Source organism: Triticum aestivum, chromosome 1A, assembly GCF_018294505.1.
Source record: "Triticum aestivum cultivar Chinese Spring chromosome 1A, IWGSC CS RefSeq v2.1, whole genome shotgun sequence".
NCBI lineage: Eukaryota > Viridiplantae > Streptophyta > Magnoliopsida > Poales > Poaceae > Triticum > Triticum aestivum.
The window spans coordinates 587,837,915-587,902,910 of NC_057794.1; the positions used below are offsets into that span (position 1 = coordinate 587,837,915).

The following is a 64,996-nucleotide window of genomic DNA, read 5'->3' on the forward strand; positions in this document are numbered from 1 at the left end:
TGTTTTTGCTAAATCAAAACAGCATATAACCAACTCTTGAGAGTGCAAAAGATCAAAGCCAAAAAAATCTTAGCAAATCCACATCCAAGTTGTGCCAAATAAGGAAAATATCATATGATTGCCTAAAATAATAACTAGTATAGCAAACTGAGTGGAAAACAACATCACAAATGCCCAATAATATTTGATAAAACACCGAACTTGTTCGTTTAGTTTCAAGGGAAGAAAGATGCAGTTATGTGGTTCTAGTAAGAAGCATCGCCCTTATCCGCCTTCTATTCGGTTTCGAGTTTATAGTGGATTTCCCAGTAAAGATCAACTGCCAATCCAAATTGTGGATTTATTGTCAACATGCGGCCGTACCCCCCCCCCCTCCCTGTAACTATCTCTAACCACCTGATGAACTTCCCTCCATCAATTGTGTTGCTTCTCCCACATCAGTTTTGTCTTCACCTCCGAGTCCGCTAGTGCCTTCGTAAGATTGGCATATGTGAAAGTGCATCTAGGCACCCTCTGTGTTTTGGTGATTAATGACAGAACAATTAAGAGGAATAATACATTCTACTAAGTTTATTTTAGTATTTTTCCAATTTCTAAGTGGAAATACGAATGGGAGCCTACTTTTATTCTTCAAGATGGTTATATCCCAAGGCTCTGTTTGTAATTTTCTAGGATTTACATTGAGTCTTAATTAAGAGAACCATACTGTTATGAGGCACACATGCAAAAGAATTGGGGGTGAACTCTTTTAAATTTCTCTAAACATTATCTAAGTGTTCCACTTTAATCTCTCACATTCTCCACATTTACACCTTCATGGTACCTTCATACCAGTTGGTCAATCCTATGAAACTCAGTGAGTTGTGAGAGTTTTTCTAAGCAGACTACCTTTTTCACAGAGTCTCATCCGGAACTCTAGAGTAATTTTCATGGTACCTCCATGCTTTCATGCATTTCATATCCACATTTATTAGCTTTATTACCTTAGAGTCTATTCTTTCCAACACTCCCAAGTACTCTCAGATTGCTCCGACATGCAGTTCTAGTATAGGTCTAACACTTCTGAGCCATATCCATTTGGTTTAACACAAGTACTAGTTACTATGCATGGAGACATGATTGATATTCCTAGATGATGTACAATTTTTTCTTGTTGGTGTACTTTACTAGTTTACGCATGTTGGATTTAATAGCAGATGCAGTTATAATTTTCCTGTAAGAACTATAATCAAGTTAGTTAACCTACATGAATATGCATCATTAGTTAAATCATTTGGGTCTTCCGCAAAAGAATATGAGATACTAACAACTTGGAAGGAATGAGTGTGCAATAGTTTGATATCCTAATTGGCCCACCAGAGATGAGGGAGAGAGCTAGAGACATGGGAGAGGGTGTATCTGTCAGGTGGGGCTATGCATGTGAAGAGAATAATATTGATGAAAAACCCACGCCAACTCCCCTTTGATGAAGAATATATGCATAGTTGGTTAAACCAGTTGGATCCCTTGCAGAAGTGTAAGAAATGCTAACAGCTTGGAAAGCAACGACATGCGATCTTCCGATCTTCTTTTTGACCCACGAAACACGAGTAAGAGGGACCGAGAGGGGGAATGATGTTTCTGTTGGGTGGGGCCATGCATGGGAGGATGATGAGAGGTGAACCAAACCACCAATTCTCCTTTCATGGTAAAGATATGCATAGTTGGCTAAACTACTTGGATCTCCAACAAACGAATATGTTATAATATCAACTTGGAAAGAAACAACATGCAACTATTTATCTTCCTTGTTGCCACACAAGCAACGAGGGAGAGAACCAAATAGGGGAGAAATGACTTATATATCAGGTGGGGCCATGCATGGGAGGATAAGAAGATGGTATTGACCGCCACCGCCAGGTCAAGCAATCTTTTTTGTTCTTCATATCTCAACACATTAAACATATCTTGACATGTGCATTAAAAAAGTAGTATATATCGCGGTTAGTATGTACTAAACATAGACATCCAAGAAAATAGACATGTGAGATCATGTGCAACATTGCACGCCGTAAATAGAGAGGGTAGCTAGTGCAACGGCAAAAGACACAAGGTTGTAACTTTCTTCTCATACATTGAAGAACTTCTTTTTGAATGTTTTAGATTTTTTTATCTCAACTAGTTCTCTAAGTTAGATGGGAAAAAATATTCAAATTATTCTACACATTATACGTGATAATAAAAGAAAATATAAAAGCGGTCGAACAGAAAAACTTTGCTATTTTCCACTCACTGAGAATCGGGCATTCCTAGTGACTTGTTTGTTTACGATTATTTAGAACTCAACAAAAATTGATTTTCTACAAAACTACTACATATTGTGTCATACAAATAAACATGTGGTGGGAGAACAAAAAAGGGTCAATTCAGTGATAATAGTGTTAATGGGCTAAATTCGCAACATAATTGGAACAAGTGCCAGACATAGTTAGATTTGTCTCCGGTTGGCCCAAAGAGTTGCATTTTCAATTTTTGTTTGAAATTACATGACCAGATAAATATATTATGTATGCTATATCATCATTTTCTTGTCAATTTTAGGGACTCTTGTATGGACGTTTTCAGACTTGTGGACAGTAGGAGCCCTCCATGCTCGGAATTAAGTAGAGAACATATGATCCTCTGCATCATGAAAGAATGTACTCCCATTGTTCCAAAATATTTGAAGTTCTATGTTTGTCCTATGTCAAACTTCCTTACGTTTGAGGACGTTTGTAGAAAATATACCAACATGTACAACACCAAATTAGCTTCACTAGATTCGTTATAACTTATATTTTCATCGAAAATACACAATGAAATATGGGTCTAGGCGCACCCACATCAAACAAATATTTTTAAAATAAAAAAGTCAAACAATTTTGAAAGGTTATTGCAGCGAAAATGCACGTGTACAGTTTCACAAAGAAATGGATTTCTGGTCTTCTGTATGAAGAAAGAATTGGTTCTATTTAAAAGTTACTAATCAAGTTTTTGAAATTGCAATTTTGCTTGTTTCATCCAAAAAACATGGAAGTCATTTCTTCACGAAACTTCATATGCGAGTAGAACACTCAAGACTCAAACATTATGGGTTTCTCAAGGGCCTGTCTATCCACAATTGTCTCGCATGGGCTTTTGAATATATATTAGATTGCCAAACTTCAAAGCTGAGATTGTTTTGCTAAAGATTTTTATACCATTGAACAAGTAGTGATGCTTGAGATCATGAGGAACATGGGGTTCAATGAGAACTGTATTGGTTCTCTCCATTGCATCTTCTCCTTGAGAAATCAAATCTTTGGTTCTTCTTAAGGCATCATTTGACAAGATGGGGTTTCAAGTCTCTAGATTGGTGGCGATTGGAGGGGATTTGGTAGATCCCTACCCTCCACCCAATCCCCTTAATTCCCCTCACGTTGAATCCTCTTCCTGAAAAAAATTTGTCTGGTAGGTGGAGTGTGGAGGAGGCGTGCACTTTTGCTGCTCTTGAGGTCGTGCTTCCGCGAGTCCCTCGACGAGGGTTTTGAAACTCATGGGTACGTGGGGATTGGAAGGGATCAGGGGGGGTTGGGTTGTGCAAACACCACGTACCAAATGGGCCAGCAAGGTTTTGTGGGGTTTCTGGCCCTCCTAGGGATTATCCTCTGAAAACCTCCTCAATCCCTCTATGTCAAATGAGGCCTAATGGGGATCATGGGCATAAATTCCACCGACAGATAGGTCCTATCAAGGCGACCCATTGTCTCTTGTGATATTTGTCCTCACAAGCAAACTATTACAATTCACAATCAATGATCATTTTCACCATGAAAGGGTCCAACTACCATTCCCCTGTCCTAGCCAAGTGGAATATTCAATGATTCAATACACTGATGACACGATCCTTGGCATGCCAGCCTACCCTTGTCAAAACATATTATCGGATTATGAGGCATACACTGATGACTCTGTCTAGAGAGCTGGTTGCTAAAGAGGTCAAGCCATACACTGATGACTCTTGGCAAAGACATATGGTCGGATTATGCATCACTGGTCTTAGTATCAACTTCCACAAGTCTACTCTGGTTCCTATAAATGTGAATGAGCACTTGAGTCAGATTATTGCGGACATCTTCAGTTGTGGGATAGGCTCAGTGCCATTTATCCTTGTCTCCTCCTTAGAACCACACGTCGAACGGTTTAGGATTTAATTCCTATCATCTGTTGGTTTGAATGTCGACTTTCATCCACTATGTCATTGATGCCATATGGAGGAAAGTTGTTCATCTTAAACTAGGTCATTACTTCCCCGACCATATATGTCCCTTGTACCCTCAAGCCGCCCTCCGCCCTCCAAAAAAAATTATTATTATGGAACTCCTTGACAAAACCCAACTCTAGATTTTGTAGACCAAGAACTAGTCAGGGAGGAGCGCAATTCTCTTGTGGCATGGATTTTGCTACGCGGTCCAAACGGGGGCCTCGGTGTAATTAGTCTCCAAGTTCAAAGTGATGCGCTCCTCATGAAATATTTACAGAAGCTCTACAACAGAATGCATTTACCCTGGGTTGAACTTATTGTTGGGTAACGCAGTAATTTCAAAAAATTTCCTACGCACACGCAAGATCATGGTGATGCATAGCAACGAGGGGGAGAGTATGATCTACGTACCCTTGTAGATCACAACGGAAGCATTGACACAACATAGAGGAAGTAGTCGTACGTTTTCCCGATCCGACCGATCCAAGCACCGTTACTCCGGCACCTCCGAGTTCTTAGCACACGTACAGCTCGATGACGCTCCCCGGGCTCCGATCCAGAAAAGCTTCGAGGATGAGTTCCGTCAGCACAACGGCGTGGTGACGACGATGATGTTCTACCGACGCAGGGCTTCGCCTAAGCACTACAATGATATGAACGAGGTGGAATATGGTGGAGGGGGGCACCGCACACGGCTAAGGAACGATCACGAGGATCAACTTGTGTGTCCCAGGGTGCCCCCCTGCCCCCGTATATAAAGGAGCAAGGGGAAGGCCGACCGGCCCTATGGGGTGCACCAAGGGAGGGGGAGTCCTCCTCCTAGTGGGAGTAGGACTCCCCTTTCCTAGTCCAACTAGGAAACAAGAGGGGGAAGGAAAGAGAGGGAGAGGGAGAGGGAAAGAGGGGCCGCCCCCCCCCCCTCCCTAGTCCAATTCGGACTCCCGATGGGGGGGCGTGCCACCTCCTGGGCTGCTGCCCTCTCTCTCCCCTCAGGCCCAATAAGGCCCATTACTTCCCCGGGGGGTTCCGGTAACCCCTCCGGCACTCTGGTTTTATCCGAAATCACCCGGAACACTTCCGGTGTCCGAATATAGTCATCCAATATATCAATCTTTATGTCTCGACCATTTCGAGACTCCCCGTCATGTCCGTGATCATATCCAGGACTCCGAACTAACTTCGGTACATCAAAATGCATAAACTCATAATAACTGTCATCGTAACATTAAGCGTGCGGACCCTACGGTTCGAGAACAATGAAGACATGACTGAGACAAATCTCCGGTCAATAACCAATAGCGGGACCTGGATGCCCATATTGGCTCCTACATATTCTACGAAGATCTTTATCGGTCAGACCGCATAACAACATACGTTGTTCCCTTTGTCATCGGTATGTTACTTGCCCGAGATTCGATCGTCGGTATCCAATACCTAGTTCAATCTCGTTATCGGCAAGTCTCTTTACTCGTTCCGTAATACATCATCTCGCAACTAACTCATTAGTTGCAATGCTTGCAAGGCTTATGTGATGTGTATTACCGAGAGGGCCCAGAGATACCTCTCCGACAATCGGAGTGACAAATCCTAATCTCGAAATACGCCAACCCAACATCTACCTTTGGAGACACCTGTAGAGCACCTTTATAATCACCCATTTACGTTGTGACGTTTGGTAGCACACAAAGTGTTCCTCCGGCAAACGGGAGTTGCATAATATCATAGTCATAGGAACATGTATAAGTCATGAAGAAAGCAATAGCAACATACTAAACGATCGGGTGCTAAGCTAATGGAATGGGTCATGTCAATCAGATCATTCAACTAATGATGTGATCCCGTTAATCAAATAACAACTTCTTTGTCTATGGTTAGGAAACATAACCATCTTTGATTAACGAGCTAGTCAAGTAGAGGCATACTAGTGACACTCTGTTTGTCTATGTATTCACACATGTATTATGTTTCCGGTTAATACAATTCTAGCATGAATAATAAACTTTTATCATGATATAAGGAAATAAATAATAACTTTATTATTGCCTCTAGGGCATATTTCCTTCAGTCTCCCACTTGCACTAGAGTCAATAATCTAGTTCACATCGCCATGTGATTTAACAGCAATAGTTCACATCACCATGTGATTAGCACCCATAGTCCACATCGATATGTGTCCAACACCCAAAGGGTTTACTAGAGTCAATAATCTAGTTCACATCGTTTATGTGATTAACACCCAAAGAGTACTAAGGTGTGATCATGTTTTTCTTGTGAGATAATATTAGTCAACGGGTCTGTCACATACAGATTCGTAAGTATTTTGCGAATTCTATGTCTGCAATGCCCTGCATGGAGCTACTCTAGCTAATTGCTCCCACTTTCAATATGTATCTAGATCGAGACTTAGAGTCATCCAGATCTGTGTCAAAACTTGCATCGACGTGACCTTTTACGGCGAACCTTTTTGTCATGTCAATAATCGAGAAAAATATCCTTATTTCACTAAGGATAATTCTGACCGCTGTCCAGTGATCTACTCCTAGATCACTATCGTACTCCCTTGCTTAATCAGTGCAGGGTATACAATAGATCTGGTATACAACATGACATACTTTATAGAACCTATGGCCAAGGCATAGGGAATGACTTTCATTCTCTTTCTATCTTCTGCCGTGGTCGAGCTTTGAGTCTTACTCAACTTTACACCTTGTAATACAAGCAAGAACTCTTTCTTTGACTGCTCCATTTTGAACTACTTCAAAATCTTGTCAAGGTATGTACTCATTGAAAAAAACTTATCAAGCGTATTGATCTATCTCTATAGATCTTGGAGCTCAATATGTAAGCAGCTTCACCGAAGTCTTTCTTTGAAAAACTCCTTTCAAACACTCCTTTATGCTTTACAGAATAATTCTACATTATTTCCGATCAACAATATGTCATTCACATATACTTATCAGAAATGTTGTAGTGCTCCCACTCACTTTCTTGCAAATACAGGCTTCACCGTAAGTCTGTATAAAACTATATGCTTTGATCAACTCATCAAAGCGTATATTCCAACTCCGAGATGCTTGCACCAGTCCTTAGATGGATTGCTGGAGCTTGCATATTTTGTTAACACCTTTAGGATCGACAAAACCTTCTAGTTGCATCGTATACAACTCTTCTTTAATAAATTCATTATGGAATGCAGTTTTGTTTATTCATTTGCCAGATTTCATAAAATGTGGCAATTGCTAACATGATTCGAACAGACTTAAGCATAGATACGAGTGAGAAACTCTCATCGTAGTCAACACCTTGAACTTGTCGAAAACCTTTTGCGACAATTCTAGCTTTGTAGATAGTAACACTACTATCAGCGTCCGTCTTCCTCTTGAAGATCCATTTATTTTCTATGGCTTGCCGATCATCGGGCAAATCCATCAAAGTCCATACTTTGTTCTCATACATGGATCATATCTCAGATTTCATGGCCTCAAACCATTTTGCGGAATCTGGGCTCATCATCGCTTCCTCATAGTTCGCAAGTTCGTCATGGTCTAGTAACATGACTTCCAGAACAGGATTACCGTACCACTCTGGTGCGGATCTCACTCTGGTTTACCTATGAGATTTGGTAGTAACTTGATCTGAAGTTTCATGATCATCATCATTAGCTTCCTCACTAATTGGTGTAGGTGTCACAGAAACCGGTTTCTGTGATGTACTACTTTCCAATAAGGGAGGAGGTATAGTTACCTCATCAAGTTCTACTTTCCTCCCACTCACTTCTTTCGAGAGAAACTCCTTCTCTAGAAAGGATCCATTCTAAGCAACAAATGTCTTGCCTTCGGATCTGTGATAGAAGGTGTACCCAACAGTCTCCTTTGGGTATCCTATGAAGACATATTTCTCCGATTTGGGTTTGAGCTTATCAGGAAAACCTTTTTCACATAAGCATCACAACCCAAAACTTTAAGAAACGACAACTTTGGTTTCTTGCCAAACCACAGTTCATAAGGCATCGTCTCAACGGATTTAGATGGTGCCCTTTTAACGTGAATGCAGCTGTCTCTAATGCATAACCCCAAACGATAGTGGTAGATCGGTAAGAGACATCATAGATTGCACTATATCCAATAAAATACGGTCATGACGTTCGGACACACCATTATGCTGTGGTGTTCCATGTGGCATGAGTTTGTGAAACTATTCCACATTGTTTTAACTGAAGACCAAATTCGTAACTCAAATATTTGTCTCCGCGATCAGATCGTAGAAACTTTATTTTCTTGTCACAATGATTTTCCACTTCACTCTGAAATTCTTTGAACTTTTCAAATGTTTCAGACTTATGTTTCATCAAGTAGATATACCCATATCTTCTCAAATCATCTGTGAAGTTCAGAAAATAATGATACCTGTCGCGAGTCTCAATATTCATCGGACCACATACATCAGTATGTATGATTTCCAACAAATTTGTTGCTCGCTCCATTGTTCTGAAGAACGGAGTCTTAGTCATCTTGCCCATGAGGCATGGTTCGCAAGCATCAACTGATTCATAATCAAGTGATTCCAAAAGCCCATCAGCATGGAGTTTCTTCATGCGCTTTACACCAATATGACCTAAACAGCAGTGCCACAAATAAGTTGCACTATCATTATTAACTTTGCATCTTTTGGTTTCAATATTATGATTATGTGTATTACTACGATCGAGATCCAACGAACTATTTTCATTGGGTGTGTAACCATATAAGGTTTTATTCATGTAAACAGAACAACAATTTATTCTCTTACTTAAATGAATAACCATATTACAATAAACATGATCAAATCATATTCATGCTCAACGCAAACACCAAATAACACTTATTCAGGTTCAACACTAATCCCGAAAGTATAGGGAGTGTGCGATGATGATCATATCAATCTTGGAACCACTTCCAACACACATCGTTACTTCACCCTTAACTAGTCTCTGTTTATTCTGCAACTCCCGTTTCGAGTTACTAATCTTAGCAACTGAACCAGTATCAAATGCCGAGGGGTTGCTATAAGCACTAGTAAAGTACACATCAATAACAGTATATCCAATAACCTTTGTTTACCTTGCCATCCTTCTTATCCGCCAAATACTTGGGGCAGTTCCACTTCCAGTGACCAGTCCCTTTGCAGTAAAAGCACTTAGTCTCAGGCTTAGGATCAGACTTGGGCTTCTTCACTTGAGCAGCAACTTGCTTGCCGTTCTTCTTGAAGTTCCCCTTCTTCCTTTTGCCCTTTTCTTGAAACTAGTGGTCTTATCAACCATCAACACTTGATGTTTTTCTTGATTTCTACCTTTGTTGATTTCAGCATCACGAAGAGCTTGGAAGTTGTTTCCGTTATCCCTTGCATATTATAGTTCATCACGAAGTTCTACTAACTTGGTGATGGTGACTAGAGAATTCTGTCAATCACTATCTTATCTGGAAGATTAACTCCCACTTGATTCAAGCGATTGTAGTACTCAGACAATCTGGGCACATGCTCACTAGTTGAGCGATTCTCCTCCATCTTTTAGCTATAGAACTTGTTGGAGACTTCATATCTCTCAACTCGGGTATTTGCTTGAAATATTATCTTCAACTCCTGGAACATCTCATATGTTCCATGACGTTCAAAACGTCTTTGAAGTCCCGATTCTAAGCTGTTAAGCATGGTGCACTAAACTATCAAGTAGTCAGCATATTGAGCTAGCCAAACGTTCATAACGTCTGCATCTGCTCCTGCAATAGGTCTGTCACCTAGCGGTGCATCAAGGACATAATTCTTCTGTGCAGCAATGAGGATAAACCTCAGATCATGGATCCAATCTGCATCATTGCTACTAACATCTTTCAACACAATTTTCTCTAGGAACATATCAAAATAAACATATGAAAGCAACAACGCGAGCTATTGATCTACAACATAGATATGCTAATACTACCAGGACTAAGTTCATGATAAATTAAAGTTCAATTAATCATATTACTTAAGAACTCCCACTTAGATAGACATCCCTCTAATCTTCTAAGTGATCACGTGATCCAAATCAACTAAACCATAACCGATCATCACGTGAAATGGATTAGTCTTCAATGGTGAACATCATTATGTTGATCATATCTACTATATGATTCACGCTCGACCTTTTGGTCTCCGTGTTCCGAGGCCATATCTGCATATGCTAGGCTCATCAAGTATAACCCGAGTATTCTGCGTGTGCAAAAACTGGCTTGCACCCGTTGTAGATGGACGTAGAGCTTATCACACCCGATCATCACGTGGTGTCTGGGCACGACGAACTTTGGCAACGGTGCATACTCAGGGAGAACACTTCTTGATAATTAGTGAGAGATCATCTTATAATGCTACCATCAATCAAAGCAAGATAAGATGCATAAAAAGATAAACATCACATGCAATCAATATAAGTGATATGATATGGCCATCATCATCTTGTGCTTGTGATCTCCATCTCCGAAGCACCGTCATGATCACCATCGTCACCGGCGCAACACCTTGATCTCCATCGTAGCATCATTGTCGTCTCGCCAATCTTATGCTTCCACGACTATCGCTACCGCTTAGTGATAAAGTAAAGCATTACATCGCGATTGCATTGCATACAATAAAGCGACAACCATATGGCTCCTGCCAGTTGCCGATAACTCGGTTACAAAACATGATCATCTCATACAATAAAATTTAGCATCATGTCTTAACCATATCACATCACAACATGCCCTGCAAAAACAAGTTAGACGTCCTCTACTTTGTTTATTGCAAGTTTTACGTGGCTGCTACGGGCTTAAGCAAGAACCAATCTCACCTACGCATCAAAACCACAACGATAGTTTGTCAAGTTGATGCCGTTTTAACCTTCGCAAGGACCGGGCGTAGCCACACTCGGTTCAACTAAAGTTGGAGAGACTGTCGCCCGCAAGCCACCTATGTGCAAAGCACGTCGGGAGAACCGGTCTCGCGTAAGCGTTCGCGTAATGTCGGTCCGGGTCGCCTCGTCCAACAATACCGCCGAACCAAAGTATGACATGCTGGTAGGCAGTATGACTTATATCGCCCACAACTCACTTGTGTTCTACTCGTGCAAATAACATCAAACCATAAAACCTAGGCTCGGATGCCACTGTTGGGTAACGCAGTAATTTCAAAAAAATTCCTACGCACACGCAAGATCATGGTGATGCATAGCAACGAGGGGGGAGAGTATGATCTACGTACCCTTGTAGATCACAACGGAAGCATTGACACAATGTAGAGGAAGTAGTCATACGTTTTCCCGATCCGACCGATCCAAGCACCGTTACTCTGGCACCTCCGAGTTTTTAGCACACGTACAGCTCGATGACGCTCCCCGGGCTCCGATCCAGCAAAGCTTCGGGGATGAGTTCCGTCGGCACAACGGCGTGGTGACGACGATGATGTTCTACCGACGCAGGGCTTCGCCTAAGCACTACAACGATATGAGTGAGGTGGAATATGGTGGAGGGGGGCACCGCACACGGCTAAGGAACGATCACGAGGATCAACTTGTGTGTCCTAGGGTGCCCCCCTGCCCCCGTATATAAAGGAGCAAGGGGGAGGCCGGCCGGCCCTATGGGGTGCGCCAAGGGAGGGGGAGTCCTCCTCCTAGTGGGAGTAGGACTCCCCTTTCCTAGTCCAACTAGGAAACAAGAGGGGGAAGGAAAGAAAGGGAGAGGGAGAGGGAAAGAGGGCCCCCCCTCCCTAGTCCAATTCGGACTCCCCATGGGGGGGGGGCGCCACCTCCTGGGCTGCTGCCCTCTCTCTCCCCTCAGGCCCAATAAGGCCCATTACTTCCCCGGGGGGTTCCGGTAACCCCTCCGGCACTCCGGTTTTATCCGAAATCACCCGGAACACTTCCGGTGTCCGAATATAGTCGTCCAATATATCAATCTTTATGTCTCGACCATTTCGAGACCCCTCGTCATGTCCGTGATCATATCCGGGACTCCGAACTAACTTAGGTACATCAAAATGCATAAACTCATAATAACTGTCATCGTAACGTTAAGCGTGCGGACCCTACGGTTCGAGAACAATGTAGACATGACTGAGACAAATCTCCGGTCAATAACCAATAGCGGGACCTGGATGCCCATATTGGCTCCTACATATTCTACGAAGATCTTTATCGGTCAGACCGCATAACAACATACGTTGTTTCCTTTGTCATCGGTATGTTACTTGCCCGAGATTCGATCGTCGGTATCCAATACCTAGTTCAATCTCGTTACCGGCAAGTCTCTTTACTCGTTCCGTAATACATCATCTCGCAACTAACTCATTAGTTGCAATGCTTGCAAGGCTTATGTGATGTGCATTACCGAGAGGGCCCAGAGATACCTCTCCGACAATCGGAGTGACAAATCTTAATCTCGAAATACGCCAACCCAACATCTACCTTTGGAGACACCTGTAGAGCACCTTTATAATCACCCATTTATGTTGTGACGTTTGGTAGCACACAAAGTGTTCCTCCGACAAATGGGAGTTGCATAATCTCATAGTCATAGGAACATGTATAAGTCATGAAGAAAGCAATAGCAACATACTAAACGATCGGGTGCTAAGCTAATGGAATGGGTCATGTCAATCAGATCATTCAACTAATGATGTGATCCCGTTAATCAAATAACAACTTCTTTGTCTATGGTTAGGAAACATAACCATCTTTGATTAACGAGCTAGTCAAGTAGAGGCATACTAGTGACACTCTGTTTGTCTATGTATTCACACATGTATTATGTTTCCGGTTAATACAAGTCTAGCATGAATAATAAACTTTTATCGTGATATAAGGAAATAAATAATAACTTTATTATTGCCTCTAGGGCATATTTCCTTCACTTATATGGTCCACATATATCAATTATGTCCCAAATGATCCTAATCCATGCGAAAACTTTTGATGGTGAACTGTAGTTTTGTCCCAGTTACAGGGTATCCCCCGGATTGATGTAAGTGTGGATCCACGACCCTCTTTCAGAAGGGCTTGTGGCAAGATGATCTTCTATGGAACACTCCCCGTCGAGCGTATTCGTTTGTACTGCATGAGGACACCACTCTCGGAGGCCTTTCATCTAACCGTTTCCATGAAAGCGCATGACGAGGTGTGTGACTTGCAGCATCTCAGAGCATCTCCAGCCGTTGCGCCCCCAAGACGCGCCAAAAACCGCCGCTTGGGGGCGAGCTGGCTCTATTTTAGGCTTGGGTGCTAGTGCATTCCCAGCCCCCCCCCCCCAGGTCGCCCCCAAGCGCCGATATCGGCCCAGTATCGGCGCTTTCAGCCCATTTTTGGCGCTGGATTGGCCCAATTTCCGGCGCAAAACGGCCCACACTCGACGTGTTTCGGCATGTTTCGGCGCTCATTCAAATAAAATCATCGATAAAATCATCACAAATAATAAAAACACTCATATTTCATTGCACGTCCAGCTAGGCGTTGCCCTTGAGCCTCCATAGGTGCTCCACTAGATCCTGCTGCAGCTGATGATGCACCTGTGGGTCTCGGATCTCCTGGCGCATGTTGAGGAAGGTCGTCCATGTTGCAGGGAGCTGGTGATCCACTTGGGCAAGAGGACCCTGCCTGTAATATGGTTCAGTGTCAAACACTGGCTCTTCCTGCTCGCTCTCAATGATCATGTTGTGCGAAATGACACAACAAGTCATGATCTCCCACATTTGATCTTTCGACCAAGTCTTAGCGGGGTACCGAACAACAACAAATCGAGATTGGAGCACGCCAAATGCTCGCTCGACATCCTTCCTGCAAGCCTCCTGAACCTTTGAAAAGTGGGAGTTCTTGCCTCCTGGCACAGGGCTTGAGATAGTCTTCACAAATGTTGACCATCTCGGATAGATGCCATCTGCTAGGTAGTACCCCTTGTTGTATTGGTGACCATTGATCTTGAAGTTCACCGGAGGAGAATGGCCCTCAACGAGCTTGGCAAAAACAGGAGAGCACTGCAGCATGTTGATGTCATTGTGAGTTCCTGGCATACCAAAGAAAGTGTGCCAAATCCAGAGGTCATGTGTGGCCACTGCCTCAAGTATCACATTGCAAGCTCCTTTGGCACCTTTGTATATCCCCTTCAAGCAAATGGGCAGTTCTTCCATGCCCAATGCATGCAGTCGATGCTTCCAAGCATACCAGGAAATCCTCTTGCTTCATTCTGTGCCAGGATCCGAGCAGTGTCTTCAGCATTGGGTGATCGCAAGTACCTTGGTCCAAACACTGCCACCACAGCCCTGCAGAACTTGTAGGTGCACTCAATGATCGTGGACTCGGCCATGCGCCCATAGTCGTCGAGTGAATCACCTGGAGCCCCGTGTGCAAGCATTCTCATAGCTATCGTGCACTTCTGGATTGAGGTGAATCCAAGTGTGTCGGTGCAATCCTTCTTGCACCTGAAGTAGTTGTCGTACTCCCTAAGTTCGTTGACTATCCTGAGGAAAAGCTTTCGGCCCATCCGATAACGGCGCCGGAAAACTTTGTCGCCGTGCAGTGGAGCATCGGCGAAGTAGTCGGAGTAGAGCATGCAATAGCCTTCGAGCCGATGACGGTTCTTTGCTTTCCGTCGCCCCAGCGCCGAGCCGCCTCGCCTCGGCTTTGCATCACCGACAAGCAAGCCGGCCAGGGGCGGCGAGGACCATGAGGTGTTCTTCGTCCTGGGCGGCGGCGTCGGCTTCCTCCTCGAGCAACACCGCGAGCACCTCCTCGTCGTCGGAGTCCATCGCGGCCGGGGCAGGCAAAGCACCGAACACGTAGCGGGCGTCGTGCACAGACTCGTCGGCGGGCGCCGGAGCGGCGAGGGAAACTCGAGGAAAGTGGGGGGAGGGCGTCGGGGGATCTTTCTTTGTTTCACGGCGAGGAATGGCGATATAGCGGCGGCGGCGGCGGAGAGGTGGCTGGCGACGCCGGGATCAGCAAGGTGTTGGGGAAGGAGAGGGGAAAACGGGGCGAATCAGTGTGACTTTTCGCCTGACAGTGGGGACCCGGGCGATTTTCCCTTCCGCCGGCGCCTCCAAGCGCCCCCCCCCCCAGTGCGCCGGGTTCGGCCTGGGCGCGCCGGGTCAGAAAATAGGCCGATCCAGCGGATTTCGGCATCTTGGGGCGCGATTGGGCCGTTTTTTTGGCGCCGGCGCTAAAAAAAGCGGCCTGGGGGCGTCTTGGGGGCGCGGCTGGAGATGCTCTCACCACGCACGTCTCTCCTTACTCCGATGAGCATGATTTCTGGCATCATGTTTGGGGCTCCATGGAATTTAGCACGTGCAGGTACTATACTTTTTTGCTTCAGGGATATCGTAGCATATCAGGCTTTTGGGTGGATTCAGATATCCAAATGAGTTATGAAGGTCAGAGTTTTTGGCTAATTGCTCCTTTTTGAGCGCCTCAACCCTAACAACATGCTTAAAAGACTACAGTACAACATTGGTAATGACTTGATCTGTTTGCTTTACGGATTGCACATTCAGGAAACGCTTGAGCACATGATTTTAGGAAGTTCCTTCAATCGGTCCTACTAGCCCGTACGTTGTAACGGGAGATAAAACATAACACGCGCTATTAACTCAACAACCATCACTCAAGACCACAATAGGTCCATCTCCTTTATTTTTGCGAGGCATCATATTTGTGCTGCCGCTTATCCTCCTTCTCACCCTCGCTGGCGATGGCCTCGGTGTTCAGACAAAACAACAAAAAACATGTGTTGAATATGCACTAGTAGAAAAAGGGTCAAACGTGAAGCACATTAGTGTCGGTTTGAATTTGAGCCGGCACTAATTGTACCATTAGTGCCGGTTCGAATGACTATGCATTAATGCCAGTTCGTGTTGAACCTTTAGTACCGCTTCGTGCCACGAACCGGTACTAAAGGGGTGATGGCAGGCTGGCGTCAGGCCGGGGCCCCACGATCACCTTTAGTACCGGTTCGTGTCACAAACCGGTACTAAAGGGCTAACCTTTAGTACCGGTTTGTGCCACGAACCGGTACTAAAGAGGTCTGACCTATAGTACCGGTTTGTGACACAAACCGGCACTATAGGGCAATTTTCAAACTCTAACCCCCCCCCCCCGTGTGTCGCCATTTCAGTTCTGAAAAAATCAAAAGAAAATGATAAAAACTTCAAAAAATAAAATCCTTCGACAGGTAGTTATATTACTACATCTACTAGTTAGGAAAATTTGAAAACTTAAATTTGGACATGTTTTGCAAAAAGTGTAGGGAAAATGTAAAACGGCTATAATTTTTGCATACGATGTCGAAAAAAAACGTATAATATATCAAAATATTCAGCATGAAAATCCGCATCCGATGGAGACGGCCTACGGCCTGTTTGGGATTTTTTAGAATCCTCAAATTCCAAAAGGAAAAAAAGATATGGTTAAATTTCAATTTTTTTAAAAAAATTTGGTTAAATCTGGTCAAACTACTTATTCAAGAAGTATTAATGTTACTACATAATTATTCAAGAATATTAGTGTTACTAAATAATTATTTCAATTTTTTGAATTTTGGTCAAACTATGGTCAAACTTATTCAAGAAATATTAGCGTTACTAAATAATTACTGTTTTTTTAGAATAATAGTTTCAAACTCAAACGGTGAAATGTGTGACTTCATGCTCAAGCTAAACTCCTGAGGGTTAATAGGATTAACATCTTACTATTGTCAGGAAAACAACAAGTGCAGACTTGGAAACGAAGGAGAATAGAACCCGAAAGTTAAGCGTGCTCGGGCTGGAGTAGTGAGAGGGATGGGTGACCGGCCGGGAAGTTAAATGATTTGGAATGAGTGATCCACACTTGAGCAGTTAAGAGAGGTGATTAGAGACTAAATCATCGAATAATTCAGAAAAAATTAAAATCAAAAAAAATCAAAAAAAATTTCCAAAATTTTCAAAAAAAAAACCTTTAGTACCGGTTGGTAACACCAACCGGTACTAAAGGTCTCCCATACCAGGGCGTGAGCTCACGCCATGTGGTGGCACTTTAGCGCCGGTTCGTACCGAACCGGTACTAAAGGGGGGGGGGCCTTTAGTGCCCACACTTTAGTGCCGGTTCCATAACCGGCACTAAAGGCCCTTACAAACCGGTTTTAAAACTCCGTTTTCTACTAGTGATGGTTAATCCTAAGGCGTCCCTCTCTCCCTCTCTCCTCTCTCTCTCTCTGTCTCCCTCGCTTTCTCTCACTCTCGCGATGAGAAATCTTTTGTTTTCTCCTGCGACATTTTTGAGAGGTATGCATGTGTAGTTATCAATGTTTTCTTTTCCCTATATGGTTATAATGGGGTGTTTATTTGCAATCTGGATCACCGCCGGTATGAAAAAACGGATCTTGCGCTATAAATTATAAGTTTGCTTCCATAACAATATTTTATTAATATTTAACATGTAAAATTAACATCATATTGAGATTCCACACATTTTTCTAATAAGATTTCATATATAATATGTTAAAATCAAAGTTATAGTTTAAAAGATACAAATAATTTAGAAAATCATTTAGTTTGACTCAAATATATTCCAAAATAATATTTAAAAATACTTAACATGTAAAAATAATCTCATATTCATATTTTACATATTTTTCTAATCAAATTTCATACATAACATGTTCAAATCGGAGTTATGGTTTAAAAGATATGGATGATTTAAAAAGCATTTGTTTGACTTAAATATGATCCGCGGATGAATTACCTAAAACATCAGGGGGGTTCGAAAAATGTAAAATAACGGTTCGGGTGTGACTTAAATCTGGACGGCGGGTTGATTTCAAGAAAAGACAGTGATTTTTATGTAAAATACGAAAATAACGATTCGTTTTAACTGAAAATAGGACTGCGGGTTGAATTCTCTGAAATAGAGGGACTTTTCTGAAAAATGCCGTGAAGGACAAAAGAAACTCAATTTACTTTATTATTAGGTAAAGATTGGGCCCTACTAGAAATACACTGGTTCCCTTCAAATGGTTCGGATTCCCGCGGGGCTATTTCCACCCAAACTGATTTATACAATAGCCTCGTCTCTAGCGCTCGCCTATGGCTCGCCTTAGTCGGTTGGCCCAGTAGACTAGTTTTAGTTTAGAAACTTACATGCATTTTTTCTTTTCTTTTGTGTTTATCTTATCAGTTTTCTTTCATTTCTTAGGATTTCTTTGGTTTTTGCAGATACACGTTGACTTATTTAATATATATTGTACTTTTTTATACACACATAACATTTTTTTGAACACATTAGCGAGCTCGGGGATGGGTTGTAGGCAACGAATCGACAACAGCGTCTTTGGCTACACACAACGAAGAAGGCGACGATGGCGATGATTCAGGGCGTCTTGTGATAGTCTGACTTATTAAGGATGATAGACTACTCATATCAATAAGGAATTCCTTCTTTTTCGAGAGCCCATTCGGAAAGAACTCCAAAGTTAAGCGTGCTCGGCTTGGAGTAATTTTAGGACGGGTGACCGACCGGGAAGTTGCTCCCGGGTGCGCACGAGTGAGGACAAAGTGTGCAGAAAAGACTAGTATTGATCTATGGGGCCAGTATTGATCTATGGGGCCAGTCTAGATCCCACCAAGAGTAACAATCACTGGCGTGTGTGTCCGGGGTGTTAGAAGTTGGTATCAGAGCCGACCCTCGCGGTTACACAGATGTTTGCGGACAGGTGTGCGGTCATGTTGTTCATGACGTTTGTGACCTGTTGTGGCACATGACATGACACATGTACCGGACTGGATGCACAGACGTATGTGCCAAGAGGGAACGTTCCTGTGGCCCGATGAGGACGTTGATTCCTCTGAGTGGGGGTGTATGTGATAGCCTGGCTTATTAGGAATGATAGACTACTCATATCAATAAGGAATTTTTTCTTTTCTGGCAGCCCATTTGGAAAGAACTTCAAAGTTAAGCCTGCTCAACTTGGAGTAATTTTAGGATGGGTGACCGACCGGGAAGTTGCTCCCACGTGGGCACGAGTGAGGACAAAGTGCGCAGAAAAGACTAGTATTGATCTGTGGGACCAGTCTAGATCCCGTCAAGAGTAACGACCACCGGCGGGTGTGTCCGGAGCGTTACACGTCCAGTCTTGCGATCGACGTCGTAGAGGTTCACGATGTCGAGGCGAAGCTAAAGGACACAGTGGTGAGGCGAGGAGAGCACGATGGCTATGTTGGTTCACGTCAGCGTGGCCATGACTTTCTTGGTCATGGTTGAAGAGAGAGCAAGAGGAGGGGAAAGTGATGTATAGTAGATAGGTTCAAACGAGTAGTATCATGCACGTCTCATGGCATAGCTGGGAATGAAGGAGGCCTCGAGGGTGCAAAGTAGGAGCTAGCGCTCTTAGACGCATTCTCTTCTGCCACTAGGCGCTAGGTTGAAGACGGGGTTCCCGTAGGTGGGCTGGGCTACTAGGTAAGTTTCTATCGCTCTCTCTCTCTCTCTTATTTTTGTTTTTCCTTTTTATTTGAATCTATTTTGATTTTATTTTAGATCAAAACATTTTTAAAATCGTACAGAAAATTATGTGTGAATTCAATGGATTTTTACAGAACCACGGACAATTTTATGCAGATGGGACTACCTGGTCCGGCCCACGCGCGTCGCCCCAGTGCCCCTCCCCTACTGTACTGAGCGATGTGGTTTTGTCCCACCTCACCGCCCAAGAGGCTCGTTGAGCATCTTAAATAGGCGCGTCGACGTCTAGATGGTGTAAGCTCCTTCTATTGGAATAGGGCCACCAATGCTCGCCTTGTGAAGGAGATGCATTGATTCCTAGTGATAGTGCATCCCCTTCGTAGAGATTGCATAGATAGCCTTACTATAATAAAAGTATTTTTAAAAGTCGCATAATTTTCACAGTTTATAGGACCAAACTAGAGCATACTACTATTTTTTTAATTTTTCAAGTGCGAGATTGACCCCATTTTTGAAAAACAAATCAAAGAAAAAGTCTCAAAATTTGTAATTCGTTTGCATGGAGCCCTTATATGTGCAGTAGAAGTGGGATGCTGCCATAGGAATTATGAATAGATTAAAACTAAATTTTTTCCATTTTTCAAGTGCCAATAATGACTTTTTGTGAAGGAAGTGCTTGAAATAAGTTTGAAAATTGGGCCTTTACATTTTTCATCCAAAGTAGACCACATTGGATGCCCAGTAACCAAGTTTCATGAATTTCGGAGTATTATTTATGTATTTCATTAATTTACTAGATTTCTAGTGAATTATCAAAGCTTGGTCAAATTTGAACTACAAGTGCGATCTAATTTGGTCCTGAAAATTGAAAAAAATAGGCTTTAATACTGGTGGTGTATGCACTTGGGAAAACCAAAGTTGAAATTCCAAACCATTTGGTATGAATGGTTAACCTTCCTAGTTGACCCAAATTTGAGAATAATCAACAAAATGTAAAAAGCCTAAAAAACTGAAATACCTTTGCATCGAGGCACCTTATGTGCACTAGTTTGTGGGGAAAATCATAAACTTGCAATACCACAAATTAAAAAAATACTTTACCAAATTGCCTATCTAGTATGAACATGCACAGATTTCAAGGCATCTGCACATGGCCATAGTCACATCCATGGCATAGTACATGACAAAATGGCCAAATTTGGCACTATTGTGGGTGTTAAAATTTTGGAGAATGTGTTTCATAGGAATTACAATTTGTTTTTGTAATAAAAACTAATTCTTTTCTTTTTTTCAAGTGCCAAAAATGTTTTTTTTGTGAAGGAAGTGCCTGAAATAAGTTTGAAAATTGGTCCTTATATTTTTCATCCAATGTAGATCACATTGTATGCCCACTAACCAAGTTTCATGCATTTCATAGTATTATTGCTATATTTTATTAATTTACTAGATTTCTAGTGAATTATTATAACTTGCTCAAATTTCAACTACAAGTGTGATGTAGTTTGGTCCTGAAGATTGACAATAATCATTTTAGGCTTCAATATTGGTGGTTTATACACTTGGGACAACCAAAGTTGAAATTCCAAACCATTTGGTCTGAATGGTCAACCTTCCTAGTTTGACCCCATATTGAAAAAAATCAAACAAAATGAAAAAAAACTAAAAATTGAAATCCTTTTGCATTGATCCATCTTATGTGCACTAGTTTGTGGGAAAAATCATAAACTTGCAGTACCATAAATTTGAAAAAAAAACTTCACAAAATGACCTATCTAGCATGAACATTATGCATGGATTTCAAGGCATATTCCCATGGCTATGGCCACATCCATGGTATAGTCCATGATAACATGGTCAAATTTGGCACAACTATGGATGTTACCGTTATAAACAATATTTCCATAGGAATTATGATTTTTTTTGTAAGAAAACTATTTTTTCCATTTTTCAAGTGCCAAACTTGACTTTTTGTGAAGGAAGTGCCTGAAATAAGTTTGAAAATTGGGCCTTTTCATTATTCATACAAAGTAGACCACATTGGATGCCCACTGACCAAGTTTCATGAATTCTAGAGTATTATTGGTATATTTCATTAAGTTACTGAATTTCTAGTGAATTATCAAAACATGCTCAAATTTGAACTACAAAGTGTGATGTAGTTTTATCGTGAAATTGACCAAAAAAAGTAATTTTAGGCTTTAGTATTGGTGGTGTAACCCCTTGGACAGCCAAATTTGAAATTACAAACCATTTGGTATGAAGGATCAACCTTCCTGGTTTGACCCCATCTTGAAAGAAAAAACGAACAGGATGAAAATAGCCTCAAAAATTGAATTTTTTTGCATTGAGCCATCTTAAGTGCACTATTTTTGGGAAAAATAACAAACTTGCGACACTACAAATTTGAAAAAACAACTTTCACAAAATGGCCTATCTAGTATGAACATGCATGGATTTCAAGGCGACAAATGGCCATGGCCACATCCATAGCATAGTACATGATAACAAGGCAAAATTTGGCACAACTATGGGTGTTCCATTGTGAACAATGTTGCGATAGGAATTATGATTTTCTTGTTATAAAAACTTTTTTTTCCTTTTTCAAGTGCCAAAAATGATTTTTTGTGAAAGAAGTGCCTGAAATAACTTAGAAAATTGGGCCTTTTCATTTTTCATCCAAAGTATACCACATTGGATGCCCACTAACCAGATTTCATGAATGGCAGAGTATTGTTGCTATATTTCATTGATTTACTCGATTTCTAGTGAATTGTGAGAACTTGCTCAAATTTGAAACAACAAGTGTGATGTAGTTTGGTCCTGAAAATTTAGAAATATCATCTTAGGCTTTAATATTGGTGGTATATGCACTTGGGAAACCAAAGTTGAAATTTGAAACCATTTTGTATGAATGGTCAACCTTCCTAATTCGATCCCATTTTGAAAATAAATCAAATAGAATGAAAAAAAGCCTCAAAAATTGTAATACTTTTTCATTGAGCCATCTTATGTGCACTAGTTTGGGGAAAATCATAAACTTCCAATACCACAAATTTTATATTATTTTTGGTAGTTTTGCAAGTTTGGCTTCATTTTTTGGTAGTTTCGCGAGTACATGGTACGTCCTGCTATGTTGGACCACTTTTGGACATGTTGAACTATTTTTGGTAACTTTTGGTATGTAGCTATATTTTGGGTAACTTTTGGCATGTTGCACTATTTTTTCTAAGTTTTGGCATGTTGTTATATTTTTGGTATGTTTTGGCATGTTGCTCTATTGATGATAACTTTTGGCATGTTCCACTAGTTTTCGACATGCAAACCCCCCTCGACGTAGGAAATCCAAAATCTACCATATTCAGATAAAATTCAGATAGCAGTCTAATTCAGCATCTTCAAATAATAGTATAATTCTGCACAACATAAAAAAGTAGCGCATAAACATACGGTTTTCATCATTGGGCATCCACATGTCAGATCCTCGGCACTAGAGGGAACAAATTATAGTATCTACTTTAAACGCTTAAGATGGCGAGCCAGGCGATAGTGGGAGCATTGAGCATTTTGCTCAAATTAAGCAGAGACCTCATACTGCTCCACTACTATTGGGGCAGTCTTGCAGTCCAGCTTGGCCCGGAAGGTGACCAGCGCCAGATCCTGGCCGGCATCAGCCTCCAAGGGCTCTTGGTCAACCTCGTCGTCTACATGAATCGTTAGATCCATGACTTTCAGTAGGCGCTAAGCGACGGTCTCCAAGCCCCCTGGTGTCCCTCCTCTTCATCCCAGGCAGTCTGAAGATCTCCAAACCCCCCAGGTCATCGTCAATGGCAGCCTCCTCCTCCATTTCCATCTCCTCGTCTGCAGCCTCGTTGTCCTCCTCCTCCTTGGTATCCCCATCCATTGTCTCCTCATCGAGCACTTCACTAATCCACAAATTCACTGGCCCTTCGGCCATCGGATTCAGCGAGGAGAGGCGAGAGTGGTACTCATGCCAACGAGCTCTCTATCGAGGATTTGATGCCTCCATCACCTCTTTCATTGCCTAGAGTAGAATTTCAATAGAAAGCACCCATTTTTCTACAGTCGACATTCGCTTCACCTCCTCTTCCGACGCTTCCAACGATAGATTCAACGCATGCATCATGAGAGCTTTCTGGTTCGGAACCCAGGAGCTTATCTCCTTGCACTTTGCCAGCAAGAGCTCATCGTCGGCGTAGAACTCTTCCATTCCTTACCTGGCATAGAATTGATTGAACCCAAACATCATTACCAAGGGAGGTTCAAACTAACTAATTAGTTCACAGATTGCTAAATCATTATTCCAATTTGCTAAATCCAATGGCCCTATGAACTAATTCTATGCATATTCACAAGATATTTCAGGACTATTTACTAGGGGATGAACTAGGGTTTTCTAGGGTTAGCATTTGATACTTATCGGATGGCCAATGACCTAGTACTCCTCAAATTGATGGACCAAAGGGCGACACCGCTGCACTAGGTACCTATGTCATCATAGCTCTCCTAAGGAAGGTAGGCGGAGTGGGTGGCGGGAGAACGAAGGCGATGACGGCTGCGTGGGGGCGGCTAAATGGGGTCGGGGTCGGTCTATTTTTGTTGATAAACAGTGATACCCTAGCCCACCTGCCACAAGAGGCCTCATCCCACCTGTCATAAGAGCCCCGGTCCCACTCGTTAGTAACTACGTGAGGTAAGGTCAACTACTTTGACCCGACGGCAAGGCTTTCTTTGGGAACTTGTGAGAATGGGCCAAGTGGTGGAGGGGAAAAGCGAGGAATGTTAAGGGCCATGAGCAAAACTGAGTAGAACTAAGGAGTGGCATAGAAATATAAATCTCTTTTCTGAATGGGACTCCTTCCGTTTCAAAATAAGTGTCGCTGGTTTATTATAAATTTAGTGCAAAGTTGTACTAAACGAGCGACACTTATGGGACGGAGGAGTATGAACCATTTTTTATGAAACAACTCGCATTATTTTCATTGTATAAACATTTAAAAAATGATGAACATGTCTTTTTGAATGGCACGAAACAGTTTTTTCAGTTACACAAAAAGTTTTTACATTATGTAAACAGTTTTTGAAAATTTCACTAACATTTTTCAAAAGACGTCCACATTTTTCTAAGTCGTGAAACAAACTTTTGATTGCTATCAACATCTTTTAAGAGTGGTGTCAACAATTTGTTTTACATTGCACGATCATTTTATAAATGCACAATATTTTTTAAAATTTAAGTAATTTAGTTTTTGAAATATATATGTATGTATACTTTTGTGAAATATTAAGATATATAAAAAATATATAAATGCGGATACACTAATGTACCGTGTATATGTTGTGCTGCACGTGGACACTTTGGGTCAGGCCCGTTTGATTTGGCGATGTACGCGAGCATTCCATACACGGAAAAACCTATATGGCGCATGATGCGTCAAGTTGTTGAGCAATCGCACAGGGGTTCACAAGTGAGGTTCCTTCTAGGTTTTAAAAACCTGGGCCAGCCCGTTCATCGCTTCATTCATCCCGGTTTTAAGAACCTTCTAGGAGATTCCTAGCTGGCTTTTTTTGGTTTCGGGAACCTTCTAGGAGGTTCCTGAACCAGGTTTTTTCCTTCTCTTTTTTTCTTTTTTTTTCGTTTTCCTGGTTCTTTATTCTCCAAAAAAATATGTTTCTTTTTCTTTCCTTTTCGGTTCATTTTAAAATTTAACTTCTTTCAAAAAAATATTCGTGGATTTCCAAATTGTTCGCAATTTTCCAACAATGTTCATGTTTTAAAGAAATTGTGTTTCCAAATTTTTTTCAGGTTTTTCAAATTTGATCGGAAGATTCAGAAAATGTTCATGCTTTCAAAAAACGTCCGCATTTCCAAAGATTGTTCCTTTTTCAAAAATAGCAAATTTAAAAATAATCATGTATTCAAAGTTCTTCCAGAGTTTCTAAAAATGTTCATGTTTTGAAAAAATTGTTCGTGTTTTCAAAACAATTAAGAGTTTAAAAAATGCTCCGTTTTAGAAAATGTAAATATATTTTAAAAATGATCATAATTTTCAAAAAATGTGCGCGTTATGAGAAAATTATTTTTGGCGAAAAGTCTTCATGTTTCGTTAAACAGCCATTTTACAAAAATCTATTTTTTGTGAACACGAATAATTTTTTAAAACATGAACAATTTCCAAAAAATCAAAGAACTTCTAAAGGTTTTGAGCATTTTTTGTAAAATACGAACAAGTTCTGTAAGCATGATCATTCTTTGAATTTTGCAAAAAAAATGAAAACATGAAAAAAAATAATTCATGAAAAAATCAGTTTCAAAAACATTTTTTGGAATTTCGAACAAAAAAATCAAATACACGGAAAGAAAAAAGAAATGTTAGGATCTGCGTTGTTATTGGTTCTTATATGATTGCGCTGCTATGTAATCACTACCTCTCATTGTCTACGGGAGCTAGCATGAAGTGCTTCTTTGCTGGAGGTCTCGTGTTCGATCTCAGGTAATGCTTGATTTTTTATGCAAATTTATAGTCGCTACAGTGGTCAATCGCTGGCACATCCACATCCGCTCGCTTCGCTCATTCGCTAGTGGGCCGGCCCAGTAGGGTCTGCCTGTGCATCTGTCGGAGAGTCTGCCAATAAGTGGTAGTAGATAGGAGCTACCTCGCACGAAGCAAGGCATAGACGCTCTCCTAGATTCCAGCTCTTAACACACGCCAAGAGGTCTTTGGACAGGTGATGGAAGTTTTACAAAAATGAAAGGTGAGAAACAAGGGACACCTTTAGACGACAGGTGCCGAGCCTCGCAAGCTAAACCAGAAGATTCAAGGTGGATTTTTCGCTCATTGCTTATAGGCCTAGGATTCCTAAGTGCCAAGTATGTGTGCTCGGGCACCATGGTGCCTTTTTTGGAAAAAAGAAAAACCATATTTAAAAGTTTCATAAAAATTGGAAAATAATTCCGTGGAAACTGTATGTATTAACTACAGATCCATGAAATTTTGTTTTGAAAAAAATGCAATTTGTAAGCTGCACAAAAATAAATTCCGGCCCAAAAACAAAAAAAATCTGGTCCATTTGAAAATACATATTTATCTTTTTTATGTGCCATGTGTGAAAGTAAAATATAATGAACTTTTGCACATATCGTGTGTGTGCGTGTGTGTGTGTGTGTTTACAAAAAGTTTCGAAATGTTTTGTGCTGTAAAAAATGATTTTTTTAAACGGGCACCATGGTGCCCATGCACAACTAGCAATATTCATTCCTTTTGTTGCTGTCGTGGTGGCCTCCTCATTTTTAGTATGTTCATGTACTATATCTAAGATACTCCAAATTTAATTGTCTAATTTTTTTGCAAGTGCCTCATAGTTTTATTATGTTTGTGAAATAAGTACATATTTATACATAAAAAGTAGTATGCTCAAAATATGATACATACTACCTAAAAAGTACTATATATGCTACCTAAACATTATTATACTACATACTACACATAGATGTTGTTTGGTACCATAGATACTAGCAAAAACATACGAAACAAAAATGGGAGTAACTACACCTGGTCATAGGAAGCATACAATTTTATCCTTTTAAATGTTTGCCGCCAAAAACTTTCAGACTTACTTGATTTTCTAAATGTTTTTAGATTTAAAATGCTTTAACAGGTGCACCAAGAACCATGTAAATAAAATCCCCATTCATATACATATATGATGTTGTAGATATTAATAATTTTTCTATGAAGTTGGTCAAATTTGTATAAGTTTGACTTATGCAAACTTAGAATTGGAATGGAGGGAGTAACATTTTCCTGACATGTGTCTCAAAGACAACCCAAAGGAACACAAAATTGAGAAAACAATTGAGTTAACAGAGTTGATATTTGCAATGTAAAAAAAGCATCCAGGTTCATATTTAATCCCAACAGAAAACACACAGGAGCAACATGGCTATAGCCATGGTTCAATAAATACGTATATTCTATCATAAATGACCCAGACCACAGTTTGATTATATGATGCAAATAATAATAATAATGATGATGATGATGATGATGATGATGATGATGATGATGATGATACATGCACTCTATCATCATGATAAGTGAATCGGAAGTGAATAACAAGTGTGAAATAACTGGAGATGTGTTATCTTGTTGTGTCCCTTCTTTTTTTTATGGTTTTTGGACCGATATTCCATTCTCTCAACTGTTTGAAGCAGGACCCACGTGTCGGCTCATTTCCAGGTTTTGATAGTAAGGCACCGAACGAATGAAGTGTTTGTGTGCATATATAAACAACCATGGTAGTGAGTCGTGCACATGCACAGGTAGCTAGTGAGCTTCCATTTACTTTACGATTCAACAGAAATTTCTAAACCTTCTACATACTGATGAAAAATGGATGGCTGGCCGAGATAGGGACAACTGTAAGTGATAAACATGAACTACATAAAAAGAAATTGAATATTGAATATTTTTATAAATTTTTGTTGATTTTTAAAATTCACATGAACTATAAAGAAAGTTCATGAATTTCAAAAGTGCTCATAAATTAAAAAAAATCAAAAAATTCGAAAAAATAAGTTCAAGAATTTAAAAATGTTAAATCTAGACAAAAAGTCATGAATTTGAAAATTTTCTTGCGTCTAAAAAATATTCATGAAATTTAAAATTGTACATGAATATGAAAAAAATGTTCACAAATTTGAAAACAAATCATGGATTTAAAAGTTCTCATCAATCAAAAAAATTCAAGATTATTTTTTAAAATTTTCCCATATTTCAGTTAATGTTTGATCAGCTCTAAAAGTATCCGTGAATTAAAATTTTAAATAGAAAAAGCAGGCCTCGTCTTCCTCTTACTATGTTGTTCTCATACGGTGGACCAAGAAAACAGAATGCAACTCAACCGCTCGCCCTCCCCCTAGCACCACTAGCACCATACAACACATGCCTTCACATCCCCACCTCAGTTATAGTCACGTTTTACCCCTTACAATTGGATGGTATGAGTTACTCTCCATGTTGTTGCATGTCGAATGGTGGACATGCAACTGACCAGGGTTTGTTTTGTAAAATTGCCAAGGAAAATAAAGGCATTTTTGACAGAAATGAGTCATCCTAACATGTTGGTCTCGTGTGGTGGGGCAACAAATGGAATTGTAGTTGCATGTGTGTGTGTGTGTGTGTGTGTGCAGCTGCATGCGGGTTGCGACATGTGTAGTTGCATGTCAAGTGGTTAACATGTAATTGATCAACATTCCCTTTGATTCCCAATTGCAGTCACGTTGGACACATTGCAGTTGCGTGGTATTTATTATGTGTGCAATTGTAAACAGAATATAACACGTGTCATGCAGGCGCAACTGCCAACATCCTTCCCATTGTAATCATTGGGTGCCCTTGCAGTTGCGTGGTATGTGTGCCATGTGTAGTTGCGGGCGTGCAAAGATGCATGGAGTTGCATGTCTAATGGTGAACATGCAACTGGCCATGATTTTTCAAAATCTCTTGAGGAAAAAATATTTTCCCCTAGAATGGATAGTCTTAATATGTTGTTCTTGTGTAGGGGGGCAACCACAGGACACAAAAAGAAAAGAAAAATGCAATGTAACCCTCCTCGGGCCCTTCCAGTGGCACCACACGGCATGTGCCCCACATCTCTTCCTAGTTGGAGTCGTGTTGTACCCCTTGCAATTACATGGTGTGTGTGTGTCGCATGCAGTGGTAGGTAGCTTACGGTGCATGGAGTTGCATGTCAAGTGATGGACATGCAACTGACTGACAACCCTTTTTAATTGCCCTAACATTGGACCCCTTTGAAGTTGAAGATGGGTTACAACTACATGCCTAGTGATTAACATGCAATTGACACCTGTTTTTTTACAACTATGAGAAACTCAAAGAGTTCATTCATCAATTCATACAAAGAAAAAAAATCATATGCATTTGAAAATTTTCATATATTTTTTTAAAAATATCTAGGAATTTGAAAAATATTCTAAAATTCAAAAAATAGGAAGTTGAAATTACATTGATTATTTCAAAAAGTGTTTGAAAAGTTCAAAAATTTAGAAACTATTCAAGAATTCAAAGAGTGTTCATGATTTGTATATGCTTTCAATAAATATAAAAATATTCATAAAAATACATCATGTAAAATAGGTGTCCAGACGTATAGGGCGACCTCACCGGGCTTTCAAATGTACTTGGCTTATTGTAGTGAAGATATATTGTTTTCTACTAGGGTACTTTAGCTTTTTCACAAAAACAAACAATTTTTCAATTCCTAACATTGTTTGTAAATGCGAACAATTTTTAAAGTGCTCGACCAGTTTATAAAGAACGGGAATGTTTTTGAAAATATGAACATTTTTCCAATTTTTGAAAATTTGATTATTTTTAAAATTAAAAAAGAAAAGAAGAACCAGAAAAAGCAAAATATAAAAACAGAAAATGAAAGAAAAAACTGAAAACGAAAAAACTTGAGGGAGCAAACAAATAGATGGGCCGGCCCATTTATAATGTCTTCAAGGTTTCTGTGCCGTTTTTTTACAGCAACTAATTAAGGAGTGCTCCTTCATGAGCCTCTACAAGGGTCACTTGGCACTTGGCACCGGTCGCCACCAGGTGTCGAGCTCTGGACACACCCTCTATTTTTTTTCTCACACGTTTTTGTCCTTTTAAATGGATTTTGGGCTTTTCGGTTTTCCACCACTCTTTCTTAGCTTTAGGAAAAAAATTGAACAAAAATATTTGCGGTAAAAACTGTGTTTTTTTGCTTCCGCGAGAGGCACAACCGTGCCTTCTAGAAACAGGAAAAAATGCGCTTCCTTGTTTTTTGCGTTCACGAGAGGCATGGTTTTGCTTCCACGAGAGACATGAATTTGCTTTCGTGAGAAGCACGGCCGTGCCTCTCAGAAACACGAAAAAAAATACGTTTCCTTGTTTTTTGCGTTCATGAGAGGCACGATTTCGCTTTCATGAGAGACACGGATTTGCTTCTGCAAGAGGCACAACGGGGCCTCTCGGAAAAGAAAAAAAATACGTGTTTTCTATTTTTTTTCTTCCGTGAGAGGCACGGCCATGCCTCTCGGAAAAAGAGAAAAATATTTTTTTTCTTCTACAAGAGGCACGACCGTGCCTGTCGAAAACAAAAAAAATGTTTTCTTTTTTCCCTTCCGTGAGAGGCACGGTTTTTCTACCATGAGAGGTTCAGCCGTGCCTCTCGAAATGGCTTTCAGATAGAATAAAAGTGCTCCCGGTGTGGTTTTCTTGTTCGATTTTGTTGTGAATTTTTTTCAACAAAAGCCATCAACATGAGATCTAGTTTTGAAGATCTCGACGCGAGAGATCCAATGGTGAAAATGGTTCAAGATTTGGACATACAGTTTATGAGATAAAATATTAAGAGTGACCCTTAATTAATGATTTCATGTTTTCTTTCTTCTGGTCATTTCTTTTTGGGGTTTTATGTTTTTTATTTTTTTGTTTCTTATCTTTTTTTATTTGGGTTAAAAAGTATTTCTGTTTCAAAAATGTATTCACAAATTTAAAAATGTTTTCGTTTTTCCACACATTTTAAAAAATTGTTCAGAATTTCAAAGATGTCCCCATTTTCAAATTGCTCACAAATAGAAAAAATGTTCTTTTCTTAAAAAATGCTTTTTAATTTCCAAAAATAACCACCTTTCGTAAATTGTTTTAAATTACAAAACATGTTCATGTTTTTAAATTTTGGTCAGAAATTCATAAAACATTTTGTGATTGCAAAATATTCAGAAATTTCAAAACAAATTGTGGTATTACAAAAAATAATCTTATTTACAAAATTTGTTGACAAATTCATAAAAATGCTCGCGTCCTCTCTTTTCGGCGGGGAAATGGCCTTTCTAGCGGCGGGCCAGCGGGTGTGGGCAGGTGGGCGACGCCGGGATCGGCACGTAGGCGAATGGGGAAGTGGCGTCCTACAATGTGCGGGGATGAATCTGGGCGCGAAAAAGTCATTTTTCGCCTGATAGTAATGACCCACGCCTCAGTTTTCCTTCCGTCGGAGCCCCCAAGTGTTCCCCAGTGCGCTCGGCGCTGGCGGAGAAAACGCGTGCTGGGGAGTGGGCGCGAGTGGAGATGCTCTAAGCTATGTTCCTTCGGCCTGCGTGGGCCCACGCACGCACACACACAGGACCGAGAAGGCCCACAGATGGCTTAGGCACGGCGACTCACATGACCCAGAAGGGAAGGCGGCCATCCGGCTCCGGCGCGGCGGAGGCCAGTGAGCTCGCGCCCTCCAAGCCAGGGGCGGGCCTACCCCAATTCAAGGGTATTCAGATGAATACCCATTATTTTTACCAAAAAAAAACTAGGTATATATGGTATATATAATGTGTATGTATAAGGAAAAACGAAACTGTACACTAGGTAAGTATTCCAGCCCAAAACAGAGGCCTTCCGTCCACTTCACGAGTTGGCCCATCGGGCCAAATGGCTGTAGCGCACGCACGCACGCACAGATCAGACCATCCATCAGTCCATCATCGCCTAAAAAATAGTAGTAATATCCATCGATCAACCGGCCACCAGCACCTCACGCACGCACGCCCCTGTTCTGTTCCCACGCGAGCTGCGAGCCGCCAGGCGGCCACGGCGAAGCCTGTTCCCATCGCCTGCTCGGCGATCGGACGTGCGCAAGGCGGCGCGGACAGCGGATGGCGGGACTAATCCATCCCCGCTCACTTTGGTTCTGATCCCTGCAGTCGGCAGCGGGCAGCAGACATTGATTCAGTTTGAATGCACAGTGGTCAATTCCTGTAAATTGTTTAGACATGAGAATTTAAAATTTTCCATTTAAATTTACAATGTAAGAATGTTTATAAATTTTGAATTTTTTACGTGAGCATTATCTATAAAGAATAGTACTCCATAATTTTTAATCCTATGCTGAACAATACCAAGTTATGATCATTTTTTACGAATATAATATATTAGACGATATCTTTCATACAGTTACAATAATACAATGATAATATGCTGCTATAATTAGTTATAAGTGCCAAAAGGAAGACTAGGCTTCCAAAAAAAAGGGATTCAAATTTTGCATTCACAGTGGTCAATTCCTGGCCCCACCCCTGCTCCAAGCCACCCCGTCCCCAATGCGGGCCTCTGGAGGCTGGACGGCCACGTGATGCACGCGAGCGGGGAGCGGCCGGTGACTCGTCTGACTCCCCCTGGTCCGCCTCCCTCGCCGTCGCCGCCACCGGATTCCGTCGAATCGCTCGCGCACCTGAGCCCGGCCTTCACCTCGCTTCTGCTCATGGTATTAACAGGTCCCTTTTTATCACTGCACCACTCACGGACCACATGATGCAAATACAGTTGCATATGAGTCAAATAAACTACAAATTACAGTTAACCTTGACCGCCAATACAGTTGCAGGTGGGCAAATATATTACTACAATTTGGCATGTTCCAAAGAATACAAATGCTCAGCACTATGAGTTTAAAAAGTCTGATAAACCAAATAAGACTACGGATACATGAACAAGTAAATAGTAGCTCCTTCCATCCATCTATAGAGATATCAGAACCTCATCACTTGTTTATTGTAGTGGACTGGATACTCATACCACTGTGGTTGCGGTTGAACCTGCTCAATCTTTGGTGGTTGGCTTCCTCGTCATCCTCGCCCAATTCACAACCACAAGCACATAAATTTTATCACAAACCTTATCAAAGAGACGGAAATAGGAGGCCTTCCATGTTTTCTTGAAGAGAAGGGAGCAGAACACCACCCAGAGGCCAACCACAAAGCCCACGCTTAACCCGAAACAGAAGGGCATCGCTTCGGATCCCTCTTTGCTCGCTGTGAAGTGGCTTTCTGCTGTATGGTTTCCCGGACAGCTCTTCTGAAGAGGAGGTTTGCAGAGGCCTGCGTTGCCAATGTACATGGATGCGGGGTCGGAAGGGTTGAGTGTTGTCAAGCTGGTGCCCCGACGGTATCCTTCCTGATAATTCGTTGTAGGACAAGTTCAGATAGCTTAATGATGTTAGATCGGATAAGCCCGGAGGGATTTCGCCAGAGAGCTGGTTGCTGGAGAGGTCAAGTGATTCCAGTGAGTGCATGGAGCCAATGTTCTCTGGGATTTTTCCGGTCAAGTGGTTCAAAGACAGATTCATATTCACTAAACCTGCTGCAGGACCTATGCTTTCGGGGATATTTCCAGTTAAATGATTGCAGGATAAATCAAGACTCACTATGTCTATGAACCGACCAATATATTCGCGCCCTTGCCCTTTTGTGACTACAAATATGCTAGCGATCATAGCATACTCATACCCACCACCAGGATGTTGGGGGTCATCTACTACAGTAATGCCATCATCTACTGTAGCCATGTCGCTGGAAGTGCTGGATGGGTAATCCCGAGCTGCTAATTCTGTAGTCTTGGTCACGCCATCCATGTTTAATAGGGATCGAGGTATAGTACCTGAGAAGTTGTTGTGTGCTAGGTCCAAATATTGGAGATATCGAAGTCCTCTAAGCTGGGTGGGTATATAGCCAGAAAACATGTTGGACCTGAGGCTCAGAAATTTCAGCTGTGGTAATTTCTCTCCAATCCAAGGTGGTATACTTCCAAAAAACCTATTTTGCCCAAGATCAATAAAAGTTAGTTCTGGGCAATTCTGTAATATCAAAGGGAATTCATCCGAGAGGCTATTGTTGTTGAGCCTCAGAGTTTGAATTGACATCGACGATGATATCTCAGAGCTTGAATCACTATCCACAGAAGCTATGTTTGATGGCACCGTTCCTGAACTTGACGCCACATTTTCTGAACATCGAGGGAACTGACCTGTTATCATATTGTTTCTAATGTCAAGCAGTGTTAGTAACTTCATTTGGCATAACGATGCCGGGATAGTGCCCGTGAAATGGTTGTCAAATAGAAGCAATCTGTCTATGAGTAATGGCCATCTGACATTTAATGGCAGAGCCCCTGACAGGGAGTTTCTTGAGAGATCTAAAGTCGTTATATTCTGAGGCAGCTGTTCTACCGGACCAATGAACTGATTCGAGCTTAGATCTAAGAAACTGGTGTCCATCTGTCCAAGAGTAGCTGGTAATGTGCCACTGATGTTATTGTTTGAGAGGTCCAAAACGTCAGCCTTTCTAAACACAGTCCAAAACCAATCAGGCATGGTATCAGCTATGCTGGCATTGGACATATAAAGGTAGGAGATATTCTTTGGTGATTTGAGCCACTGAGGAAATCTCGGCCCAAGATAGCATGATCTTAATCCTAGTGTGAGCAATCTCCTTGGAGGGATCCAGTCAGAGTTCAGCTTCATGGTAAAGGAATTTCCAGATAAGTGCAGCTCCTGCAACTCTGTAAGCTTGGAGAAGTGCTCTTGAGTGATGAGACCATCCATCTGATTGTACCCTATGTTCAGGTAAATCAGGTTAGAAAGCATGCCTATCGCAGTGGTCAGAGGTCCTATAAGCTTGTTGAAACTGAGATCAAGAGTGCTCAAGCTAGTCATGTGGCTGATCCAATCTGATAGTGAGCCAGTTATGTTATTGTGGCCCAGATGCAGCTCCTGCAACCGACTCCATGAACATTTCGGTAACCTCTCGATGAACTCCGTCACGTCCCCTTGAACATCATTATATGCCAATTCAAATATTCTCAGGCTGCAAAGGCTGGTCAGTGTGTCTGGTATCATTCCCTTTATATGGTTCTCCCTCAGCTTAAGGACTTCAAGTGAGGTCAAGTTTCCCAATTGTGCAGGAAACACACCATATATACCGTTGAACTCAAGGTTGAGATATTTCAGGCTGCTTGCGTCCCAAACCCCAGCTAATAGCGTCAAACTGCATTTCAATGGAGTTCCGATAGAGGTCGAGGATCTTGAGCCTGGTGAGATTCGAGCGAGGCATATAGTGGTTTGTCGTAATAAGCGAACATGTTGATAGCCTGAGGACCTCAAGAGAGGACAGCATGTTCACTGTGTCAACCCAGCCTATCACGGCGCTGAGGTTCGCAAAACTCATGTCAAGATGCTTGAGCAAAGAGAGCTGTGACAGCCACCGGAGATCTTCTGAGTACAGACCATAAGATCTCAGATCAAGGTATCGCAACCTCGAGAGGTTGCCAAGCTGATGGGGCACCGTGCCAGAAAAAATCAGGCCCGAAAGGTTGAGGTATCGCAGGTCACTAAGAGACCCTACGAAGTCTGGGAGGCGGCCTTGAGGCCCGGTGAGATCGTAGTTCCCACCAAGGTCGAGGTGTTGCAGATGCTGCAGGGTTTTGAGAGAAGAACTGATCTCACCTTTCAGGGAAGACCGGATGTACCGCGCATGAAGGTCAAGCTCAATGACATGGCCGGTCATGTTGCTGCACCTGATGCCCTCCCACTGGCAGCAGTCCTGCCCTCGCCACGACGAGAGGAGGCGCTCCGGGTCGGCTGTGATGCCGGCTTTGATGGACAGAAGGGCCTCCCTCTCCCTTGCGATGCATCCTCCTCCATGCGTCTTCCATGAATCAGGTTTGGACCAACCTGCTGTGGTTTGTGTGAGCAGGAGCAGGAAGACTGCAAGTGCAAGCATGGTGGATTGAGATCTCAGAAAGAACCAGCTCATGTTCTTCTTAGGTAGTGCTAGTCCTGTTTTGTTGTACAATTGGTGTTAGTGGTGTTTATAGTGTCAGGTGAAATGTATCTCGTTGCTGAATTTAATTGTTATTGATATTATAGGAGCAGATTGCATGTTCAGTCAACATCTGATATGACAAGGATATTGTGATTTTTCAGCATTGCATTAACTGCGGTCAAACTGATTGTGGAACAGGGAAGGAAAAGAGAGCGTTCAGCAGGATTGACCCCATTTTCGTCCTAGCTGCTGGAGTCAATGGCTAGCTGTTCATTTGATACAGTCTAGTCACGTACAGTATATGTGGTTTGTTTTCAGTTTTCTATGTAACGCAGAATACTTACTGTAAAGTTAGTTTGTTAACGAAGATAAAAAAATATTTAATCATTTGCCTCCACCTGTAGGGCCATAGAAAAAAAAAGTAAGGCAAAGACTAATAATGTTGCTGCCCAGGAAAACATCTTGGAACAAGGTCCTAGCGCTATGCCGAATGTGTCCGAAAAGAAGGATCAAAGCAAAGGTAGCACTGTCAAAAGTAAACTGAAATGTATCTCATTGTCAATTTAATTCTTGTTGACATTAGAGAGCAAATTGCATGTTGGGTCTACATCTCATACAGGAACAGTGGCCTGAACAATTGCAACTTTTCAGCATTGTATTAGTTGCGGTCAAATCAAAAGTTGGAACAGAGAAGAAAAGAAAGAAAGCATTCAGCACTTGCAAGGATTGACCATATCCACATGGAAGAAAGAGGATGAAAAGAGACAGTTTGTGTTAATTTTCTCCCTGTCATGCTAGAGTTCTAACTGTTCTTTATTAGGTACTCCCTCCGTAAACTAATATAAGAGTGTTTAGATCACTACTTTAGTGATCTAAACGCTCTTATATTAGTTTGCAGAGGGAGTACAGTTTAGTGACTTTAGTCGTATTTATGCAATTTGTTTCCTTACCACTCCACTCTCCACGTAACACAAATTATTTACTGTAAAGTTAGCTTGTCGATGAAGAGAAAAAATGGTTTCATCATCTGACCCTGCTATGTACCATTGACTTGCAGAATAATGTCCATCTCTGATTCCGTCGTCAAGAAAGAAGAAACACAAGGTAAAGAAACATAATGTTGATGCCCAGGCCTTCAAATTTGAGAAAGCAGGTACCGGCGTAACGGACATAGAAACCAGAAAGCAAAATGGCCGAGATTCCCCAGCTAGGACGGCACTCAAAAAACAGAGTATCAGACAGAAACAGAGGATCTCGCCCCTGCTTTGTCGTGTTACTGATGTTGGTGGTGTTCATTCATAGTGTAAGGTTAATGAAATGTACTAGTAGTGTATCTCATTGTCAAGATGTCGGTGGCCTGGATAATTGCAGTTTCCGAGCATCGTATTTAATTGCGGTCAAATAAAAGTTGGAAGGTGGAACAGATTTAAAAATAAAACAAATAAAGCATTCAGAAGTTGCCAGGATTGACTCTGTCATATGCTAGAGTTAGTGGAGAGAATGGCTAGCTTTTCATCAAGTATAGTTTAGTATGTATGTGCAGTTTGTTTGCATTCCACTCAGCATGTAACACAAATTATTTTACGGTAAAGTGTAGTATGTATCATTGACAATGCCCCAACACATTGCTGTCTGACAACAGCGCGAAGGATGCAGACACTGGAAAGGATGCCAACACCAGTTGATCTTTCTAGCTTCCAGACGAACATGGCGGTTTGATGCAGTTGTTGTGAGAAGAATGGTGGCTGTGCCGTAGGCTTTATTTCGTTCTTATCTGTGATGATGCATCGTTACATTAGAGGCTGTAATGAACGATCTTGTGGAACTCGTTGTGCCTTTGTTGTAGAAAAACACAAATTATTTATTGTAAAGTTAATTTGTTAATGTAGAGAAAAAAAATTGTAATCGTTTGCCCCTGCCATATATCTTTGCAATTGGAACATGAAGTAAAGGATGATTATATGGTGAAAATTAAGTGATTAACTATGCATTTATAGGGTGTGAACCTTTTTTCTAGGAAGCGCAAGGTTCTAGTAGTATATGTTTGGATGAGCATTCCGTAAGTACGACGGCTATCTTTAAATTGGGGTATCTAGTCATTATCTTTACTTCATTGATTGCTTTATTTTTGCAACGTAGTCTTGAAAAATTTGCCAGATACTTCATTATCACTTTATGTTTGTGAAACTTAATACTACGATGCTATTTATTATTAGAATTATCATTGCCTATATGATTAAAGCTTTGTATTATTCTATTATTCACATTTCATAAATTATTATTTTTATCTACTTACTCGAGGACGAGTAAGAGTTAAGCTTGAGGATACTGATATGTCTCAAACATCTCTATAATTTATAAAGTATTCATTTTATATTCACATCAACTATATATGGCTTTGATGTACTTTTATATTATTTTTACTAGACTAACATATTAATTAGTGTCGAGAGCCAATTGTTATTTTCTGCATATTTTTTGTTTTCCAGAAAATCATATTTCCAGAGCTAAAAAATGTACGGGTATTTATGATGATTTTTTCTGAAAATTAAGAGACCTAGGGGACCTGGACCCACCTAGAGAGGAGCTCCAGAGGCTCCAAGCGGCCTCCCGACACAACCACCCCTGGCCGCATGGGTCACCCGCGTAGAGGCCGTAGAGATCAGTTGGGGCCCTTCTTTTGCCGCAACAAAGCTAATTTTACAGGAAAAAAAATCTTGTTAAAGATCGGCTCGATCGAAATTACAGATCTTTGTGGGTCGATAAAACGGTGAAACTTTCCAGATTTCAACGCAAAGAGATAGACAGAAAGTTCCAAGAGCCAATCTCGGCTTTCTCCAAATACAATGTGGACGTCGACATTAAAGATGTACGCCGTACCATTGACGCTATCCGCAATCTAGGTGGCCCATCCGTGATGTGCCCTCCTTGCTTTCACGCATAGGGTTATTGTGCATTTGTTATCGACGGGCTTCAAATTCATGAAGTGTGAGAAATATGACGAAACTATAAATCCGGCAATTTGGACATGCGATTACACGCAATCCTAGTGGCTAACGGCGATGACCTGCGTCCGAGGTGCGGGGTGAAAATGGAAAGTTGCACCGCAACCGAAGAACACACGTCGAAACAACAGTAGCGAAGTTGAGGATGGTGAGGTCAATGCCGGGTTCAACAATCAGCGCCAAGGCGGCGGCACAAAGAAAAGGCCGTTTCAGGGCAAGAAGGCCGGGTGGCAGCGACTCACAGCTGACCAAGATCTTTGTCTGATGGTCGACGCACAACACTCTCCCGGGTGACGTTGGTGTCGGTTGTTGCAGTTGTGTTTGGTGCCTTGCGGTGGGGTGTGTGAATGGCGGCATGCAGCGGCGTTCCTCTTCTTCGATCGTGTCGGATGAAGTTGACGGCGCTGGGATCTAGTGGACACGGGGAAGAACCCCGCCTGACATGCCACAAAGTCTCGGTCTTGTCGCTTGCAATTGTCCGGTTCATCGGCTCGAAAAGCCTCTAGATATTGGTATGACAACAATTCCCCTCCGTTTTCAACGTTGCCTCGGCAGCGAAGGAGGACGATGGTGGGTAATGTTTTGGCGTGGCATAAGATTCTGCCGAAGTGAAATTTTAGTTTTACTTCTTGCGAAGTCTTTGGTGCAATATTACAAGAAATCTATGTATGTCTCTTGTGATGATCATATATGTACCCTTTGTCATACGTTTGTCCAATGGAATATATGTGGTTATTTCAAAAAAAAACTGAGAAAACAACCGAGTTTTTATATATATATAGAACGAGAAAATAACCGAGTTAACAGAGTCGATATCTGCGGTGTCAAACAAACATTCAGGTTTAGATATAATCCCCACCGAAAACACACACAATTCACTCCCCAGACGACGAGAGGGGAAGGCCGCCGTTTGCCGCCGCCGGCGACAGCAATAAGCGGAGGCCAGCCAACACGCACGCTCCAAGCCAAGCCATGGTGTGTCGTCCCGTCCCCTATGCGGAGGTCTGGAGGCCGTCCACTAGATGCGCGCGGGCGGGGCCGGACGGAGCGGGGCGCGGTCGACTTCTCGTCGGCTCCCCCAGGTCCGCCTCCCGCCGTCGCCGCCACTGCTCCCCGGCGACTCGACCGCTCCCCGAGATAGGGCTCGTGAGGCAGCCTCCACTCTGCTTCTGCTCCTGAATATATACCAGGTCCTTCTTTGATCACTGAAAAATAAGAGGCCACAATCCTCCCCAGTCCCCACATATATTTTCATACGTAATCTCGTTCAACAGTGATACTCACAAGCGGGTAAATAATAATAACTGGCACGTCTGAGAAGATACAAATCGTTAAATCCCCACATATGGGTAAACATATTACATATTATTTGCTCACTGTGAATGTAAAGCAAGAGTTAAGTCTGGAATTACATGAACTAGTAACTGAAACTCAGCCTTGCATTCAGCTTCACGGATCACAACCCCAAGACTTGTGTGTTGTACTAAACTTACATAGTAGCACCATTGGCTCCAGTTCAACCTGCGGTGGTTGCCTGCCTTGTCATCCTCCTCCACTTCACAACCGCAAACACATACATTTTATCACAAACCTCATCGAAGAGCCGGAAATAGGAGATCCTCCATGTTTTCTTGAACAAAAGGGAGCAGAACGCCACCCAGAGGCCAACCGCAAAGCCCACGCTTAGCCCGAAACAGAAGGGCATCACCTCAGATCCTTCTTTGCTTGTCGTGAAGTGGCTCTCTGTTGTATGGTCTCCCGGGCAGCCCTTTCAAAGAGGAGGCCCGCAGAGGCCAGGGTTGCCAATGTACATGGATGCGGGGTCATCGGGGTTGAGTGTTTCGAGCTGGGGGCCCGACGGTATCCTTCCTGATAAGTCGTTGTAGGACAAGTTTAGATAGCTTAGTGATGTTAGATTGGATAGGCTTGAAGGGATTTTGCCAGAGAGCTGGTTGCTGGAGAGGTCAAGTGATTCTAGTGAGTGCATGGAGCCAATGCTCTCTGGGATCTTTCCGGTCAAGTGGTTCAAAGACAGATTCATGCTCACCAAACCCGCCGCGGGACCTATGCTTTTGGGGATTTCTCCAGTTAAATGATTGTAGGATAAATCAAGACTCACCATGTATATGTATAGACCAATATATTCACGCCCTTGCCCTTTTGTGATTACAAATATGCTATTGATGTCATCAATGACATAATAGTGTGATCCACCGTCAATTCCCATAGCGATGCCACGGGAAGGAGTGTCATTTGCTATAGCCATGCCACGGGAAGGACAAATGCTAATGTTGTGGTTTGGACTGCACCATCCATGTTTAGCAGGGACTGAGGTATAGTGCCTGAAAAGTTATTGTGTGCTAGGTCCAAATATTGGAGATATTGAAGTCCTCCAAGCTGGGTAGGTATATGGCCAGAAAACATGTTGGACCTGAGGCGCAGATATTTTAGTTGTGGTAATTCCTGTCCAATCCATGATGGTATGGTTCCAAAATTCTTATTTTGCCCAAGATCAATAAAAGTTAGTCCCGGGCAGTTCTGTAATAACAAAGGGAATTCATCCGAGAGGTTATTGTTGTCGAGCCTTAGAGTTCTAATACTGCAATATAGCATGTCAAAGCTTGAATCACTATCCGGAGAGGTTGTGTTAGGCGGGACCATTTCTGAACTTGATGCCACATTTTCTGAACATCGAGGGAACTGACCTGTTATCATGTTGTTTCCAATGTCAAGTAATCTCAAGGACCTCATTTGGCATAATGATGCTGGGATAGAGCCTGTGAAATGGTTGTCAAAAAGATACAAACTTCGTATTTGCATTGGCCAGCTGAAGCTGAAATTTAATGGCAGAGGCCCTGACAGAGAGTTTCTTGAGAGATCCAAACCTATTATATTATAAGGTACCTGCTGTACCGAACCAACGAATCGATTCGAGCTTAGGTCTAACCAAGAAGCATCCATCTGTCCAAGAGTAACTGGTAATGTGCCACTGATGTTATTGCTTGAGAGGTCCAAACCCTTAGCCTTTGAAAATACAGTCCAAAACCAATCAGGCATGGCATCAGCTATCCCGGCATGAGACATATACAAGAAGGAAACATTGTTCTGTGATTTGAGCCACTGAGGAAATCTTGGCCCAAGATGGCATGATGTCAATCCTAGTATCTGTAATTTGAATGGAGGGGTCCAGTCAGAGTTTACCTCCATGGTAAGGAAATTTGCAGATAATTGCAGATTCTGCAAGTCGGTAAGCTTGGAAAAGTGATCTTCAGTTATGAGCCCATCAATCTGATTGTAGGCTAGGTTCAGGTAAACTAGGTTGGAAAGTGTAGAATCAGGGGAGAGAGGGGTGGCGGCTGGGATAGAAAGATGGCCTGGTATTGTATTTTATTGGAGTTAGGGTTTCCTGTACAAGGGGGCAGCACATATATAGGCTGCAGGGTTACATGGGACACATGGGACACATGGGCCACATGGGCCATAAGCGCGCGCGCGCACACACACACACACTGAAATACAGATAAGACACAGCCCAACACTCCCCCTCAAGAGGGATGATAGATATCTATCATGCCCATCTTGTCACAAGCAAGATTGCTCTCCCTGGTTCCCAAACCTTTTGTCAGACAATCGGCGACTTGTTGTCCAGAGCTCACATGAGTTATCTTGATGATTCCTGCATCCAGTTTCTCTTTGATAAAGAATCTGTCTATCTCCACATGTTTTGTTCTGTCATGTTGCACTGGATTATTAGCAATGCTGATTGCAGATTTGTTGTCACACCACACATTCAGAGGATCTTGTCTGAGCACTTTCAGCTCAAGCAGAAGGCCTCTTACCCATAACATCTCACTCAGCCCTTGAGACATTGCCCTATACTCAGCTTCTGCAGTTGATTTTGACACCACCGGTTGTTTTTTGCTTCTCCATGATACCAAATTTCCACCAACAAACACACAATAGCCAGAGGTTGATCGTCTATCATCAAGACAACTAGCCCAATCAGCATCGCTATAACCGTCAACATTCAAATGGCCATTACTCTTGAACCAGAGTCCCATACCAGGGCTGCCCTTTAGATACCTCATGATTCTATAGACTGCATCAAGGCGTCCACTTCTGGGGTCATGCATATATCTACTTACTACACTTACTGCATATGTAATATCTGGTCTAGTGTGACACAAGTACAGAAGTTTGCCAACCAATTGTTGATATTTTGCTTTGTTAACTTGTTCACCCATCTGTGCTGTCAATTTGTGATTTTGTTCAATGGGAGTTGGGGCTGCTCTACATCCAAGCATTCCCATATCACTTAGGAGCTCTAAGGTATACTTCCGCTGAGACAGGGCTATTCCCCTCTTTGATCTTGCAACTTCGATACCCAGGAAATATTTTAGCTGACCAAGATCCTTAACTTCAAATGCTTTGCCTAGGCATTTCTTTAGTCTTCCAATCTCCTCTTCATTGTCTCCCGTTATTATGATGTCATCCACATATACTGCAAGAATAGTAATCTGTTGCTTGGAATGTTTATAGAAAACAGTGTGATCTCCATTGCATTGTTTATACTCCATACTGCAAACTGCTTGCCTGAACCGGTCAAACCAAGCCCTTGGCGATTGCTTCAAACCATAGAGAGATTTTCTCAATCTACAAACCTTCCCAACAGTCCCAGGTGTAGAAAGTCCAGGAGGAATTTCCATGTAGACTTCCTCTTGTAGATCTCCATGTAAAAAGGCATTTTTTACATCAAGTTGGTGTAGTGGCCATCCAAAGTTAGCTGCACATGAGATTAGAATCCTCACTGTATTCATCTTTGCAACTGGGGCGAATGTTTCGTCATAATCAATACCATACGTTTGGCTGTACCCTCTGGCTACCAGTCTTGCCTTGTAACGCTCAACCTTACCCTCAGGATTCTGCTTCATTGTGAAGATCCACTTACAACTGACTGCCTTCTTCCCATATGGAAGATTCACTAGCTCCCATGTTTTGTTCTTTCTCAGGGCCTCTAACTCTTCCCTCATGGCTTCACACCACTTTGGATCTTGTATTGCTTCTTTCCAGTCTTTAGGAACAATCACGGCTTGAAGTGATGCGACAAATGCTCTAAATGAAGGTGATAGGGCTTCATAGGTGACATAATTACTGATGTCATGCTCAAGATTGCCCTTGCTCAAAGTTTTCCTTGCTACTTCCTTCTTGAGAGCAATTGGCAGGTTAGGTGATGCTTCTTCAGTACTTGAATTTTCATATGACTCCACTTCAGATGAGCTTCCTGTCGCTTGAGTTTCTTCTGACTGCTCCCCCTGTTCCATAGTTTCTTTTGACTGCTCCTCATGCACTTGTTCCTCCACAACTCTCTTCCTTCTTGTGTACACCTGAGGATTCCTTTCCTCATTTGGTCTCTGCCACCTCTGCTGTTCAGCCCCATCAACTACAACTGGAATGAAGGATCCCACTATTTTCGGGGTTGGTATTGGCTGCTCCTTGTCGCCATTGGTGCTGCACTCACCACTCAAGTTGCACTCCCCCTCTTGACCACCCTGCATAGATTGTGAGTGGTCAAGTTCTTCGAATAAAGTGCTGAGATATGTCTTCTCACCATAGAAAGGCTCAGATTCTCGAAAGGTGACATCCATACTTACAAATGTGCGCCTTTCAGCGGGACTCCAACACTTATAGCCTCGCTGCCCTGCAGGATATCCAACAAATATGCATTTTACAGCTCGTGGATCCAGCTTTCCCACTGCTGGTCTGTGATCTCTAACGAAGCAGGTGCACCCAAATAACTTCAGAGGAACTGAGAATTTGTTCTCCCCAAATAGCATCTCACATGGGGACTTCATACCAAGCATTTTTGAAGGCATCCGGTTGATCAGGAACGTTGCAGTCATGACAGCTTCACTCCACAAGAATTTTGGCACATTCATGGTGAACATAAGTGATCGAGCCACTTCTAAAATGTGTCGGTTTTTCCTTTCTGCAACACCATTCTGAGCAGGGGTATCTGGACATGATGTTTGGTGCATTATGCCTTGTGCTGACAGGAAACCTCCAAATTGCTTGTTTACATATTCAGTTCCATTGTCAGATCTGATCACCTACACCTGCACATTGAATTGGTTTCGCACATAGGCATAAAACTCCTGAAAACATTGGAATACCTCATCTTTATGTCGCATGAGGTACACCCAAGTCATGCGAGTGTGGCAGTCTATAAATGTCACAAAATATTTCATTCCACTAACAGAAACAACAGGACATGTCCACACATCAGAGTGAATCAGCATAAACGGGGATATACTCCTTAGCCCCTTATTCAAATATGAGATTCTTGTGTGCTTTGCATATTCACATGCATCACACACAAGCTTACTCTTGTCTACTCCACACATTACATCAGGAAACATCTTACTCATCTTATCAAAAGCCATATGCCCCATGCGACAGTGATGGATCATCGCCATTGTCTCACTTACTCCAACTAGTACAGCCAAAATAGGACTAGCACCAGACCTAGACACATCACGATCCATATACCACAATCCACTACGCCTGGTTCCTGTCCCAAGTTTCCTTCCAGTCATCCTCTCCTGAATCAAACATATTTTCTTATCAAGAGTTATTCGGCAATCTATCTGATCAATCAAAGCACTTAGAGAAAGCAAGTTCACAGGAAAAGCTGGAACATGTAATACATCATATAATTTAATAGTGGGTGTACATTGAACTGATCCAACTCCTTTAATCGGTTGTGAGGTGCCATCAGCAGTTTGTATTGTTTCACAATGTGTAATTGGGTACTGAGTATATGATTCAAACTCAGTTGAGGTACCCGCAACATGCTTGGATGCTCCAGAATCTAATATCCAATCTGGAAGGAAATCATGTGTGGATATAGATGCATTTGCAAAGTTACCTTCCCCTGTGTAGACAAAGTGGGCAAAGTTCCCGAAGGTGTTGTCCTCCTGGCTTCTACTCTTCGACTCCCCTTGAGAGGTTGTTGACGTCCCTTCTTCTTGCGTTGCCAACTTAGCCAAGTTTGCTTTGAAGCCACTGGAATAATTCGAACCCCTCGAGTTACCTCTGCCTCTAACTCCCCGGTATCCACCTCGGCTGTAACCTCTTCCCCTACCACGTATTTCTCTGCGTTGTGCTGTGCAATTGATGCTTATGTGACCTTTCTCTCCACAGTTGAAGCACTCTCTTGTCTCCTTCCATTCAGACACAGTAAATGCTGAGCGAGATGCATTCGCTTCTCCAGTCCTGGTCAACTTCAACCTGACCTCCTCCTGTGCCATTGCTGCAACTGCCTCCTCAAGCGAGGGGAGCTTTGGCTGATGAAACAACCCAGCACGCCTTCCTTCAAATTCTGAGCTAAGTCCCTTCAAGAATTTCATCACTCTCCTACGCTCTACCCACTTCTTAGTAGCAACGATACATTCTGAATGTGGTAACTCCAGTGGATCATAGTGGTCTAAGTCAGCCCACAAATGCTGCAATTCTGCTACATACTCCATCACCGACTTATCCCCTTGTTTTAGCTCATTTACTCTATCCTCAATCTGCGCCATAAGCATTATGTTCCCTTTCCCGGAGTACAATGTTTCCAGGGTTTTCCATACCTCTACTGCATGGGGAAGAGTCTCCACGGCTGCTGCAATGGATGGGGTCAAGGAGTTCAGCAGCCATGCCACCACCAGAGAGTCAATGACACTCCACTTCTTCCACTCTTCACTTGCCCTGTTCGCCGGTTCATCTACTTCCCCTCTGACATAGCCTTCCAGCCCCTTTGTCCTCAATATTAGCAATGCCCTTCTGGACCAGCTTAGGTAGTTTGTGACCCCTTCCATCTTGATTTCATTTGGCACCAGTTCTATTTTCTGTATCACCTCAGGCTGAGGAACAAGCGCACCTGGGGAAGCCACACCCTCTGCCTTGACAGTGATGAGCTCAGCTAGCTTCTCCAACGCCTTTACCAACCCCTGGTTGTCCCCCATCTTTCCAATCTTGAATCACACCACTAGCAACCTCCAGCAACCACTGCTCCCCACTTTCACCTCTCTACTACCTCCTCCCCTCAGATCTGGGATTCCACCTCTCCTTCTTCCACACAAGCCTTCTCCTCTCAGACAATCGCCAGCAAGCACAACCAGCCAACCACCATCACCACTGCTGGGATTGGGAACCCAAGCTCTGACACCATGTAGAATCAAGGGAGAGAGGGGTAGCGGCTGGGATAGAAAGATGGCCTGGTATTGTATTCTATTGGAGTTAGGGTTTCCTGTACAAGGGGGCAGCACATATATAGGCTGCAGGGTTACATGGGCCACATGGGACACATGGGCCACATGGGCCATAAGCGCGCGCGCGCACACACACACTGAAATACAGATAAGACACAGCCCAACAGAAAGCGTACCTATCCCAGCGGGTAGAGGTCCTGTAAGTTTGTTGAACCCAAGATCAAGAATGGTCAAGCTAGTCATGTGGCTGATCCAGTCTGGCAAGGAGCCAGTTATGTTATTGCCTTCCAGATTCAGCACCTGCAACTGACTCCATGAACATGTTGGTAACCTCTTGATGAACTCCACCACGTTCCCTTGAACACCATTCTCTGCCAGTTCAAATATTCTCAGGCTGCAAAGTGTATCTGGTATCATTCCCTTTAGATGGTTGCCACTCAGCTGAAGGACTTCAAGTGAACTCAAGTTTCCCAACTGTGCAGGAAACATGCCATATACACCGGTGTTCTTAAGGTTCAGATATTTGAGGTTGGGTGCATCCCAAACCCAACTAATAGTGTCGAACTGCATTGGAATTGCATTGTTAGAGATGTCGAGGATCTTGAGCTTGGTGAGGTTCGAGTGGGACACAAACTGGCTTGTGGTATTAAGCGAACACCACTGTAGCTTGAGGACCTCAAGAGAGGCCATCATGTTCACTGTGTCAACCAAGCTTATCACGGCACCGAGGTTCACATAGCTCATGTCAAGATACTTGAGCAAAGAGAGCTGTGGCAGCCATGAGAGATCATCTGAGTGTAAATCTTGAGAAGTCAGATCAAGGAATTGCAATTTCGAGAGGTTGCCAAGCTGGCGGGGCACCACGCCAGAAAAATTCACGTTTGAAAGGTTGAGGTACCGCAGGTCACGAAGAGACCCTACAAACTCCGGGAGGCGGCCTTGAGGCCCGGTGAGAAAAAAGTTACCGCCAAGGTCCAGGTGCTGCAGATGCTCCAGGTCTTTCAGAGAAGAGCTTATCTCACCTTCCAGAAGAGAGAAGTCGCCCCGTGCATGGAGCTCGAGCTCGATGACATGGCCGGTCATGTTGCTGCATCTGACGCCCTCCCAACGGCAGCAGTCCTGCCCCTGCCACGACGAGAGGAGGTGCTCCGGGTCGGCCGTGATGCCGGCCTTGATGGACAGCAGGGCTTCCCTTTCCCTTGCGATGCATCCTCCTCGATCATGCATCCGCCATGTATCTGGCTTGGACCACCCTGCTGTGGTTTCTGTGAGCAGGAGCAGGAAGACTGCAAGTGCAAGCATGGTGGGTTGCGATCTCAGAATCAGCTGCTGTTCTTCTTAGGTAAAAGTGTGGTTTGTTGTATACTTGGTATCGATGGTGTTCATACTGTAAGGTGAAACATATCTCATTGCTGTATTTTATTGTTACTGATATTAGAGTAGCAAATTGCATGTTCAGTCCACATCTGATAAGGGGACAGGTCTTATTGCGGTCAAGACAGGGTGTCCTGAATAGTTGCGATTTTTCAGCATCTTATTAACTGTGACCAGATTGATAGTGGAACAGAGAGGGGGGGGGGGGGGGGGGGGGGGAAGCATTCAGCACTTGCCAGGATTTACCACATCCACATGGAGGAAAACAAATTTAAATAGGCATTTTGTCCGTAGTGTTGCAGTATTATCTCTCTGGGATGCTAGAGTTGGTGGAGTGAATGGCTAGGTGTTCATTAGATACAGTTTAGTCATGTATATGCAATTTGTTTTCAATTTTCTGTGTAACGCAAATTACTTACTTTAAAGGTGGTTTGTTTATATGAAGAGAAAAAAGTTTAATCATTTGCCCCTGCTATATATCATTGACATGCAGAAAATACCAGCTGATTGTAGGGCCAAAGAAAAATAATGTTGCTGCCCAGGAAAACATCCCGAAACAAGGTCCTAGCGCCTTGGCAAATGTGTCTGTAAAAGAAGAGCAAAGCAAAGGTAGCATAACCAAAAGGTAAGGCGAAATGCATGCCATTGTCAGAAAATTGTACGTTCAGTCTATGTCTGATACATCGACAGGTCTTTTGCGGTCAAGACACGGTGGCCTGAATAATTGCGATTTTTCAGCATCATATTAACTGCGGCCAAATCGAAGTTGGAACAGAGAAAAAAGGAAACCATTCAGCACTTGCCAGGATTTACCACATCCACATGGAGGATGAAAGATCTAAAGAGACATTTTGTCCGTAGTGTTACAGCGTTCTCTCTCTGAGATGCTATAGCTGGTGGAGTGAATGACAAAAGAAAATTCTTTTGGTAAAGGTAGTTTGTTTATGAAGGAAAAAAATATTATTTGCCGCTGCTATATATCATTGGCATGCAGAGAAATTCCATCTTACTGTAGGGCCAAAGAAAGGAAAAAATTCAAAGAAAAATAATGTTGCTGGCAAGGTAAACATCTGGGAAGAGTTCGTATCTCCGCTCTAGAAACTGCATCTCTTGGAACAGACTTCTTCCCCCTGCTCCCCTTCCGCCTAGGGTTTCCGCGCCACCGCCGTCGGCTCCCACGCGCGGAGCCGCCGCCGCGGCCGGAGCCCGCCATCGCCGCTCGCCTCCCCCGCTCCCCCGTTCCTCCCGTCCTTGTACCCCTCGCGTCGCCTCCCCAGGCGAGGCGACCGGGGGGGGCCCGACGCCGCTCCCCTCCCGCGCGCCCCAAGCCCCTCCCTCCTCCCGCCGCCACCAGCGCGCTCCGCCCGGCCTTGCCCGCGTGGTGTCGGCGGCGGCGGGCCTGCCTGTCCCCGCGCGCGACCTCCTCTGCTCGGGCGATGGAGGCTGTGGCGGTGTTCTTCGGCTGGCGATGGTGCGTCCTGGCGGCGGGGTCCGCGGGGCACGGGCGATTCTGATGTGGTGGCGCGGCCGTTGGCCGCAGGGCGCACGGTGGTGCGGCTAGCCGCCGGCCTCCGCTCCGCCCAGATCTGGGCTCTTCTGGGCCTCAGCTGGGTTGGGGCGGGCCAGCGTTCCGACGTGTGGCGGCGTGGCTCCCTAGTGGTGGTGGCGCGGCGCCGAGGGATGCGGGTGGTGGCGGCTTCATCGGCCGAGGTGCTGCAGCGTGGCAGCAGGGGTTGTCCGGATCCTTTGGGGTCCGGCCGGGCCTGTGCGGGCCCGGTAAGCTCCTGCTGTCACGTCCGGTCGGCTCCGCGTCGGCGGTGGTGGTAGTCCCCTCCCATCGGCTGAGTTGCGGCTGTCCTCGAGCCCGTTGACCCCTCGTCCCTCCTCCAGGTCTCGTGTCGGTGGCTCAGCGAGACGGCGATGATGGTTCAGTGACTGTGGTGGCACATGTTGGTGGGCGGCAGTTCTGGTGGAGCACTTCCGATCGTCCGGGGTGGTGGTGGTTGTTTGGGTTGGGAGAAATCCCTGGTGGCTCGTCCATCACCGACGCGGTGACGCCTGCGGGCGCCGCCGGACCTTCCTGAAGGGCGTCGGATCTGCCCCTTCCCCACTGCCCTCTGCGTACCGGGGGAAACCCTTGGACTTGTCCGGGCAGCAGCGGCGTCGTTGTCGTATTCCTTCCTGAAGGTGCTGCTCGGTACGCGACGCCTCGGAGTGCTAGTAGCGCGGTGGTTCTTCTCCGATGGGTGCAGCGGTCACTGGTCATCTTTGTTTCGTCGACCTGCCGTTGTCGACATTTGTTTCTTTTTCTTTTTCCTTTTCTTTTTCTTTTTTTTTGGGCGTGCTTGTGCTGCTTCCACCCCAGCACCTATTGTTGGTTGTATCGGATGGTTCACTTTATAATACAAAGCGGGGGGAAACCCTTTTTCTCAAACATCTGGGAACAAGGTCCTAGCGCCATGCCAAATGTGTCTTACACAGAAGAGCAAAGCAAAGGTAGCATGACCAAAAGGTAAGGTGAAATGTTTGTCATAGTCAAATTTAAGTGTTATCGATATTAGAGGAGCAAATTGCATGTTCAGTCTACATTTGATACATCGACAGGTCTTTTGCGGTCAAGGCACGGCGGCCCGAATAATTTCGATTTCAGTATTGTATTAACTGCGGTCAAATCGAAGTTGGAACAGAAAAAAAGGAAACCACTCTGCACTTTCCAGTGTTTACCGCATCCTCATGGAGGAAAAAAGATCTAGAGAAAATTTTTGTCTGTAGGTATTAGTCATATGCATGCAGTCTCTTTCCTTTCCACTCTGCTCTGCGTAACACAATTTATTTACTGTGAAGTTAGTTTGGTAATGAGGAGAGAAAATTATTTTCATCACTTGCCCTTGCTATGTATCATTGACATGCAGAGTACTAATAACCATATGATTACGGCGCCAAAGTGAAGGAAACCAAGATAAAAGAAGAATAATGTCGCTGCCCAGGTTGGAATTGGAGACCTTCAACACTGAAGAAAACAGAGGATCACACTGATGCTATGCTACCAGGGCCATGGACGTCTTCTGATCTTGCTACGCTTCCTATCTAACATGATGGTTTTCACTGTAGTGCCATGGGGCTTTATTTTCCAGTATCTGTGATGAGGCCTCATCACAGGTTGTAAGGGATCATCTCGTGGAACTGGGCGTCATGCCTTCGCTGTAGAAAAACACTGTGCTTTTGTTTTTTAGATTAACACAAAAATTATTTGCTGTAAAGTTAGTCCGGTAAATTTTCTTTTTGAAAAGGGGGTCTCTCCTGCCTCTGTATCAGAACGATGCATACGGCCATCTTATTAACCAAATAACAAAAAGTGCCAACAAGATTCCACAGTCTCCAGCCAAATAAAAAGAAAACGATAAATGCAGCTCACACAGAGCGACGGACGGCTAGATACACAAACTAGCCCGAAAAAGATGCCACAACCGGCTGGCTAACAATAGATAGAGAAACTAATTGCCTATCCTATTACATGACCGCCATTCAAACCGGTTGAAGATATCCCGAGCTACCATCTCCCAACGGATAGATCCAGTAACCAAATACTCTCTGGCCTCCATCGGAGTGAGTAGCGACCACGAACGGATCAGTGCCGTAGCTCGGAAAATAACCTGCAAAAAATAAATCCGTGATGTTCTGTTAAAAACCAAATCATTTCTGCAATTTCAGATAGTCCATAACAAAGCGCAAACTCCAATCCGAATATGTCTTGCTAATTCAGGCTCAACCCCATTAAGCCATGTCCCAAATAAAGCATTGACCGAAGTCGGTGGAGTAATATTAAAAGCAATATGGACCGTCTGCCAAAGAACTTTGGCCAACGGGCAATCAAAGAATAAATGCTTAATCGTCTCACCCCGATCACAGAAACTACACCTAGTAGGTCCTGTCCAATTGCGTTTAATCAAGTTGTCCTTTGTTAAAATAACTTGTTTATGGACAAACCACATAAACACTTTAATTTTTAAAGGAACTTTGACAGCCCAAACATACTTGGAAGTTGGAATAGCATTCGAATTAATAACATCAATATACATTGATTTAACTGTAAATACTCCAGAACTAGTCAACTTCCAACGCAATATATCGGGTTGGTGAGAAAGTTGAACCTTCATCAGTCTCCTAACTAAATGGAGTCATTCTTCCCAACGATTGCCCGCTAGCGACCGTCGAAACTGAATATTAAGGGGGACAGATTGGAATACCGTTGCCACGAACACCTCACGCCGTTGAGCAATCCGATATAAAGACGGATATTGAATGGCTAAAGGTGATTCACCAAGCCAAGTATCCTCCCAGAAACGTGTACTTGTACCGTTTCCAATAACAAATCTCGTCCTATTGAATATAGATTGTTTGACTTTCATTAGTCCTTTCCAGAAAGGCGAATCAGTCGGCCTGACTGCGACCTGGGACAATGTTTTAGTTTGGAGGTACTTGTCTGCGCCCACATGGCCTCAGTCCCGGAAGACAGCTTCCACAACCACTTACTAAGAAGACATCTATTCTTAACTTCAAGATTTTCAATACCAATACCCCCTTGGTCTTTCGGTCTATAGATGATGTCCCATTTAGCAAGCCGGTATTTTCTTTTAAGTTCATCACCCTGCCAAAAGAAACGCGACCGATAGAAGTCCAGTCGTTTCCTAACACCAACTGGGACCTCAAAGAAAGATAAGAGAAACATAGGCATACTCGTGAGCACCGAATTAATCAATATCAAACGGCCTCCGTATGACATGAGCTTACCCTTCCAATAGCTCAGGTTTTTTCTCAAATCGATCCTCGATGCACTTCCATTCTTTGTTTGTTAGCCTACGATGGTGAATCGGAATACCAAGGTAAGAGAAGGGTAAACTCCCCAACTCGCACCCAAACAATTGCCTATAAGACTCCTGGTCATCTTTGGCTCTACCAAAGCAGAACAATTCGCTCTTATGGAAGTTAATCTTTAACCCGGTCAATTGTTCAAACAGGCATAACACTATCTTCATATTTCTCGCCTTGGCCAAATCATGCTCCATAAAGATGATTGTATCATCGGCGTACTAAAGGATGGAAACACCTCCCTCAACAAGATGAGGTACCAACCCACCCACTTGACCATTCTCCTTAGCCCATCCTATCAAAATTGCTAACATATCCACCACAATGTTAAATAGGATAGGGGACATCGGATCTCCTTGTCTTAGGCCTTTATGTGTCTGGAAATAATGACCTATGTCGTCATTCACTTTAATTCCCACACTCCCTTTTTGCGTATATGTTTCGACCTGTCGGCGCCAGGCTTCATCAAAACCTTTCATACGCAATGCCTGTTGGAGGAATGGCCACTTAACCTTATCGTACGCTTTTTCGAAATCCACCTTAAAAATTACTCCATCTAATTTTTTGGAATGGATTTCATGGAGTGTTTCATGAAGAACAACCACCCCTTCAAGGATGTTCCTGTCCGGCATGAAAGCAGTTTGGGATTGCTGCACCACAGACTGCGCAATCTGTGTGAGCCTATTAGTCCCGACCTTGGTGAAGATTTTGAAACTAACATTGAGGAGGCAGATCGGCCTGAACTGCTCAATCCTCATAGCATCCATTTTCTTCGGGAGCAATGTGATAGTTCCAAAATTCAAGTGAAATAATTAAAGCTGTCCAGAGAATAAATCATGAAACATAGGTAGTAAATCCCCCTTAATAATGTGCCAACACTTTTTATAGAACTCAGCCGGGAACCCATCCAGACCGGGAGCCTTATTATTTTTCATTTGTGCAATAGCATCGAACACCTACTGTTCTGAGAATGGGGCAACCATGATATCATTATCAGCAGCAGACAATTGAGGCTGAAAGTGCGTTATATCGACTAGAGGGGGGGTGAATAGGCGATTTTTATGAAAGTCTTCAAAACGTAAAGGTTATGAAGACAAACAGTACAAATATGCCTATCACTTGTGCAGCGGAAGTTAGATTACACTAGGCAAGCCATGTTCAAGTATTCAATAGAGTGAAAGCACAATGACAAGTAGCTGCAGTGTAATAAGGATCAGGTAGGAAGAAGTTACGAAGCCAATCAAATCAAACAGTTACGTTGTGAAGACAAAAGATAGAGCAAGCATGCAATGGCTTCACAATGAATAACAGTAAGTTGAAAGGAAGTGAAGATGAAACCAGTGACACGTTGAAGACAATGATTTGTTGGACCAGTTCCAGTTGCTGTGACAACTGTACGTCTGGTTGGAGCGGCTAGGTATTTAAACCAAAGGACACACAGTCCTGGACACCCAGTCCTGAACACGCAGCTCAGAACACCCAATCCTCACCGTATTCTCCTTGAGCTAAGGTCACACAGACCTCGCCCAATCACTCCGGTAAGTCTTCTAGGTAGACTCCCAAACCTTCACAGACTTCGTTCACCGACAATCCACAATTTCTCTTGGATGCTCAGAATGCGACGCATAACCGTCTGGAGGATGCACAGTCCTCAAGTGTAATAAGTCTTCAGATCACTCAGACAAGAAGACTTAAGTGATGCCCAATTTACTCTGGCTCTGGGTGGTTAGGGCTTTTCTCCTCGCTAGGTATTTTCTCTCAAAGGGTTCGAGGTGGGTTGCTCTCAAACGACAAAAGTCATGCACTGAAATCTGAGCAGCCAACCGTTTATGGTTGTAGGGGTGGACTATTTATAGCCACTAGGCAACCCGACCTGATTTGTCCGAAATGACCCTGGGTCACTAAGGAACTGACACGTGTTCCAACGGTCAGATTTCGAACTCACACGGCAACTTTACTTGGGCTACAAGTAAAACTGACTTGTCCGACTCTGGACAAGATTTGCTCTCATAGTCTTCGCTCGAAGACATAGGATTTGAATTAGGCATCACTTCAGTCATTCTGACTGGTTCTCTTGGACCCCACTTAACAGTACGGTGGTTCCTATGACTCAACAGAAATGAAATAAAACTACGAAGGATCTAAGTCTTCGAGTTCCATAAGCTTCATGTGGTGTCTTCTCTTGTCATAGTCTTCAATGTGAATGTCTTCATAAACCACCATTGTCTTCACTGTCTTCGTACATTTTTTAGGGGTCATCTCTGGTAGTAAAACCGAATCAATGAGGGACTTCTACCTGTGTTATCCTGCAATTCTCACAAAGACATTAGTCCCTCAACTAGGTTTGTCATCAATACTCCAAAACCAACTAGGGGTGGCACTAGATGCACTTACAATCTCCCCCTTTTTGGTGATTGATGACAAACTAGTTGAAGTTTTCAACGGGGATTATAATTTGTGAAATTGTAAAGGAATTGTCTTCATAAGCTGCAAGGGCTCCCCCTGAAGATGTGCATATAAGTAATTTGCTTCTTGAATGCAAATGCACATGGCAGGTTGTACTTGTGGAGATCCACTTCAACTTATGATGACAATCCACTATGCATGTAAAAGTATATGAAGATAATGACATGCAAAATGAAAAATGGACATCTGCAGAATGATCTAAGTGCGGAATTTATCGTCGCTCATGCGGAATTTATCTTCACAAAACAAAGTGACAAACAGGTAGCAGACGGCCATCGAGTTTAAGTGTTACAACTCAAAGAAGCAAATGTAGCAGAACGGGAGTTGTAAGCACGAAGCAAAATGTAGCAAATTATAAAGGCACCCGCCCATAGTGACCCGCTTGAAGACTAAAAACATCATATGCTTCTCCCCCTTTTGTCAGTGATGACCAAAAAGGTTTGAAGACATAGAGTGTTCTACGCGTTTCCAGGCGCAGCAGGATCGTTGGAGTTGGTTGGTGGTGCTGAAGAGCTTGGTGCAGAGTCGACGCGCGCTAAAGGAGATGGTGGTGATGTAGCGTCGTCTTCTTCTTCGATGATCCTTGCAGTTACCGTGGCAGCAGATGAAGAGAACTCTGAGTCTTCAAGTGATGGAGTTCCGCGCAGCACAGCCCTTCTGGGAAGTGTGGAGTCAAACTTGAATCTCTCTCTGAAGCCATCCTCATGAAGATCAGCTTCAGGGCACAACATTGTGAGTCCTTTCCAGGTGCGGCGACAAGTTTCATGAGCAACGAATGCATTCTTGGTGGCAAGATTTCTGATGCGATTGACATCCACCAAGAGGCTTTTCATCTGTCGCTTCAACCAGTCGTGATGCCTATCTTGCTTTTGGTGAAGGGACACAAGAAGCTCTCGGTCATTAAGGGCACGAGCGCGCTTCTTGGGTCATTGAGCAGGTGTGCTATCAGTGGCGTCAGTTGATGTAGGGCATGGTGCACGTGTAGTGCCAGCCAACGGATACACCCTGGAGATGGCGTCAACACCTTCAACGTTCTGCGTGAAGCTCTGGTGTTCTGCATTCTAAAGACATAAGGGTTGCTTGGCAGGTGATGGGGTCATGTACCTAGGGTAGGGTCACGAACCTGATCTAAGTACCTTACCCAAGGACACCCTTAGAAGAGGTCGCCTTCCAGTCGACCAACGAGGGACTCACTCGACTGACTTGAAGGACTCGACCATGAAGACTCACTCGACCACCAGAAGGTCAAGAGGCACTCCGCACTGCAACGGCCTGTAATTAAGTAGGCTTTATGATAGTAAAGACACTTTATGTGGGGCGTTACCAGTAACGCCCCAGATTTAACTCACCTTAAACCCTCTCCTACGTGGGCTGGCTGGGGTCCTGGCGCACTCTATATAAGCCACCCCCCCTCCACAGGCAGAGGGGTTCGGCACCTTGTAACTCATATACTCATAATCCACTCGACCGCCTCCGGGCTCCGAGACGTAGGGCTATTACTTCTTCCGAGAAGGGCCTGAACTCGTACATCCCTTGTGTTTACAACCTCTCCATAGCTAGGACCTTGCCTCTCCATACTTACCCCCCACTCTACTGTCAGGCTTAGAACCACGACAGTTGGCGCCCACCGTGGGGCAGGTGTTTTAGCGATTTTGTGGAGAAGTTGCGATTCTTCCGAGTACTTTCATCATGGTGTCCGCTGGAGTTTTGGTCGGGGGTCAAGAGATCCGTCTCGGCACTCTCACCTTCATCGCCGACGACTCCGCGTGGCTCCAGGAGGCTCCACTCGACGTAGATGCGCTCCCCGTCCGCGGTGCGACGCATTTTCGTGCATGTGTCCGCGGCGTTCTGCTGCGGCAACCGTCGACCCAGTATCGGTCGGCTCCTCCATCGTCCACCCTCCCGGTCTCCCGCCAGCGCAAGCGCTCGGGCCGCTCGAGGCTTCAGCGATGGGTGAGGCACGCGGTGGCTCGCCAATTGGCCACCACCCAAGTTGCGGCAATCGAGCCCGACGAATCTCTCTACGGCTTATTCGATCTGTCGACTGGCTCCGTAGAGACTGCATCCGAGTGCGGTAGCAGTGATCCAGCGGCGGAAATCTTGATGGTCGACGGGCCCCACAGTCCCCCTGGCTTCGCCCGTGGTGATGGAGCAGGTGACGGAGGCGACCCCGCACGACGCCACGAAGAGTATCAGCCCGAGCCACTCGACTCTCTGCAAAGAGAGGAACTTCGCCGCAGGAACGTGGATGCCCTGCGTACTCCCATCGCAGGAGAAACCCCCGAGGCTCGTGCCTTGGAGGAGGCGCGTCTGGCCAATTTGGCCGAGCGCACTCGACTGGAGAACCTTCAGCGAGCACTCGACGAGCGCGCGCGGCAACGAGTCCCCGACACCAGTCGACGTCAACTCTTCCCGCCGACTCAGGTATATCGAACCCCAATTCAGAATTTAGCAGCTGCGACCCGTATAGCAGAGTCCATCCAGCCTTCGCAGTCGGAAGCTGGCAGAGGTTTGCTGCAGATCAGGGATCTGCTCCGGGCAGCAGGAGATCAGAATTCAGCCGTGTCTCAGTCGCGCAACAGAATTCACAGTTGATCCGTCACTGTGAATACGGTTCAGTCGGCTCACAGCCCCAGATCGCCTCCGCGGCGTGAAGGGCACGAGAATCGGCGAGATCAATATGGCGACAGACTCGACCGAGATGATAGGCGTCGAGTGCCCAATTCCCCTCCGAGGGGTGGGTCTTACGCTCCTCGGCAGCCAGAGGACAGGCGTCAGTACAGTACAGGGCGAAGAGTTCCAGTCGACCCCAGAGAACCAGGCTTCGACGCGCGATCCATTATCGTGCAAGGTTTGGTCGACCGGAACAGGGCCCATCGGGGCGGACTCGACAGAGATGCGCCCACAAGCAGTCGAATGCATATTTCTGGTCCTGAATGTTTCAGCAGAGCTATCAGAGCCGCAGTTATCCCTCCCAATTTCAGGTTGGCAACAGGAGTCAGCAAGTTCACTGGTGAGTCTAAGCCTGAAACTTGGCTTGAAGACTACCGAGTGGCAGTTCAGATTGGTGGTGGGAACGACGAGGTGGCCATGAAGCATTTGCCCCTCATGCTGGAAGGTTCTGCCAGGGCATGGTTGACTCAATTACCTCCTAGCAGCATTTACACTTGGGAGGATCTGTCCCGAGTGTTCATCAAAACGTTTGAAGGAACTTGCAAGCGACCAGCTGGACTGACAGAGTTGCAAGTCTGCGTGCAGAAGACTAATGAGACTCTCAGAGAGTATATTCAGAGGTGGATCACTTTGCACCACACTGTGGAGAATGTGTCTGATCATCAGGCAGTCTGCGCCTTCAAAGATGGCGTCAAGAACAGAGAACTGAGTTTGAAGTTTGGTCGAACCGGTGACATGACCTTGAGTCGGATGATGGAGATTGCTACCAAGTACGCCAATGGCGAAGAAGAAGACCGACTCCGAAGCGGCAAACACAAGCCGAGTCAGTCGGAAAAAGGAAACACCAGTCGGAAACAGAAGCGGAAGGCTGAACCGGCAGCTCCTGGAGAGGCTCTGGCCGTGACTCAAGGAAAGTTTAAGGGGAAACCAAAAGGATCCTGGAACCCCAAGAAGGTAAAGGATAAAGAAGGGAACAACGTAATGGATATGCCATGTCACATCCATACGAAGAAAGACGAAGAGGGGAATATCATCTACCCGAAGCACACCACTCGCCAATGTCGACTCCTGATCCAGCAGTTTCAGGGAAAACAGTCTAAGGACAAGGAGAAGGAGTCAGACAAGGCCGAAGACAAGGAGGACAGTGAGGAAGGATATCCGCATATCAACTCCACTCTGATGATCTTTGCAGATGTGGAAAGCAGGAGTCGACTGAAAGTCATTAACCGAGAGGTGAACATGGTTGCCCCAGCAAAGGCAAATTATCTGAAATGGTCTCAAATACCCATCACATTCGACCAATCTGATCACCCGACTCATATTGCCACCCCTGGGAGGCAAGCTTTGGTGGTCGATCCAGTTGTCGAAGGCACTCGTCTGACAAAGGTGCTGATGGATGGTGGAAGCGGGCTGAATTTGTTGTATGCAGACACACTGAAAGGAATGGGCATTCCGATGTCCCGACTGAGCACTAGTAGCATGAGCTTTCATGGAGTTATACCAGGGAAGAAGGCCAAGTCACTCGGCCAAATAGCTTTGGACGTGGTGTTTGGTGATTCGAAACATTTTCGCAAAGAAAAGTTGACGTTTGAGGTCGTGGATTTTCAGAGTGCATATCATGCCATTTTGGGGAGACCAGCTTACGCACGGTTCATGGCTCGACCATGCTACGTGTACCTCAAATTGAAGATGCCCGGCCCCAAAGGAGTGATCACTGTCACCGGTGATCGGAAAAAGGCAGAAGAGTGCTTTCAGAAGGGCTCCAAGATTGCCGATTCCCTGGTGACAGCGGTCGAGTTCGAAGAATACAAGCAAAACGCAGATCTGAGTGACTTGCTGCGATCAAAGAAACCCGCCACAGAGTCTGCATTCCAGTCGTCCGGTGAGACGAAACCTGTTCACATTCACCCGACCGACCCCGATGCAGCTCCGACCCGCATCTCCACAACACTCGACCCAAAATAGGAAGAAGCGCTCATCCAGTTCCTCCGTGAGAACTGGGACATTTTTGCATGGAAGCCCGCTGACATGCCAGGTGTTCTCAGGGGACTGGTTGAGCATCGCCTAAGAGTCGACTCATCTGCCAAACTAGTCAAAGAGCATCTTCGGCGGTCCGCCGTCCAGAAGAGAAAAGCCATTGGTGAAGAAGTGGCTCGACTGTTGGCGGCTGGATTTATCCGAGAGATATACCACTCCGAGTGGCTCGCTAATGTCGTCATGGTCCCTAAGAAGGACAAGTCGCTCCGAATGTGCATTGATTTCAAGCACATCAACCGGGCCTGCCCGAAAGATCATTTTCCTCTCCCTCGCATAGATCAAATTGTTGACTCGACCGCGGGATGTGAGAGGCTATCTTTTTTAGATGCCTACTCCGGGTACCACCAGATCCGTCTGTACGGACCCGACGAGGTAAAAACAGCTTTCATCACTCCATTCGGGTGCTTCTGCTATATCACCATGCCATTCGGCCTCAAGAATGCCAGAGCCACATTTATGCGAATGATTCAAAAGTGTCTACTCACTCAAATCAGTCGGAATGTGGAAGCATATATGGATGATATCGTTGTCAAGTCACGAAAAGGTTCCGACCTGCTCGCTGATCTCGCCGAAACATTTGCCAACCTCAGAAGGTATGATATCAAGCTCAATCCATCAAAGTGCACATTTGGAGTTCCTGGTGGCAAGTTACTCGGTTTTCTTGTTTCCGAACGGGGAATCGACGCTAACCTAGAGAAGATTGGCACTATTCTCCGAATGAAACGCCCTGTGCGAGTGCACGATGTCCAGAAGCTTACTGGATGCTTGGCCGCATTAAGTCGATTCATCTCACGACTCGGTGAAAAGGCATTGCCTCTTTACCGACTGATGAAGAAGGCAGACAAGTTCGAGTGGACTCCAGAAGCTGATGCAGCGTTTGCCGAGCTAAAAGCTCTGCTCTCCACCCAGCCGGTGCTTGCTGCTCCAATCAGCAAAGAGCCTCTGTTGCTCTATATCGCAGCCACAGGACAAGTCGTCAGTACTGTGCTTATGGTCGAGCGGGAAGAAGAAGGAAAGGCTCTCAAAGTTCAGCGCCCAGTGTATTATTTGTCTGAAGTCTTGACTCCATCCAAGCAGAGATATCCTCATTATCAGAAGCTTGTGTATGGAATATACATGACCACAAAGAAGGTTGCTCATTATTTTTCTGATCATTCCATCACAGTCGTCAGCGATGCTCCACTATCAGAGATTTTGCACAACAGAGATGCAACTGGTCGAGTGGCCAAATGGGCGATTGAACTTCTTCCCCTTGATATCAAGTTTGAGGCAAAGAAAGCCATTAAGTCCCAGGCAATAGCAGATTTCCTCGCCGAGTGGATTGAACAGCAACAGCCGACTGAAGTTCACTCGGAGCATTGGACCATGTTCTTTGATGGCTCTAAGATGTTGAATGGTTCCGGTGCTGGGGTTGTCCTGGTTTCCCCTAGAGGAGATAAGCTCAGATACGTGCTCCAGATTCACTTTGATTCCTCCAACAATGAGGCAGAATACGAGGCCCTCTTATATGGGTTGCGCATGGCCATTTCACTCGGCGTCCGTCGCCTGATGGTCTATGGCGACTCGGATTTAGTGGTCAATCAGGTGATGAAAGAGTGGGACGTGAGAAGCCCAGCCATGACTGTATACTGCAGTGCAGTGAGGAAGCTGGAAAAGAAGTTCGAGGGGTTGGAGCTCCATCATATACCCCGACTGAAAAATCAAGCAGCTGATGATCTAGCAAAGATAGGTTCCAAGAGAGAAGCCATTCCGAGTGGTGTGTTCTTGGAGCATATACACACTCCGTCAGTCAAAGAAGATCCTTTCACCGAAGAAACTCCACAGCCCAAGAGTGCCACGGATCCGACTGAGGTCGAAGTCCCAGCGGTGGTCGACTTGATCATGGAGGTTTTGGTGGTCATTCCCAACTGGACAGTTCCGTATGTCGCATATATCCTGAGAAAAGAGCTTCCGGAGGATGAGGAAGAGGCTCGACAGATCGTCCGTCGATCTAAGGCCTTTACCGTAATCAAAGGACAATTATACAGAGAAAGCGCGACGGGAGTTGGTCAGAAGTGCATAACACCAGAAGAAGGTCGACTCATCCTCAATGATATTCACTCGGGGACCTGTGGTCATCATGCGTCCTCTCGGACCATCGTGGCCAAAGCATACCGAGCCGGATTTTACTGGCCAAAGGCGAATGAGATGGCAAAGGAGATAGTGGATAAGTGCGAGGGATGCCAGTTCTACTCGAATATGTCGCACAAGCCAGCGTCAGCCCTGAAGACCATCCCACTCGTCTGGCCTTTTGCAGTATGGGGACTGGACATGGTCGGCCCTTTGAGAACAGGACGAAGTGGCTTCACGCATGTACTGGTGGCAGTCGACAAGTTCACCAAGTGGATCGAGGCTAAACCAATCAAGAGCCTTGACACCGGTACCGCTGTTAGCTTCATCAGGGAACTAATATTCAGATATGGAGTCCCGCACAGCATCATTACGGATAATGGGTCGAACTTTGACTCAGAGGAATTCAGAGATTTCTGCAACTCCCAAGGCACACGGGTCGACTACGCTTCAGTCGCCCATCCGCAGTCGAATGGACAAGCAGAGCGAGCTAATGGACTGATTCTTAAGGGATTGAAGCCTCGACTGATGCGTGATCTCAAACACGCAGCTGGAGCTTGGGTCGACGAACTTCCCTCAGTGCTTTGGGGACTGCGGACCACACCTAATCGGTCGACCGGAAGAACTCCATTCTTCTTGGTCTACGAAGCTGAAGCAGTCTTGCCGAGTGATCTTCTCCACAATGCTCCTCGAGTTGAAATCTACAACGAAGCAGAGGCTGAACAAGCGCGGCAGGACGCAGTCGACCTTTTAGAGGAAGAAAGGGAGATGGCTCTGATCCGTTCGACCATCTACCAACAAGATTTGCGTCGTTTCCACGCCAGAAATGTGAGAGGTCGAGCCTTCCAGGAAGGAGATTTGGTTCTCCGAGTGGATCAGCACAAACCACACAAGCTTGCTCCTTCTTGGGAAGGCCCCTTCATCGTCACCAAGGTTCTTCACAACGGGGCGTACCGTCTTTACAACGTCGAGCATAATATCGACGAGCCCCGAGCTTGGAACACGGAGCTACTCCGCCCATTTTACACTTAAGTTTTATCACTCGGATGAGTTGCAATAAAGTACTTCTGTAGCTCATGGACCTCAAAATAATAGTGTCATAGTTCCTCCATAATTTCTGTCACTTTTTATTTTTGTCCACATAAAATTCCCCCTCAGTGGGTGACTTAGCCGCGAATCCGTTTCGCCTAAGTTTGTAAAGATCCTACCGAGTGGAGAGCCAGACTCTCACTCGGAGGCTTAGCTGCGAATCCGTTTCGCCTAAGTTATCAAAATCCTACCGAGTGGTAAGCCAGACTTTCACTCGGGGGCTTAGCTGCGAATCTGTTTCGCCTAAGTTATCAAAATCCTACCGAGTGGTAAGCCAGACTTTCACTCGCGGGCTTAGCTGCAGCCATGTGCTCGCCTAAGTTATAGAAATCCTACCGAGTGGTAAGCCAGACTTTCACTCGGGGGCTTAGCTGCAGCCCTGTGCTCGCCTAAGTTGTAAAAATCCTACCGAGTGGAGAGCAACCCTCCCACTCGGGGGCTTAGCTGCAGTCCAAGCACTCGCCTAAGTTATAAAAATCCTACCGAGTGGAGAGCAACCCTCTCACTCAGGAGCTTAGCTGCAGCCATGTGCTCGCCTAAGTTATCAAAATCCTACCGAGTGAAGAGCAATCCTCCCACTCGGAGGCTTAGCTGCAGCCTCGTGCTCGCCTAAGTTATAAAAATCCTACCGAGTGAAGAGCAACCCTCACACTCGGGGGCTTAGCTGCAGCCCTGTGCTCGCCTAAGTTACAAAAATCCTACCGAGTGAAGAGCAACCCTCTCACTCGG

The 64,996-nt window shown here is 44.1% G+C and overlaps 1 protein-coding gene and 2 pseudogenes across 1 annotated transcript; all 3 read right to left on the minus strand.

The window, feature by feature from the left end:
- Positions 1–32,784: 32,784 nt before the first annotated feature.
- Positions 32,785–36,451, minus strand: LOC123182866 (receptor-like protein EIX2; annotated as a pseudogene).
- Positions 36,452–40,914: 4,463 nt separating this feature from the next.
- On the minus strand, positions 40,915–50,237 carry LOC123057735 (receptor-like protein EIX2; annotated as a pseudogene).
- Positions 45,800–47,638, minus strand: LOC123070387 (uncharacterized). The gene is made up of 2 exons (XM_044493596.1): positions 46,324–47,638; positions 45,800–45,997 (listed from the first exon to the last, which is right to left on the minus strand). The coding sequence occupies exons 1-2, from the start codon at positions 47,402–47,404 to the stop codon at positions 45,954–45,956; spliced, it is 1,125 nt and encodes a 374-aa protein (XP_044349531.1). The 5' UTR covers positions 47,405–47,638; the 3' UTR covers positions 45,800–45,953.
- Positions 50,238–64,996: the final 14,759 nt, after the last annotated feature.

Bases quoted from the DNA above. Each gene is read 5' to 3' on its own strand.
- LOC123070387 (XM_044493596.1), bottom strand. From the start codon at position 47,404: ATGGGGGACAACCAGGGGTTGGTAAAGGCGTTGGAGAAGCTAGCTGAG. The intron at 45,998-46,323 runs GTAACTTTGCAA...TGTTTGATTCAG, and splicing joins CTTTGTCTACACAGGGGAAG to GAGAGGATGACTGGAAGGAA.